Source organism: Urtica dioica, chromosome 4 (genome assembly GCF_054948205.1).
Source record: "Urtica dioica subsp. dioica isolate 48M chromosome 4, U.dioica_male_clone48M_v1_H2, whole genome shotgun sequence".
NCBI lineage: Eukaryota > Viridiplantae > Streptophyta > Magnoliopsida > Rosales > Urticaceae > Urtica > Urtica dioica.
This window is the reverse complement of record NC_142759.1, coordinates 16,791,802-16,863,890: the sequence shown is the minus strand read 5'-3', so window position 1 is coordinate 16,863,890 and position 72,089 is coordinate 16,791,802. Positions and strand designations below refer to the sequence as shown.

The 72,089-nt window shown below is 37.3% G+C and overlaps 4 protein-coding genes across 4 annotated transcripts; 2 read left to right on the top strand and 2 right to left on the bottom strand.

The window, feature by feature from the left end:
- The first annotated feature begins 18,763 nt into the window (after window positions 1-18,763).
- LOC149400901 (uncharacterized) lies at window positions 18,764-19,219 on the top strand. Its single transcript, XM_089610544.1, has one exon. The coding sequence runs from the start codon at window positions 18,764-18,766 to the stop codon at window positions 19,217-19,219; it is 456 nt and encodes a 151-aa protein (XP_089466670.1).
- Window positions 19,220-20,499: 1,280 nt separating this feature from the next.
- Window positions 20,500-21,057, top strand: LOC149400900 (uncharacterized). Its single transcript, XM_089610542.1, has one exon. It carries the CDS (start codon window positions 20,500-20,502, stop codon window positions 21,055-21,057), a length of 558 nt encoding a protein of 185 aa, XP_089466668.1.
- A 17,845-nt stretch (window positions 21,058-38,902) lies between these two features.
- On the bottom strand, window positions 38,903-40,488 carry LOC149400899 (uncharacterized). Its single transcript, XM_089613866.1, has 2 exons — window positions 40,387-40,488; window positions 38,903-40,229 (listed from the first exon to the last, which is right to left on the bottom strand). The coding sequence occupies exons 1-2, from the start codon at window positions 40,432-40,434 to the stop codon at window positions 39,120-39,122; spliced, it is 1,158 nt and encodes a 385-aa protein (XP_089469992.1). The 5' UTR covers window positions 40,435-40,488; the 3' UTR covers window positions 38,903-39,119.
- Window positions 40,489-50,029: 9,541 nt separating this feature from the next.
- Window positions 50,030-51,291, bottom strand: LOC149400898 (BURP domain-containing protein BNM2C-like). The gene is made up of 3 exons (XM_089613738.1): window positions 51,107-51,291; window positions 50,292-51,027; window positions 50,030-50,200 (listed from the first exon to the last, which is right to left on the bottom strand). Exons 1-2 carry the CDS (start codon window positions 51,164-51,166, stop codon window positions 50,296-50,298), a joined length of 792 nt encoding a protein of 263 aa, XP_089469864.1. The 5' UTR covers window positions 51,167-51,291; the 3' UTR covers window positions 50,030-50,200; window positions 50,292-50,295.
- Between the last annotated feature and the right edge of the window lie 20,798 nt (window positions 51,292-72,089).

Sequence of the window (72,089 nt, the reverse complement as noted above, 5' to 3'; positions counted from 1 at the left end):
GCACCCGATATGAATTTACCCGCCAATTTTATAAAATTTGGCAGGAAAATAACTTGGGCATTAGGTGCGGTAAGTCGTACCTGAAAGTGTCGCACCTAAATGGGTACTTATTGGGTGCGACGTGTCGCACCCAATAACTTCTGCGACGGGTTATCCGATGCGACGATGTCGCACCCAATGTCGCACCTAATAAACTTTTAGGTGCGACATTTTAAGCATTGGGTGCGACATTCGTCGCACCGGATAACATATTTTGTCCTAGTGTAAATACATGAAAATTACTATTTACCTAAAATTTACTAAACATTGACTATTTAGCGATATCAAACGTTTAACTTGACTATTTTTCTTACGGACCCAATATATTATGTGTTATAGTGTCATTTTTCATCGATGGAAAAGACGTGCGTATTAAAAATGACATTTATAAGATTATTGGCCTAATTTACCTTAAAAAAATCACCCTCACGTGAAAACTATTTTTTTTTTATGTGTTTGCATTTGCTAATCAAAACAGGTCCTAGAAGAGACATAATTATTTGAATATTTGCATCATGGTTGTGTTGAAGCTTAAAAATATGTTTATGTAGAAATAAACTTGTTGTATAAGTAGTCTTGTTTTTATTTGACATGGTGGTTTTCCTTAACTTATAAATGTCGTAAATATCAAGCGACATATGATAAAAATACAATATAAGAATATTTTCAATATTTATTTTAAAAACGACAGTTTCAAATATATGAAAAGGCTTGCATTGTGTGCTAAGCAATTTCAGTTTTTTTCTTTTGAGTAAACGAATTTCAATTTTGAGAATCGCTCGTTTGTAACACAACATAAAAAATATATATATTGTCTCTTCCTTGTCACTAATTATCTTTTACCATGAACAATCCATTGTAGTTTCTCTTGTTGTGGATTCATAAAATAGTCATAGCGATCTATTAATGTATAATAATTGGGATGGGCTCTAGTCACAATAGAGTTCACTTGGTGTGGGACGTTACAATACGGCACCCATAATGCATGATATGTCTTATGAAGCAATAATGCTTGATATTGATAAATCATAATTTACCTACCACATTTAAAAGAGATCCCACATACTTTATGTTTGATGGACAATATAAAATAAAACATAAGTTGTTTAAACATTTATTGAATTGTTTAAACATAATCTATATTCTAAATCTCAACCAAATTAAAAAAACTCTTTCAAACTTCGTAACTTTAAAATAATTGAAAATAAAAACATTAAAATTTATTTCTTAAAGACTTGTAGCACAAGACTTATTATGTAAATGAAAACCATAACCCAACTATCTCGCTATCGACGCCGCTAGTCCGCCCTGCTCAGTACCTTGCAAGTTGTTTACCTACAACACAGACGTATATTTTTTTCCGAAGAAATGAGCTTACACTCAGCGAGAATAATATAAAGCTCACAAAATAAAAAGAGTAATGCATAGCATGAACCGGTTATTAGTATTTTAAAACTAATTGATGATATGATCTTTCTTTTCTTGATTCTATCAACTTTTAGTTCGTGGTGCCCCTATGGTAGTCGTTGTTTGTGATTATTGCACATTAAATAACTAATTAAATGCGGAAAAGAATAATTACGCTAACAAGAGCTAATTATTAACATGGTTATTAAACAAAATCTAGATTACTTAATTAATTAATCATAAGAAACTTCATCAAGCATCCATATCAGATAAAAGACGAGTTTAAGAAAACTGACAGTTTTTGGCTCACGAACCAAAAGCTTTCACATTCCGTCTTCGTCTTGAACGTACAAGCCTCCACACGATCAGATCTGGAACTCCTTCGTCAAGGACTCGATGTGATGACACCAAAGTCTTCCGAGACATAATCTCTTAGACAAATAGGACATATTATTGGGTAGCTTTCTCTATCTCACTACGATCTCGAATATCGTATTCAGATCGCACCGTGTTTATGGGAATGGAATCACGGAATTCTGAGGGGAATGGATGAGGCAAAAATTTCGACCATCCCTAGGGTAGGTTGGACGAATTTTTCCTCTATTTTTTGGATATTTTTGTTCAACCCTAGACCCCCTATTTATACTGCTAGAGTGGAGAGGTTTTAGGGAACCCTAGTCTCCAATAAAAAATCAACCGTTAGATCATTATTTAAATTCATACGTTCTCTCTTAACCCTCAGATCATAATCTAGGATATATTATTCAATAATATCATCCTTTAAATCAGGAATCTATTTAAAAATGCAATATCTTATTCCCTTTTAAATAGTGAGATAATATCAAATCTAATATTATCTCCTAGCTATTAGAAATTTAAATAGAGAGCGAATAAAGGCAAATATCTTATTTCTTTTTAAATATTATTCTCTCTTTATTTAAATCATCAAAGAGAAAAAATTAGGCGCTTTCCCAATATACCCACTATGGGTATTTCGAATTTTATGTACCCATGAGCAAAGGATTTCTTTTTTGGGCGTTTTCCCAAATACCCACTGTAGGTATGGACGAATTAATTGGTTCTCCATGGGCCAAGGAATTTCGAATTTTGCCATGTCCGTAAGGCCCAACTCAAAATTCAATTAATTATTTACTTGATCTAACAACAAATAATTAATTCCACTATAAATAGTTAATTCGACAAATAAACAAATTTTCGAATGTATGCTGTTAATCATATTAAAACATGTGAGATTATAATAATAAAAACATTATTATTAGAAAGTTCTTATTCGTCTTTATCGAAGCCGAGTCGGGGACTATGGACCAAGTATTTGAAGCTTAACAAATCCGATCGAAAAGACGAAAAAAGTCCTTTCTCTTTTTTGATCGATTCGTCTAATCTTAGTCAATACTCCATTGTGTAAACTAAGACTGAACTCTCCTTTAATATTATAATTATATTACTCATCGTAACGAGTGTCCACTGATTTAGTCAGTACGTGATCATGACCCTCCAAGTTCTACCCGTATCGAGATAAGTCAATTTGTTCCGTTATACCTTTCTCGTTACATATAAGCCCTAAGCATCGTTGCTTCCCCAACGGAAAGATTCAACCGAATGTAAGCCAAATACGGAAGTGCTGTACAATCAATCGGTTTTGGAATTAACCCTTAGGTGATAGAACATTAACCTTCTTTCAGGAAGGCTGGATTCCGTATCTGTAAAACACTTCCCTTCTACGATCATATCCCGAGTTCCTAAAACATCCATTTATGCAACCTTCATTGGCCTTTGACGTGATGAATCAAAGAACCCAGTAACACGACCTAGAACTCCATGATCACTTCAGGATTAAGATCAAGCGTCACTGTGACCATCATTTGTGACCTTGTCTAGTGTGTCGTAACGGTCCTTAAACGACACATCTACAAGCAAGGTTTGTCCGGGTCGTACACTTACCACAAGTGCAGAATGCTCCCACTAAGTGATCAACATTCACTTGTGTTCCACATATATGACTTTAGATAAGGTTTTCCAGGCACATATCAGTCATCGACCAAGTTTTAGTTCACCTTCCGATCTCGGATGCCCAGCATGCGATTCAGTTTGATACGGAGACTATGGATGATAGTTGTTATTGATTCTGAATGTTATCAAACCTCAACCCACTAATCATATTATGCTAATAAAGTAACTTCTTATCTTATTTAGTAATCATCATTTTCTAGTGGGCAATATTCCTAACAATCTCCTAGTTTGACTAGAGAAGATAAGTTATCATGAGCCAATTTATTCGTAACCATCGTAAAGATAGTTTCAGAAGTGTTGACCCAGGATTGAGATTCCCATGGATTCTTAATTTTATCATACTCCACAAGTTATGTCAATTCGACTTATATCCCAAATAGATATCCACAGTCCACACTAACATGCAAGTCTTCTTGACTTACCTCTTAAGGTCAAGTCATTTTGTTCTTAGTAAATCAATTTACTTTAGAACATTCTAACACTTTACATATTTCAGACTATACGCCAGACTTCATATCTAAAGATACGAAGTTACCCTATTCGTTGGTGAACATCTATTGAGGCTTTCAACAATTTGCACTGTTGCATGGTCAAATCTCATCACCACTAACCATAGTGTGATTAAATATGTTTCAATAAGAATTTTATTGACTTCTTCCATTACTTAGTTATTTATTGTGCATCCTTGTTGGTCAAGTCATATTCAATATACATGACTTTAAGGATTTACAATTAAATAATTAAGTATCTCACTATTTCCAGAATATTACAGTGTTTTAAAACACTCGTTAGTATTCTCGGAAATTTGACGTTGTCAAAAGGGCTAATTTATAGTCCACTTATTGACAATGTCCTTAGCCTCAACTTTGAGCTCATACCTTATCACAATAAGTATGTTTGAGACATTTATGGAACGAGCTTGTCGTTTCTAAACCTCAAGTTTCAGAAATTATTTTAGCTCAGTCAATCGTATCATCATTAAGTCTATTACACAACGGTAATAACTTTCTCAATGACACGTGTGTAATAATAACACATATCGATCATTCCAAGAATATCAATTATAACAAAAAAACCAAGAGTCATCATGATTATTTGTTCGTTTTTAAAGATCTACCTTTTAATAAAAGGTTCAGTAGTATCTAACTACTTAGATCCAAAGTCAACATAACATGTTTCACAAAGGACAGTTCATCTTATTTTAAATAAGATCCCAAATGAACTGGTTCGTGGTATCAGAGAGAAGAGCAATATCGTTGCCAATGTCTCTTCTCAAGGGCTCAATCCCTTAAGTACCAATCCGCTTGTTCGAACACATTCATTGTTCAATTTATAGATATCTCATATCCTTCAAGCTAATAGCTTGACAGGTTGATCTACTAAATAATGGTTTATTGACTTAAAACGAGTTAGCTTGATCAGCATTATTAAAGATCAATACTTTCATTTAATGAAAGATTTTGTTGATGATTAAAGACAAAGATTCATTTATGGATGCTTTCTACTTAATGGCAAGTAATGCATACTTCCATTTATTGTACGATTTAATAGCTTATTAGATTCATTTAAGAATCTCATCATAAATGATGCATAAAATCTTGTGAAGGATTAAGCTATTTTAAATTCGTTGAATAGCGGCAAGATTCTAATTCAAGATGCTCCCACTTATTTATTGATTATTTATGGCAAGTCAATCATTAATTACACTTCCATTCATATTATTGTCATGATAGCAATATTAATCCATATTAAAGAATTCCATCATAAATGATGGTAACAGTCCTGTGAATGACATTGTTTTCATTATATTGTTCAATAATGGCGAGATTCTTATAAAGATGCTCCCATTAAATTCAATGAACAATCGTGGCTAGAATCCTTTAAAGGATGCTCCCACTCAATAATATGATTCTAGTGACTAGGATCCAATAAAGGATGCTCTCTCTTAATCAATTCTAGTGATTCCATTCAAGGAAGCTCCCGCTTAGTTATTGAACTAGAGTGTCTAAGTTCTTATAAAGATCCTCCCACTCAATCAATGTATCATCAACACTAACTTTAAAGTTGTGTTATCTTATTATCTCTTAATCACACAAATCATATGTCGATATGAGATAATTATTTAGACGCTACCAAAGTTCTAAATAGTTCTTATTATTTCATAAAACACATTTATAATAGCAATTTTAATAAAGAAATAAAAGCTAATTAAAATTCTAACAAAGATTATTATCTCGGATAATATAATATTGTGCACATATATTGTTAATGAACGGAAACACGGTCCTTCATATTCTATATTCAATTAAGGCTTAAGCAGTTATACATATTCAAATATCATAAAGGCATTTAAGGCAATTCATAAATGAGTAGAGAAATATTTAATGACACATTCAAATATTCATAAATAATGTAATAAAACATAAAGAAAGAAAAGATTCATCTTATCTGGAATAGTCGTAAATGACTACAGTCCAGAAGACCTTGGATTATTTGTGACACAACTCTTATGTTCAAAAATAAGTCCAAAAAATGAAAGTAATAAAACTAGCGGGGAATTTTAAATCTTGAGCTAGAGCATGAGCTTCTCAATAATTCGGACTTCAATCCGACATTGTGCAGCAAGCTCATCAACACCATCGTGTTCTTCTAGATCTATTATGCAACAAGAATAGAAGTATGCTTATAAATAATTATTCTAAAAAAAAATTTAGGATATCATGAATTTTTCGGTACATTACCAGCATTCTTCTTGTTTTTTTCAAGCCCGGCTATGTACAAAGGACAGTTCCTCTTCCAATTGCCTTCAGTGTTACAGTGGTGGCATTTGCCCACCATTTCACGCTTCTTCTCTTTTCCTTTTCCACTTCTCTTGAAGTTTCTCCTTTCTTCGTTAGCAGGAGCTTTACCCTTCGAAGTATTAGGACGTGCCTTTGATGACCCAGCTCCAGAAGACATCTTCTTCTTGGATTTCGGCAAATAACTTTTGTCAACATACAGAGCTGAACCTTTGTTCTTTCTTTGACGAGTGATAGACTCGAAAGTCTATAACTCATTCAATAGCTGAGGCAGTCCATACGTCAACTTATTCATGATATAGTTCGACGTGAACTGTATGAAATCACTCGAAGGGAATCAGGATAATTCCCACCTGAGTGACCACATCCATTAAAGCCCCATGGAGTTCAGCTTCTGTGAAGTAATTAGTCATTTTCATGACATGATCCCTCACAGGAGTTCCCGCAGTCATCCTAGTGCTAGTGCACTTACGGGTAAGTTCAATACGGGCTTGCTCGTTCTGCTTCCCAAACATTTCCTGCAGCTAGTCAAGGATCTCCACAGCAGTCTCCTTACCTTCCAACTTTGTTCGCAACGTATCAGATATGCTTGTGAGCATGTAGGCTATGGCTTTATTGTTAGCCACAGTCCATCTGTCAAAATCATCCTTCTGTGAGTGGGATGAATTTGATGTCGTAAAAGGATGTCTCTCTTCAATGAGGATAAAGCGAATGCTTTCACTCACCAGCACAATATTCAGGTTAGACTTCCATTTCGGGAAGTTCTCACCAGTCAGGACGTCTTTCGACAACAGGACCATAATAAGGTTCGACATGATTACTAAAATATAAAAGCACATATATATTAGCAATATGAAAAGAAACAAGCTATCAATAAGATTTAGGAAAATAAAAACATAATGCAACCAAGCACGGGATAAAATACTAAAGAAAAGAACCCAGTTTTTATATTCCACGGTAATCAACCAATAGCCACAGTCCGTTCCACTATGGTGGCGTAACGGAGTGCACCTAGTGAAAATCGAGAACCATCTCAGATTAGTGAAAATTGTGGTTCATGACACATCACAACTATGCTCACTAACTACCAATTAATTAGGATTCACGCATGAGTCAACCCAACATTTCAGCAGAAAGAGTATCACCCGAACGCACTGACTTAGCTGGTACACGCCGAACTCAACTCTCCCACCTATCGCTAGAGACATAGTCTTGTGATTGGAATCAGAAAAGCCTGTCCTTAGGAGCAGATTACGATGTCTATGTTGGGGATGATTCTCCCATATAACCATATTAATCCGGAAAAGGAATTAATTACGTTAATCATGAGCTAATTAATTCATTGATTATATGACAAGATCTAGATTTACGTTAATTAATTTTATACGAGAGCATATATGTCAAGCAACTGATTTAAGAGTAAACGAATACTTACGTTGATTTTCGGTTCGGCTACAGAACGCTCCTAAACCAATCGCGTACTCCTTGCGTCGTCTTGATGAAGGACTCGAGGATGACACCTTAGTCTTCCGAAACATAATCTCCGAGACAAATAAGAAAGATGATTGGACACAGTCTTTATCTCACTAGATCACGAAATTAGGTGTTTCGAGATCTCACTCTTATTTTACTAAGAATGGAAACGAATTTTCGAGGGGAATGAGAGGCAGAAGTGCACGGCCAAGGGAGGCTATAATGCACGAATTTTTTCACAAATTAATTGCTTTATTTTGCCTTCCCATGAACCCCTATTTATAGTAGTAAAACGAGATATTCATGGAACCTTCCAGAATATTTTATTTTCTTTTATTGTGTTCACACTAGTAGATTAAATCTAGACCATCAGATCTCAACAAGTGAATCCTACTTTTTCTCTCATCCATCAGATCAATATCTATGGGATATTATTCTCTATTTAAATAGAGAATATTTTATTTAGTGAGATAATAAAGGAGAATATATTATTTCCCTTTAAATATATTCTCATATATTCTGCTAACTACTTTCCTTTAAATAAGGAGAGAATAAAAGACAATATCTTATAATATTCTCTCTCCTTTATTTAAACAACTAAAGAGAAAATATTGGTAAATACCAATTTGAAATTTTCGAACTTGATGGCACACGGCCAAGGTGATTTGCGCAACTCCCTAGTGCCAAAACCCTAATTCGACTTTTGCATGTGTGCAAGGCCCAATTGCTTAAAACCCAATTAGTCATTTATTTACTTGGTCCAACAATAAACAAATAATTAATAATTATTTATTTACTTGATCAAACAATAAATAAACAATTCTACCATAAATATTTATTTAATTCTGCGAATACCCGTTTTCCAGAATTAATGTTGTCAATCATAATTACAACAAGTGAGATGAATAATGATAAACATTATTATACGAAAGTTCTTATCCGCCTTTATCAGAGCCGAATCGGGGACTATGGACCTAGTAATAGAAGCTTAACAAATCCGATGAAAAAGACGAAATAGTCTTTTCCCTTTTTCATCGATTCGTCTAATCTCGGTCAAATACTCCACTTTGTAAGACAAGACTGAACTCTCCTTTATACTAGAATTATATTTACTCATCGTGACGAGTGTCCACTGATATAGTCAGTTCGTGATCAAGATCCTCAAGGTTCAACCCGTATCGAGAGAAGTCAATTTATTCCGTTATACTTCCCTTGATACATATCAGCCCTAAGCATTGTTGTTTCCCTAGCGAAAAATTCTTTCGAACGTTACTTACTTCGAAAGTGCGCGTAATCTATCGGTTCTGAAATTAACCCTTAGGTGAGAGAACATTAACCTTCTTTCGGGAAGGCTGGATTCCGTATCTGTAAATCATTTCCCACTCGAATTATGCTCTGAGAAGACTCCCAAGACATAAGTTGTGATTAGCATGAATAGCCTTTTAGCGAATGAGTCAAAGAGCTCAGTAACATAACCCAGTGTCCATGATCACTTCAGGATTTAGATCAAGTGTCACTGTGACCATCATAGTGGCCTCGGTTAGTGTGTCGTAACGGTCCTTAAACGACACATCTACACCAAGACCTGTCCGAGTTGTACAATTACCACAAGTGTAGAATGCTCCCACATAGTGATCAGCCTTCACTTATGTGTTCCACATATATGACTTTAGATATAGTTTTCCAGGCGTATATCAGTCATCGACCATGTTTTAGCACACCGCCCGAACTCATGTGCCCAGCACGTGACTCAGTTAGATACGGAGGCGCTATGGAATAATGAATGTTTAATAAATCTTAATAAATAAGAAATAACGCTTTCAATTCAAATAGTTAATAAATGTCAAATTTTATTTTATTAATAATTTCAACGAGAATTTACATAAGTATCTTCTCATGGGCAAGAATTCATAACAATCTCCCACTTTTACCTAGAGAAGATATGGCAGGTATCTAAGTCCCATTTCTCCCACGTGTTTCATGAACACATGTTCAGATAGTCCCTTTGTCATTGGATCCGCGATGTTGTCCAACGTCGAGATCTTCATGACTGCCACGTCTCGTCTTCGAACTATTTCTCTTATAAGGTGGTATTTTCGCTCTATATGCTTTCTTCTCTTATGGCTGCGAGGTTCTTTCGAGTTTGCGATGGCTCCAGTGTTATCACAGTGGAGTTGCACAGGCTCGTTCATGTTAGGAACTACCTCCAGTTCGGCTAAGAAATTCTTAAGCCGAACAGCCTCTTTGGCTGCCTCGGAAGCTGCAATATATTCAGCTTCCATAGTAGAGTCTGCGATACTAGATTGCTTAACGCTTCTCCAGACAATCGCTCCTCCATTGAGAGTGAACACTGACCCTGACGTTGACTTCAACATGTCACGGTCTGCCTGAAAATTAGAGTCAGTGTATCCTTGTATCACCAAGTCATTACTTGTGTATACAAGCATCATGTCTCTAGTTCTCTTAAGATATTTTAGGATATGCTTAACAGCTACCCAATGTTCTTGACCAGGGTTTGACTGGTATCTACTAACAACATCAGACTCCCAACTGCTGATGCATATGAAACTCGACTCATATCCTCCACTTCTTGCGGTGTCTTAGGACACTGCTCTTTCGATAGGAACTTTCCTGAACGAATTGGCAACAACACCCCATGGGCATTTTGCATCGAGAAGCGAGAAAGTACCTTATCTATATAAGTACCTTGAGACAGAGCTAGTAGTTTGTTCTTCCTATCACGAATGATTTGTATTCCTAGAACAAAAGCAGCATTCCCCAAATCGTTCATTTGGAATTGCTTTGCCAGCCACTCCTTTATGTCAGACATTACTTTAATATCTCTTCCTATAAGGAGGATATCGTCTACATAAAGGACTAAGAAAACAACTACTTTCTTCGAGTACTTGTAAGCACAAGGCTCATAAAGGTTTTGTTCGAAACCATAGGTCTTGATCACCTCATCAAACCTTTGGTTCCAGGATCTAGACGCTTGCTTGAGTCCATAAATGGACTTCAATCATTTGCAAACTTTGTGCTCTTGACCCATTTCTATGAATCCGTCTGGTTGAGCCATATAGATTTTGTGACTACCCGACTTTTCGGACCGTCTTACTTATCTTACTTTTTAAACTTTAGAAAATTCTTTAGAAAACTTGGAGGAATTTTTTTTTAAACACATCGAATCAAGGCGAACTAAAATTTAGAAGATCTTAAAAAGAAACAAAAGCATTCAAGAAAAATATGAAGATTGTATATTGAACACTTCATGAGAAGTACTTAACCAAAATTGAAAATACGAATTTAAAACAAAACATAACAGCAAATATAATAAAACATAATCCATAATCTAAATCTCAACCAAAACATAAAACTCTTTGAAACTTCGAAGTAAATGAAAATAAAAACCTTTAAAATTTATTTCTTAAAACTCGTAGCAGAAGACTTATTTCTTAATAACGAAAACAAAACTTTAAACTTTATTTCTTAATAACTTGTAGCGGAAGACTTAATTCGTGAATGGAAACCATGACCCAACCCTCTCGCTATCGACGCCGCTAGTCCGCCCTACTCAGTTCCTTGCAAGTTGTTTACCTACAATACAGACGTATTTTTCCGAAGAGATGAGCTTACGCTCAGCGAGAATAATATAAAGCTCACAAAAAAGAGTAATGCAATGCATGAACCAGTTATTAGTATTTTAAAACTAAACGGTGACTTGATCTTTCTTTTCTTGATTCTATCAACTTTTAATTCGGGGTGCCCCTAGGGTAGTCGTACCAATTTCAGTGCACACTTAAGAGACGAAAATATGGGGTTGCAAAGTCCCACACTTCGCTCTATCTAATAAATATATTAGGGCCTCGGCCCTAGAAATTTCCCCATTTGGGCCCGTAAGTCGGCTCGAGAAATTCTCCTTAAGACCTCCATAGCTCGAGGCGGTACGACTCCCTTGCTTATCTTTATCTTTTCACTTTTTTTTTCGTGACATGCATGAATGACGTGTGACGTAAAATAAACATGATAACATGACTGGTAAAAGAACATGATATAAGTATTCTAGTTTATAACATATCATCACATAACATATCATACCATATCATATCATTACATAGCTTATCATACCATATCATATCATAAACTCAGCATATCATAACATATCATTCATAATTTATCATACCATACCATATCATATCATATCATTACATAACATACTATATCAAATCATATCATAAACTCCGCATACATAACATATCATTCATAATTTATCATATCATACCATACCACACATATGTCAACAATCACATAATAACAATAAAAAAAAAATTTATCAACTCAATCAGATCATATACTTATCGTATTTTATTTTGAACTAATCTGTTTTGCAGTGAGATTATTCTCACCTGGATATCGAAGGTTACGATCGTAGATCGTCGAAGGAAAATGGTAGCTCAAAACGACTTGGAACCTAATCGGGATAAAGGCTACCGGGATCAGCTTAGAAAAATATTCAAGACAAACATTCGGTTCTGGAAATTTTCAGAAACGACTTTCAAAGTGAAATTACCAAAATACCCTTGGCTATTAGGGTTTCGGTGAAAAACTAAAACTCTGAGCAAACTTCTGTAAAAAAACTGTATGTATAAAACATAATTTTGATCACTTTTTGTAATGGCACCACGGTCAAATTAAATTTCTAACTATTTATTAAAAATAAAAGAAGTGCAAAAATCTAACTTTAAAATTTTTGCCAAAAACTGTCTGCGCACCGTTTTCAAAATAATCAGAACATATTATTGATTTGATAAAAATATTTTTCGATTAAAGGTTTAGATAGAAGACATTTAAACCTAACTTTCCTAAAAATAATCAACGCTAAACCAAATTTGTTGAATTCACAGTAAACATTTAAAGTCTGAAAATCGGAAATAGGTCTCAGGTCTGTGCACTGATTTGAAAATAATTGGAAAATATACTGTATTACATAAAAATATTTGTCGATTAAAGATTTAGATAGAAGACACTTAAATCTAACCTTTCCAAAAAGAATCAACGCAAAACCATTTTTTTTAAACCAGGGAAAGCGTTTTAAAAAAACCGTTTTCAAAAAATGCGAACCAGATAGAAGAGAAAACATACCTAATTAGGGCTACGAATTTCCAAACAGAGAGAGGAATAGGGGAGGGAGAGCAGAGAAGAAGCGTTAAAAAAAAGGATGGGATGCTTATATATGGTTTAATTAAACCCTAAAAACCCAAACCATAAAAGCCCAAACTCTAATCCTACTTCTAAACTTAATATATTAAATATATATATATATATATATATATATATATATAAACACACATACACGTATATAAACCATATATAATATATAATCTATAACTTTTATATAATTTATACATAAATAACCTATATTATAAACATATTCCCAATATACCAAATCTTCACTAATTATATATTATACATAACTATGTAAGAATTATATATACATATGATTACACAATATATAATATATACAAATCACAAGCACATACTATATATATGTATATATACTTATCACAAACACACTATCCTTATATATATAAATAAAAGAGAGATATATATTAAATCTACTAAAATACTAAAAAGAAGATTTCAACAATATTTAAAAAAAATCCGGGGTTTCACAATCTCCCCTACTTATTTGAATTTTCGTCCCGAAAATTAACAAAGAACATCGAGAAGAACTGTAAGAACTATTACTCGGACATAGCAAGTCCCTCTAGAAAGAGCTCGGGATATATATTGCATTCTCTTTTCTTATTCTCATTCTCAAGATAGCATTGAAAACTTTCATCTATAAGACCATGAAATCGATCCTTAGCTTCTGACCACTAATTATTATCGGTACTTTTTTTAAGCAGTACTATGATAATAATAAAGCATTACCGGACGGTAAGACCGTGCATAAAAATTTTCTAGTTTTCTCTAGACTATAGCCTAATTTTATTTTCCAACTAAAAAAAAAGAGTGAGTAGCACCAGAGTCAACCAATACAAAGACGTCATAACGGACCTGCTACTACATCCGAGGTTCCGGTTAGGGCATCGACATTGGTGTAGGCATAAATGCGATCTTAAGGTGGCTGTGGTGTTTGAGTTGCTCGTGGTACTTCTAGTCGGCCTTGGAAAATCTGTGGCCCTTCAATTTCATCTTGAAAGAAGGTGATTCACCATTCTGATAGTTCTGCTCAAAGTTCTGCTTCAGACAATCTTTGAAGATGTGTCTTGGCTGACCGCACTTGTAACACAATATAGTGCCCATCTTATATTCTCCTAAGTTCATCCTTCCACATATGTTGCACTCCGGAAATGACCCATTTTCCATCTTGATTTTGTAATTTGCATTACCACTATTTTCAGGATGGCTCCTCTTCTTACCATTTTCATTTCATTCTAGAGATATTGCGCCTTGTCGACTTGGTTGTTGAAGAGAAGCTGGTCGGACTTCTTATTGTTGCATATTCCCCTACTTTGAGTCTTTTCTTCCTTCTGTGCCTTGATGTACCGATCTCGCTCCTCCTTCACTTGAACCAAATGGTATTCAGCACGCATTGCACGTTCGAGACAGTCTGCAACAGTGGATGGTGAATGACTTCCACTGTCGATAGCTAGAGCCAGTTCCGGTCGGAACATTCTCATCATCCTTCGAACTCTTTCTGACTCGGTCGGAACCAGGCGAGGGCATAATCTTTCCATATGGTTGAACTTTCTCACAGCTTCAGTCATAGTCATCGTGCCTTGCTTTAACTCTGTAAACTCCTTTTGTTGAGTGTTCATCGCGCACATGTTGAAATACTTACTGATGAATTCCTCGATGAAGTCATCCCAAGACATAGCGCGTGTGTCTCTTCTAACTGCAACTGTCTCCCACCAGTATCGTGCATCCTTTTTCAGAACAAAAGACGCGCATATGACTTTCTCAATTTCCGAGATATTCATGAAGTTGAAGATCTTCTTCATCTCTGACATCCACTCATCAGCCACTAAAGGATCAGTCGATCTTTCAAAATACGGGGCTCTCATCCTCCTGAACCTTTCGAAAAGATCATCAGTCATCACAACAACTTGGTCCATCTGAGGTACATTCTGGGGAGGTGCTGGTGGTGCTTGTTGATCCTCTTCAACATTTCCATTCGCTTGGGGAAGATGGTTCTTTAACTCTTGTATCTCTACTTCTTAGGCTTCGATACGTTGTAGCAATGCAGTAACGAGTACCGCAAGATCTGGTTGGGCCACTGGCTGAGGTCCGAGGGCTGGACCGTTGGAAATTTGCTGCTGCTCACTGTTGTGTGGGAAACGGAGCGATATGATGATCATCTTGCACTGGGAGATCAGTGGCAACTCTGCCTCTTCCTCTACCTCGGCCGCGTGGCCTACGTCTACCTTGTCCACGAGTAACTTGAACGTTTTCCATTTAAGAAAAAAAATACGACTGACATATAAAAAAAGTACTAACTTACTTGAGTGGGGGAAGCCGTGCAATCGATAGCGAATGGGGTCGTAGGTTCGTTGCTCTGATACCAACTGTGACGACCCGACTTTTCGGACCGTCTTACTTATCTTACTTTTTAAACTTTAGAAAATTCTTTAGAAAACTTGGAGGAATTTTTTTGAAAACACATCGAATCAAGGCGAACTAAAATTTAGAAGATCTTAAAAAGAAACTAAAGCATTTAAGAAAAATATGAAGATTGTATATTGAACACTTCATGAGAAGTACTTAACCAAAATTGAAAATACGAATTTAAAACAAAACATAACAGCAAATATACTAAAACATAATCCATAATATAAATTTCAACCAAAACATAAAATTCTTTGAAACTTCGAAGTAAATGAAAATAAAAACCTTTAAAATTTATTTCTTAAAACTCGTTGCGGAAGACTTATTTCTTAATAACGAAAACAAAACTTTAAACTTTATTTCTTAATAACTTGTAGCGGAAGACTTAATTCGTGAATGGAAACCATGACCCAACCCTCTCGCTATCCACGCCGCTAGTCCGCCCTACTCAGTTCCTTGCAAGTTGTTTACCTACAACACAGACGTATATTTTTTTTCCGAAGAGATGAGCTTACGCTCAGCGAGAATAATATAAAGCTCACAAAAAAGAGTAATGCAATGCATGAACCAGTTATTAGTATTTTAAAACTAAACGGTGACTTGATCTTTCTTTTCTTGATTCTATCAAGTTTTAATTCGGGGTGTCCCTAGGGTAGTCGTACCAATTTCAGTGCACACTTAAGAGACGAAAATATGGGGTTGCAAGGTCTCACACTTCGCTCTATCTAATAAACATATTAGGGCCTCGGCCCGAGAAATTTCTCCATTTGGGCCCGTAAGTCGGCTCGAGAAATTCTCCTTAAAACCTCTGTGGCTCGAGGCGGTGTGGGAATGAATATCTCTCCCTTCCACCAGGCGAATTGGACCAACCAGGCCCACAACGAGTTCGGCCCAAAGGAGAGGATAATCGTTAGTTCGGCCCAAAGCCTAGTTCGGCATAATAAACCTAGGCGCAGGCGAGATCGGGCTAAGATAATATTTTGAAGAATCCCAACTCGACCCGGGCCAACGAGCGTTCCTAGACGGTCCCGCCAAGAAATATGAACGATGAATCATCTAAGAAATGGTCAAATTGCCTAAGAGTGGGGATGTACGCGAGAATGAAGGGTGAAAGACCGGTTCTGCTCATACACGTGTGCCGATCTGAAAAAACAGGAGAATCGGCAAGCTGGCTATAAAAGCTCAATCCATTTTCATTTTACGCCACGGATTTTTCTAGGGAGATTGTGATATATTTTTCTTTTCTCGAGTTTTCCTGCTTATTCTCAAATAATTTCCTAGTCTTGTAAGGTTTGCGTTCATTAATCAATAAAAGGAATTTCCTTTCGCTTTATCTGTATTCTTAATTCGTATTATCTATTAATTTCTTTCGGATTTCGGTTCAATCTTCATAATCAGATTCTGAGACCTTTAACTTATGTATATAAATATACGAGACAATTCGAAATAATCTGGTATAGATTGTTGGGACGAGAAATCGGCTCAACAATTTGGCGCCGTGTGTGGGAATCTTATCAGAAACCTAACGCCGAAGAACACAGATCGGATCTGAAAGAATGTCTTCTAACAGCGAGCACGAAATCCCGGTTTTCTGAGCCGATCCGGAGACACGGGCTCTTCTGCTAAAACTCGTTGAAACCACTGCCGAATTCCAGAGATCAACCCGATCCCAGCTCGATAGCTTGACAGTTGCGCAATCTTCACTTCAAGAGCAGCTCGACGCCGAGCGAGCTATTCTGTTGAGTTCGATCGGTCCGCCTACCGCAAACGGACGAAGGTTCGCCCCACCCAGGAGGCAGCTAAGCTTCTCCAGAATCCACATGTCACCCGACACGGCCGGCCCTAGCAATACGGTCGGAATTGGCCAGTTTGATGGACAGGTCGAGGCTAGCGTTTGGCGAGCTCGACCGACTCAGGGCGACCTACCTCCCCTGCCTTCGGGAGGCCCTCCTCCTTGATATGTTCCTCATGTCATCAATCTCCCCCGCGAGGAAGGAGTTCCTGAGGATTCGAACTATTTCGAGCCGATAGTTCGCCCAGATGAAAGAAACCCTCAGAGAGGAGATATCCGAACTGAGGGAGAACAGTTCGCCGTAGAAATCCCGAGGGATGATCACCCCGCGTTTAATGCCTTCCGTCAGATGGTGGAGGAGAAGTTCCGGGATGTAGACTCCCGAATGCACTATGCCACGAGCTCGGCTCCCGAGATCGATCGGCTGGTGGCAGATACTGGTCGAACCCCTTTTGCTCCATGTATCACCCAAGTCAGAGTTGGGGACATCGGAAAGATCAAGCTCCCCAAGTACTCCGGTACTTCCAACCCGAAAACGTATGTAACGGCCTTTCGCATCGCGATGGGGCGAGCATGTCTGCGAGATAACGAGCGAGAAGCAGGGTTTTGCCAGTTATTCGCCGAAAACCGTCAGGAAGCGCCTTAGATTGGTTTTCGCGTCTCGAAGAAGGGTCGATAAGTTCTTTTCAACAGCTGTCGGCCGCCTTCATCAAACACTACTCAATGCTAGTAGAAGATGAAGCGACCATGGCGGACCTATGGAATACCCAACAAGCCCGAGACGAAACTCTAAAAAGCTTCATGACAAGGTTTAAGACTGTCATGTCAAAAATCCATTCCGTGGAGGGAGAATCGGCTCTGAACGCTCCAAAAAATGCACTGTGGCACGAGTCCAGATTTCGAGAGGAAATGACTGTAAATAGACCACCCACCATCGAGGATGCAATTCATCGCGCCTCAAACTACGCGAAAGCTGAAGAAGAAAGGGCCCTCCTGTCAAAGAAACATAATCCAAGGAAGGCCCCTTCCATGTCGCCTGTTCCGGCCATGGCCAGGACACCTGGAATGAGACCTTACCAAAACAACGAATGGATGAAGCCTTCAAATATCCCGGAACACGCCTTTAACGTAAACGACGAGGGAGTTCCCGAAGGAAGCACCCCGAAATGGCTGCGTGACAAGAAAAAATACTGCGATTTCCACAAAAATTACGGACACGACACTCTGGATTGTGTTGTAGCCCGAAAGGTACTTATTGAGAAATATAAAAATGGAGAGCTGAAGAATGTCGACCTAGGACCACCACCCCAGAAGAAGGAATTTACAATAACAGAACCCGGGGAAATCCCTCCCCAAAAAGGGGAAGGGCAAAGGAGGACGATAACGACGTTCCCCAAGCAAAACCCGAATCGACTATATCATGGGAGGTTCAAAATTTTGCAGAGATAGCGTAAATTCCATTAAAGCACACCAGCGTCAACTTAAAGGTACACCGAGGTCAACTGGGTGCCGAAAGGCAGAAGATACCACGATCTCATTCAATGAGGACGATACCAAAAGGCTATACGGGCCCTATGACGACGCTTTGATCATCGAACTGGAAGTGGGTAACTACATGGTAGCCAGAATCTTGGTTGATGGAGGAAGCTCCGTAGATGTTATATTCAAGACCACTTTGGATAGAATGAACATCGAGGAGGCTGAAATTGAGCACAAACCCAACCAGCTATCAGGGTTCAATGGGGAGGTGACACCCTCTCTAGGAATCATCGAACTCCTAGTACGGGCTGGAGATGTAAACCGGATAGTCGAATTTACCGTTCTCGACTGCCCGTCCCCGTTCAACGCTATCCTCAGGAGGCCTTGGATACATGGGATGAGGGCGGTACCGTCGACCTACCACCTGTGCGTACGATTTCCGACTCCCAACGGGATACAAGAAATCAGAGGGAGCCAAGAGGCATCCCGAATTTGTTATATGAATAATCATAAAAAGATCATCGAAAAGCATCAGCCAAAAGAAAACAATTCGAAAGATCCATCTAGCGAAGAAACCAACGAAGGCCAATAGCAATTAATGGCCATCAGAAACGAGGCCATCCATCCGCCTCCGATGGAAAATTCAGAGGAAAAAGATGAACCCGATACGGAGTCAATAACACAGATTTAGATAGACGTAACTGACCCCGAGATATGTGTAGGCATCGGGGCCAAGTTGAAAGGGAGCGTACGCCGAAAACTGATAACGTTCCTGAAGAAGAACAAAAAGACGTTTGCGTGGACGACAAAGGACATGCCGCGCACCAACTCAACGTCGATCCCAGTTACAAGCCCGTAAAACAAAAGCGTAGGAGACTCAGTCCAGAGAGGGCTAAAGTGGTCAACGAAGAAGTAGATCGCCTCTTAAAATCCGGTTTAATACGCGAAGTAAAATTCCCCGATTGGCTCGCCAATACCGTCGTCGTCAAGAAAAAGAACGGTAAATGGCGCGTATGCGTCGACTATACCAATCTTAATAAAGTTTGTGCTAAAGACAGCTTTCCCCTACCACACATAGAGCGTTTGGTGGAAGCCACCGCCGGTCATAAAATCCTGTCATTCATTGATGCATTCTCAGGATACAATCAAATCCTGATGTATCCCAATGATCAGGAAAAAATCGCTTCACAACCGACAATGGTATCTATTGCTATAAGGTGATGCCCTTCGGGCTCAAAAACGTAAGAGCCACATATCAACGCCTAGTGAACAAAATGTTCGCCGACAAGATAGGAACAACGATGGAAGTTTACATCGACGACATGTTAGTAAAATCACTACGAGGAACAGACCACGTCTCACATTTAGAGGAGTGTTTCAATGTCCTAAACAGTTACCAAATGAAGCTAAACCCGTCTAAATGTACCTTCGGGGTATATTCTGGAAAATTCCTCCGGTACATGGTAACTCAGAGGGGGATTGAAGCCAACCCAGACCAAATACAAGCGCTCCGAAATCTACCCTCCCCCAGAAACAAAAGAGAAATCCAGAGACTAACAAGATGCGTGGAAGTCCTTAGTCGATTCATCTCCCGATCAACCGATAAGTGCTTACCCTTTTATAAGCCCCTGAGAGGAAATAAGAAGTTCGAATGGACAGAAAAGTGCGAAGAAGCATTCGAGCAACTGAAACAATACCTGGTCGAACCTCCAATCCTAGCCACGCCCAAAGTATGAGAACCACTCTACCTGTATGTAGCCGTATCGCACACCGCGGTCAGTGGAGTCCTCGTCAGAGAAGAACGAGGAGACCAAAAACCAGTGTTTTTACATAAGTAGATCACTCGTTGATGCAGAGACAAGATATCTAGCAATGGAAAAATTAGCTCTGGCCGTCATCACAGCAGCACAAAAGCTACGACCATATTTCCAATCCCACTCGATAGTAGTAATGACCACTCAACCTTTACGATCATTCCTCCACAGCCCCAATCAGTCTGGAAGATTAACCGAGTGGGTCGTCGAGTTAAGTGAGTATGATATCGAATATCGCATTAGAACATGCGCGAAATCACAAGTTCTAGCTGAATTCCTTATCGAGCTCCCCGCAAACGAAAGCGAAACCACGGCAAACGCCGGAAGTTGGACCCTCAAAGTCGATGGTTCCTCCACAAAGCAAGGGGCCGGAATTGGGATACATCTGGTATCGCCACATGGAGAAGTGATTGAACAATCCTTCCGCCTGGATTTCACCGCCTCAAACAACGAAGCCGAGTACGAGGCACTAATCGCAGGATTACGCCTGGCAAAAGTTGTGGGAGCAAAATCCATATCCGCCTTTTGTGATTCGCAGCTCGTTGCAAATCAAATCAGCGGAGAATTCGAAACAAGAGACAAGCGTATGGAGGCATACGCGCAATTAGTAAAATAAATGACAAATCAATTCGAAAAATTCGAGTTAACCCGCATCCCTAGAGGAGAAAACACCACCGCTGACGCCCTCGCCGCCTTAGATTCAACGTCAGATCCTATGATAAGCCGAATCATACCGGTCGAGGCAATAAAACAATCTTCTATCACTACCAAAAGCGCAAGCTTAATGGTAATAATAGAGGAGGGGGACTGGAGAAGGGATATAATCAGATATATCTCCGAAGGCCATACCTCGACAGATAAGCAATTGCGTCGAAAGCTAATTAGCCAAAGCGCAAGATTCTCCATAATAGACGGAGTGCTTTTCAAAAGAAGTTTCTCCGGAATATACTTACGATGTATAGGAAAAGAAGAATCCAAACGCATCATTTCCGTAATACACCAAGGAGAATATGGGAACCACGCGGCCGGAAGAGCCCTAGCGCGGTTAAAATAAAAAATCAAGGGTATTTTTGGCCAACCATGGTCGCCGACTGTGACCAACACTCACGGAAATGTGACCAATGCCAAAAGCACGCCCCGAATATCAAGCAACCAGCCGAGGAACTATCCTCCATATCCGCCCCATATCCATTCCTGAAATGGTCCATGGATATCGTAGGCCCCCTAGCCAAAGAACTAGGAGGGCTGAAATTCCTCCTTATCACAACAGATTATTTTTCCAAATGGGTTGAAGCCGAAGCATTCGTCTCAATAAGGGACGTGGACGTAAAAAAATTCATTTGGAAAAATATAATCTGTACGTCAACATGGAGCGCCACAAGAGATAATCACTGATAACGGCGCACAATTCATATCAAAAGAGTTCCGACGATTCCGTGCAGCAGAAGGAATCACTTTACGATTCTCGACGCCCCGGTACCCACAAGGGAACGAACACGCTGAGGCTACCAACAAAACAATCGTTAGTAACCTGAAAAAGAAACTTCTAGCCAAAAAAGGGCGATGGGCCGACGAACTCCCTGGAGTACTGTGGGCCTACCGCTTGAGTCCACGAAGGCCTACCGGGGAAACTCCATATTCTGTGGTCTACGGGGTCGAAGCAATATTGCCCATTGAACACGAAATTCAAACAATTCGCACCATGTACGCGAAAGATCACGAAGAAACTAACAATAAAATGCTATGCGACTCCCTCGACTTGACAGACGAAAGAAGAAACCAAGCTTTGACGCGCACGAATTTATACCAACGATCAATCGCCCGATACTACAATAAAGGAGTCAACTTCCGAGAATTTAACACTGGAGATCTCGTGTTGAGAAAAGTGTATCAGAACAGGGCCGAAGAAAACGCCGGAAAATTGGGAGCAAACTGGGAAGGACCATACCGAGTCTCAGGAATCCCACAAACAGGCGTCTACAAGCTTGAAACGCTCGACGGTATCCCAGTACTCAGATATTGGAATATCATGAACCTAAAGAAATATTACTGTTAAAAGTAATGTCACAACAATCGAACTATGTAACGGCTTGATCCCAAACATGGGTACGTAGGCAGCCTTGAGACAAGGTCCAGCCCCCACCTCCACAAACAAGAGAAACTTGGAACGAACAAGTTCGATTCAGATCAATTTGCCACGCACGGCGGATTCGACCTATACACGGAATGAACAAGCCCAAGGCTTGGTTCATACGTTGTGTATGATAAACCACTATAAACCTAAGAGCGAAATAAGACTTAGAGTTTTGGTGCAATAAAATATATATATATATATATATATATATATATATATATATCATGTATAAGGCATAGCCCGATGGCACGCTGCATACATAATTCCAACACGACTAGGGATTCGACTGACGATGGCCGACACACATCATGCAAATAAGCAATCAACGAATAAATGCCACAGTGAATCACTGCGTCCGATTCAAACATGAACTTTAAGGTATCGATGAAAGATAATCATGCATTGTCTATCAAAGCCGCTATTAGAATAAAAACGAGCAAAGTTTGAACTGAACATCAATAACATTCAACGAAATCACAAAATATGTTCGAAGCAAATAAAAAGAGAATTAACAATAATAACTGAAAGAAGTTCGACGAGCTTGCCCAAATGTCGGGCCCAAAAAAAAAGAACGCCCACGTAGGGGCCCCAAAAACACATTTATTTTAAACTTAAAAAAATTTGTGGACGAGGCGAGGTGGATCTAGGCCGACTTGTCCTTAGCAAGCTCGGCCTCCTTCGAGTTCTCCCCGGCCTCATCGATCGACGCAAGCACGGCCTCCGAGCTGTCAAGCATCGAGCCGAACTGATTCGCGACCTCGAAAGTCTCAGGCGCAGGCGCATCAAGGGGCGAGCGATCGTCGTAAGGAGTGAACTCAAGATCTTCGGCCCCAGCAAGAGAAGGCAAGGGCACGCTGTCAAGCTCAGCCTGAAGCTTCACCAGCTCGTCCTTGGCCTCTTACAGCTCGGCAAGAGCGTCAGCGATCTCCTTGTTGACGACCTCCAGAAAGATCGACGACGCCGCCTTGGCCTGATCGAGATTCCGGAGGATGGTCGTCCTCGTCTTCCCGGCCGTGACGAACTGGCGGTAGGCCACCAGCGGCCTTCTTGCCCGAGCGAATGCCGTCGTCCTTAGCCGAACGGTAAGCACAATACAAGGAGCGGTTCCCCGCCTTCTCATTCGCCAGCTCGGCCTTCACCCGGTCCAATTCGGATCCAAGGTTGCGATGGGAAGCCTCGGCTAGGTCGAGCTCATTCTTCAGGTCGACCCGCGTCCTCTCGGAGTCCTGAAGGCGATCTTCAAGATCCTTCACGCGACGAGCATACGTCTCCGCCTCGGCAATCAAGTGATCCATTTGACCGAGGGAACCCTGGCACTTCACGAGTTCGTCCTCGGAGGCCTTCGGCTTAGTGCGCAGCTCTTGGTTCGCGAGGGAAAGGCGGTCGTACATCACCGCGTAGCCAAGGAAGCCCTTGTTCAGCTCGGCCATGAACTGCAAAAGGGAGAGTTAGCCTTGAGAAAGTAAAATGGAAGCCAAAGAAGAATCAAAACTTACCCGAGAGCCCGCCGCGTTGACGGAGCGATAGTAGCTCGCCCCGTGCATCCTCGAGACCATCGGGAGCCAGTACTCGGGGAAGTTGAATTGGCGCATGAGACACGCCGCCGCCGGGTCATCACAGACCGGCTTGTCGAGATTCCAGTTAAACGCCAGCTTATAGGAGCCTGGCGGAGACCCCTGCGGCTGTCCGGAACCCTTCACGGCCTTCCCGCGATCGTTAGCCCGTCCCTTCTTCGGGTCGTTCTGCTGAACGCCTTCTACCTCCTTCCTCTTGGCCTGAGAGGACGGAGCCGATGTGGACTTGACCGCGGCTGCCGAAGCCTTCAAGACCTCGGCGGACGTAGCTTTGATGACCCCGACAGAAGCGGTCTCGGCGGCTTTGGCGGCCTTGGCGGTCTTGGGGACCTCAGGCTCGCCGTCGAGCTCGATGAGCAGAGTGGCCAGGGGAACCATCACTGAGAGCTCCTGAAAGCCGGAAGTAGGAGTCGGCGCTGTCGGAGCGGACTGGTTGGCCTTCTCGGCCGATCCGGATGAGGTTCCGGCATCGCTGGCCGCCCTAAGGGCCTTCTTCTTGGCCCGCCAGTCCACGTCCTCGTTATTCATCTCGGACGAGGAGGAGAGATCGTCTGAAGAGTCGCCTAAAGAAAAATAAAATAAGTGATAAATAATACTAAAAATTGCGAAACAAGGTAAAATTCGGAAATAAAGATCGACCTGAAGGAGCAGCGGGCCAAAGATCGGCTGCTACGAACCGAGCTTCGGAGAAGGACTTCCAGGAAACTTCACACGCGCGCAGCTTCTGGACTTTAAGATCAAACGTGTCCGACGGGAACACGACAATCTTCTCTGCAAAAACAAAAACAACAAAACATTAGGTCGCTCTAGACATGTACTAACCAGTTCGCAGATCGCCAAAAAACCCCCCTAATTACCACAGTCCGTCTTCCACGGGACGGACAAGCAGTTCTTCTCCACCTCGACCGTCTTTTCACTGACTTCGAAATAGAAATATTTCGAACCCCAGTTCTTTTCCTTACCGGGAAAGTCGGTAACTATACCTTGACGAGGTCAGTTCGCCAAGTAGAAGCACACCGGATGGTGCTTTGAGTTGCGCTTCGCGACCAATAGACGGCCGAGGTCTTTAACGTCTAGAGAGACCCCAACCTCTTTAGACAGCAGCAACAGCGCTATCACTTGGCGAACAAAGTTTGGACACATCTGGGCGAACTGAAGTCCCAGACGGTCGCAAAACTCGATGAGCAGTCGGGGATAGGAAAGCGCAGTCCGCACTCTTCGAAAAATACCTGGTACACACAAACGTATCCAGGGATGATTCGATCGGCGGACTGGCCTCCTACCTTCACCCTGAGCCCATCGGGAAAGTTGTATCGCTCCCCCATATCGGCGAGGCCGCGCTTCGTCAACGACGACGGCGACGACAACTCACTGTTGGGATCATCGCTCTTCTTGTCGGGATTCGAAATTTCACTTTGCAAGTTGGTTTAACAAAAAAAAATGGGTAAAGAACAAGAACCTGGGATAAAAATGAACTAAACCTAGTACCCGCTAATATAACAGAAGGGAAAGTAATCTCGAGAGTTTTCACAGCCAGAAACGGCGAAAGCAAAGAGATTTCAAGAAACGCAGAAGAAAACGAAGAAGAAAAAGAAGAAGAGAGTTGCGATATTTACCTCTGAGATATGAATGAATTGATATTAATGAAAGAAATCGAAAGGTCACAGCTTTATTTGAGCGTCAAATCGACGGTTGAGAATCCCGAGAAAATTGCTATAATTAAAAAAAACTTTTGAGGTATCGAGGCTTGGACATGGAGACACGTGTCCTCGGCGCCTGCTCAAATGTAACCAAGAGGTAGAAATACCCGAATATTTCGTCGAATTTTATCTCATAATATAGAAGACACTGGGGTACTCATTGTGGGAGTGAATGTCTCTCCCTTCCACCAGGCGAATCGGACCAACCAGGCCCACAACGAGTTCGGCCCAAAGGAGAGGATAATCGTTAGTTCCGCCCAAAGCCCAGTTCGGCCTAATAAACCTAGGCGCAGGTGAGATCGGCCCAAGACAATATTTCAAAGAATCCCAACTCGACCCGGGCCCACGAGCGTTCCTAGACGGTCCCGCCAAGAAATATGAACGATGAATCATCTAAGAAACGGTCAAATCGCCTAAGAGTGGGGATGTACGCGAGAATGAAGGGTGAAAGACCGGTTCTGCTCATACACGTGTGCCGATCTGAAGAAACAGGAGAATCGGCAAGCTGGCTATAAAAGCTCAATCCATTTTCATTTTACGCCACAGATTTTTCTGGGGAGATTGTGATATATTTTTCTTTTCTCGAGTTTTCCTGCTTATTCTCAAATAATTTCCTAGTCTTGTAAGGTTTGCGTTCATTAATCAATAAAAGGAATTTCCTTTCACTTTTTCTGTATTCTTAATTCGTATTATCTATTAATTTCTTTTGGATTTCGGTTCAATCTTCATAATCGGATTTTGAGACCCTTAACTTATATAAATAAATATACGAGACAATTCGAAATAATCTGGTATAGATTATTGGGACGAGAAATCGGCTTAACAGTCGGTACGACTCCCTTGCTTATCTTTATATTTTCACTTTTTATTTTTATTTTCGTGACATGCATGAATGACGTGTGACATAAAATAAACATGATAACCTGACTAGAAAAAGAACATGATATAAGTATTCTAATTTATAACATATCATCACATAAAATATCATACCATATCATATCATTACATAGCATATCATATCATATCATAAACTCAGCATATCATAACATATCGTTCATAATTTATCATACCATACCATATCATATCATATCATTACATAACATACTATACCATATCATATCATAAACTCCGCATACATACCATATCATTCATAATATATCATATCATACCATACCACACATATATCAACAATCACATAATAACAATAAAAATAATATTATTAACTCAATCAGATCATATACTTATCGTATTTTATTTTGAACTAATCTGTGTTGCAGTGAGATTATTCTCACCTGGATATCGAAGGTTATGATCGTAGATCGTCGAAGGAAAAGGACGTTCAGAACGACTTGAAACCTAATCGAGATAAAGGCTACCGGGATCAGCTTAGAAAAATATTCAAGACAAACTTTCGGTTCTGAAAATTTTCAGAAACGACTTTCAAAGTGAAATTACCAAAATACCCTTGGCTATTAGGGTTTCGGTGAAAAACTAAAACTCTGAGAAAACTTTTGTAAAAAACAGGTATGTATAAAACATAATTTTGATCACTTTTTGTAAAGGCACCACGGCCAAAATTAATTTCTAACTATTCATTAAAAATAAAAGAAGTGCTAAAATCTAACTTTAAAATTTTTGCCTAAAACTGTCTGCGCACCGTTTTAAAATGATCAGAACATATTCTGTATTTGATAAAAAAAATTCGATTAAAGGTTTAGATAGAAGACATTTAAACCTAACTTTTCCAAAAATAATCAACGCAAAACCAAAGTTTTTGAATTCAAAGTAAACGTTTAAAGTCTGAAAATCGGAAATAGGTCTCAGGTTTGTACACTGATTTGAAAATAATCGGAAAATATTTTTTATTTCATAAAACTATTTTTCGATTAAAGATTTAGATAGAAGACACTTAAATCTAACTTTTCCAAAAAGAATCAACGCAAAACCATTTTTTTTAAACCAGGGCAAGCGTTTTAAAAAACAGTTTTCAATAAATCCGAACCAGATAGAAGAGAAAGCATACCTAATTAGGGCTACGAATTTCCAAACAGAGAGAGGAATAGGGGAGGGAGAGCAGAGAAAAAGCGTTAAAAAAAGGATGGGATGCTTATATATGGTTTAATTAAACCCTAAAAGCCCAAACCATAAAAGCTCAAACCCTAATCTTACTTCTAAACTTAATATATTAAATATATATATATATATATATATATATATATAAAAACACACATACACGTATATAAACCATATATAATATGTAATCTATAACTTTTATATAATTTATACATAAATAACCTATATTATAAACATATTCCAAATATACCAACTCTTCACTAATTATATATTATACGTAACTATGTAATAATTATATATACATATGATTACACAATATATCATATATACTTATCACAAGCACATACTATATATATGTATATATACTTATCACGAACACACTATCCTTATATATATAAATAAAAGATATATATATTAAATCTACTAAAATACTAAAAAGAAGATTTCAACAATATTTAAAAAAAATCTGGGGTTTCACAGATTTCTTCTTCCAGATAGCTATTCAAGAATATCGTCTTTACGTCCATTTGCCAAATCTCATAATCGTAATGAGCGGCAATGACCAGAAGAATTCTGATGGATTTAAACATGGCTACAGGAGAGAAGGTTTCGTCGTAGTCGATTCCTTCTCTTTGGGCAAAACCCTTAGCCACAAGTCTAGCCTTAAAGGTTTCGACTTGTCCATCAGATCATTTCTTCCTCTTATAGATCCATTTGCACCCAATCGGTCTAATTTGTTCGGGTGCATCTACAAGAGTCCAGTCTGAGTTCGAGTGCATAGACTCTATCTCTAGATCCATGGCTTCTAGCCATTTTTCTTTGTCCAAGTCGACCATGGCGTCATTAAATGACACTAGCATCCAAGGCAACGACGTTTGCTTCAAAACCAAGATATCGGTCGGGCTCTCTAGAGACCCTCCCACTACGACGAGGCAGTGTAGCACTTGGACCAACGTTTGTGTTTCCTTCTTCATCTCCCACTCTCACAACAATTGTAGGTGGAGATGGATTCCCTTGGACGTTAATCTTCGGGGTTGATCTAACAGTTTCCTCGAGTATAATTGTACTTCGAGGTTTATGACTTTTAACATAATCATCTTCAAGAAAAGTAGCATGAGTTGAAACGAATATTTTCCTATCAATAGGATCATAAAAAAATACCTCTTTTTGTCCCTTTTGGATAACCAACAAAGAAACAAATGTTTGTTCTTGGTTCCAGCTTGCTCGATTTCTTTTTCAAGACATGAGCGGGACAACCCCAAATACGGAAGTGACGCAAACCTTCAGATGCTCCATTCCATGGTACTTTGGGTGTTTCGGATACAGATTTTGAAGGAGCTTGATTTAAGATATACATGGCAGTCTTCAATGCATAACCCCAGAAAGATGTTGAAAGTGAAGAGTAGCTAATCATGGATCTTACCATGTCTAATAGAGTTCTATTTCTCCTTTCAGCAACCCCATTTTTGTTGAAGGTTACCAGGAGCCGATAATTGCGACTCAGTCTCATGCTCAAGCAAGTAATCGGTGAACTCAGTGTCTAAGAACTCGCCTCCCCGATCCGATCGAAAGGTCTTAATAGTCTTACCCATTTGGTTTTCAACACAAGCATGAAACCATATCTAGAATAGTCGTCAGTAAATGTGACGAAGTATTCATAACCGCATCTCGCAGCTTCACTCATTGGTCCACAGACATCAGAGTGAACAAGTTGCAGAGGTTCGGTGGCTCTTAATCCTTTTCCAGCAAAAAATCGCTCGGTCATTTTTCCCTCAATACAGGATTCACAAACAGGCAGAGTTCCCACTTGAAGGTGTTTCAACGGCCCAAGCCTTGAAAGCCTCTCTAGCCTCTTTATATTTATATGACCAAGTCTTAAGTGCCATAAATAGGTTTGTTCATCACTAGACAATTTAATTTTCTTATTAGATGTGGGTTTATCTACTTTAAACATTTCAGCATTAAATGAACATTTAATTTCAGGAGTTAATACATATAAACCATTATATAATAAGGCATCACATATTAATCTTCCATCTAAAGAAACACTCATAGTTTTCTCATTCACAGATAAAAAAAAATTTGTTTAAGTAATTCAGAAACTGAAATTAGGTTTCTACAGAACCCAGGAATAAAATAAACAGAATCTAATATCAAATATTTATCTCCACAAATATTTATCTAGAAAAGCGAGAATCAAAAGTTCTACGATCAACCACAAATCACAATTCACATAATCATATATTGAATTGCATGAACTTCATATCAAAATATAAATTCATTCAAACCATATTAAATTTAATCACATGAACGAATCAATTAATTAAGTAAATCGACTAGCTCTGATACCACTTGTCGGGGATGATTCCCCCATATAACCATATTAATGCGGAAAAGTAATTAATTACGCTAATCATGAGCTAATTAATTCAATGATTATATGACAAGATCTAGATTTACGTTAATTAAAAATTATACGAGACCATATATGTCAAGCAACCGAAATAAGAGTAAACGAGTACTTACATTGATTTTCGGTTAGCTTTCACAATCCGTCTTCGTCTTGAACGTACAAGCCTCCACACGATCAAATAAGGGACTCTACTTCAAGGACTCGATGTGATGACACCTTAGTCTTCCGAAACGTAATCTCCGAGACGAATAAGAAAGATGAGTGGGCACAGTCTTTATCTCACTAGATCACGAAACTAGGTGTTTCGAGATCTCTCTCTTATTTTACTAAGAATGGAAACGAATTTCCGAGGGGAGGGAGAGGCAGATGCACGGCCAAGGAGAGGCTAGGATGCACGAAATTTTCACCAAATAATTACTTATTTTTGCCTTCTCATGAACCCCTATTTATAGTAGTAAAAGGAGATATTCATGGAATCTTCCAGAATATTTTATTTCCTTTTACTGTGTTCACACTAGTGGATTAAATCTAAGCCATTGGATCTCAACAAATGAATCCTATTTTTTCTCTCATCCATCAGATCAATATCTATGGGATATTATTCTCTATTTAAATAGAGAATATTTTATTTAGTGAGAGAATAAAGGGGAATATATTATTTCCCTTTAAATATATTCTCCTAAACACTTTCCTTTAAATAAGGAGAAAATATATGACAATATCTTATATTATTCTCTCTCCTTTATTAAAACAACTAAAGAGAAAATATTGGTAAATACCAATATTGAAAAAATCGGATTTGATGGCACACGGCCAAGGGGATTTGCGCAAATCCTATGCCAAATTCCCAATTCGATTTTTCCATGTGTGCAAGACCCAATTGCTTAAAACCCAATTAATCATTTATTTACTTGGTCCAACAATAAACAAATAATTAATAATTGTTTATTTAATTGATCAAACAATAAATAAACACCATAAATATTTATTTAATTCTGCGAATACCCGTTTTCCAGAATTAATGTTTTCAATCATAATTACAACAAGTGAGATGAATAATGATAAACATTATTATACGAAAGTTCTTATCCGCCTTTATCAGAGCCGAATCGGGGACTATGGACCTGATAATAGAAGCTTAACAAATCCGATGAAAAAGACGAAATAGTCATTTCCCTTTTTCATCAATTCGTCTAATCTTAGTCAAATACTCCACTTTGTAAGCCAAGACTGAACTCTCCTTTATACTAGAATTATATTTACTCATCGTGACGAGTGTCCACTGATATAGTCAGTTCGTGATCAAGATCCTCCAGGTTCAACCCGTATCGAGATAAGTCAATTTATTCTGTTATACTTCCCTTGATACATATCAGCCCTAAGCATTGTTGCTTCTCTAGCGAAAGATTCTTTCAAACGTTACTTACTTCGAAAGTGCGCGCAATCTATCGGTTCTGGAATCAATCCTTAGGTGAGAGAACATTAACCTTCCTTCAGGAAGGCTGGATTCCGTATCTGTAAATCATTTCCCACTCGAATTATGCTCTGAGAAGACTCCCAAGACATAAGCTGTGATTAGCATGAATAGCCTTTTAGCGAATGAGTCAAAGAACTCAGTAACATAACCCAGTGTCCATGATCACTTCAGGATTTAGATCAAGTCTCAATGTGACTATCATAGTGGCCTCGGTTAGTGTGTCGTAACGGTCCTTAAACGACACATCTACAACAAGACCTGTCCGAGTCGTACACTTACCACAAGTGTAGAATGCTCCCACATAGTGATCAGCCTTCACCTATGTGTTCCACATATATGACTTTAGATATAGTTTTCCATGCGTATATCAGTCATCGACCATGTTTTAGCACACCGCCCGAACTCAGGTGCCCAGCACGTGACTCAGTTAGATACGGAGGCGCTATGGAATAATGAATGTTTGATAAATATCAATAAATAAGAAATAACGCTTTCAATTCAAATAGATAATAAATGTCAAATTTTTATTTTATTAATAATTTCAATGAGAATTTACATAAGTATCTTCTCGTGGGCAAGAATTCCTAACAGTCTAAAAGACCGCCGATCAAGCAGGGATCTTTCATCATCACGGTGTTGTGGCAATATTGGAGGTCTACGACTCAATATACTTTTAGTATTATTATTTTTTATCTCCTAGCATTCACTTTCATCTAGATGATCTACTCGAATTATCTAATCATATTAAAAACTCGAGTGTTTCTAAGCTACCCTTAAAAACAATTAAGTTTCGATATAGCTTAGTGATTAGGAGTATCGTGATATCTATTTTTGATTATCCTAATAGCATTCCTTCACAGAAAAGCTTCCAGCGAGGAGGGAAGACACAGTCTTTAATTAACCCCCAAGCTTAGCCTCTTATCGGCTTGGTGACAAAGCTTCTCCGATCCGTTCAACTCATTTATTAAACACTATCCTAATCATATTAGAAAAGTTACATATGATAAATTTAAGCCAATGATATCCCACAAAACAATTTTTCAAGATACATCATACATGGCAAAGCAATTAATTAAACAAGCATGATAAAAACATAAATGATTTTGATTCGGATTGATCGTATCCTAATTGATTCTTATAAATCTAACTTGATGAACTCAATCACATTAGTTGATGGATTCTTGTTGAGCATATTCTATGTCTCAAGTGAAAAATAAATCAATGTCAAAGATTATTTATTTTTCCATAGTTGCCAAAAAATAATTTAATGATTAAGGCCCAATACAATCGGCCTTTGAAAATAAATCGATATCATTGATCATTTATTTTTCATGTTTTAAATAAAATTTATTAGGGCCCAACCCCTATAATTAATTTAAATAAAACATCAAAAAATTAATTTTTTTTATTAAAATCGGTTTGGGCCTCTTTGGCCCAACCGGGCTAACGGGCTTTGACCCGATCGAATCTTTGAGCCCACTCGCCAAGTTATGGCTCAACAAGTTAGCTCGGATTAAGAGCCAAGGGGGCAAAAAATCTGAGACTCCTATCTAAGGGGAAGGCGGAATTTTGTGACAAGGATGTCACAAAATTCGTCTTCTTCGTCAAAGGTGGATCTCTGGAACTCCGATGGAGCTATACTTCGGACCGTCATCTCATCTCGCAGTGGGTCGTCAGCCCTCCGAATTTCACGACGATCGGATTAGAGCAAGTATTTTAAATAAAATTACAAAAATCCTATACCCTTTTGAATTTCGGGTTTAGCAACAATTCTAGAAAAGCGAGAATAAAAAATCTACGATCAACCAGGAATCACAATTCACATATCATATCATACTGAATTGAATGAATAACATATAATAATATAAATTCATAAAAATCATATTAAGATTAATAACTAGAACTAATCGATTAATTAAGTAATCAACTAGCTCTGATACCAGTTGTTGGTGATTATTGCACCTTAAATAACCAATTAAATGCAGAAAAGAATAATTACACTAACAAGAGCTAATTATTAACATGGTTATTAAACAAGATCTAGATTACTTAATTAATTAATCATAAGAAACTTCATCAAGCAACCATATCAGATAAAAGACGAGTTTAAGAAAACCTACAGTTTTTTGCTCACGAACCGAAAGCTTTCACAATCCGTCTTCGTCTTGAACGTACAAGCCTCCGCACGATCAGATATGGAACTCCTCCTTCAAGGACTCGATGTGATGACACCAAAGTCTTTTGAAACGTAATCTCCTAGACAAATATGACATATGAGTGGGCAGTTTTCTCTATCTCACTACGATCTCGAATATCGTATTCAGATCACACCGTGTTTATGAGAATTGAATAAGGGAATTCTAAGGGGAATGGATGAGGCAAAAATTTCGACCATCCCTAGGGTAGGTTGGACGAATTTTTCCTCTATTTTTTGGATGATTTTTGTTCAACCTTAGACCCCCTATTTATAGAGGAGTGGAGAGGTTTTAGGAAACCCTATCCATTCGAAGATCAATTGTTAGATCTTTATTTAAACTCCTACTTTCTCTCTTAACCCTCAGATCATAATCTAGGATATATTATTCAATAATATCTTCCTTTAAATTAGGAATCTATTTAAAAATGCAATATCTTATTCCCTTTTAAATACTGAGATAATATCAAATCTAATATTATCTCCAAGATATTAGGAATTTAAATAGAGAGAGAATAAAGACAAATATCTTATTTACTTTTAAATATTATTCTCTCTTTATTTAAATCATCAAAGAGAAAAATTGGGCGCTTGCCCAATATACCCACTATGGGTGTTTCGAATTTTATATACCCATGAGCAAATGATTTCTTTTTTGGGCGTTTTCCCAAATACCCACTGTGGGTATGGACGAATTAATTGCTTCTCCATGGGCCAAGAAATTTTGAATTTTGCGATGTCCATAAGGCTCAACTCAAAATTCAATTAATTATTTACTTGATCCAACAACAAATAATTAATTCCACTATAAATAGTTAATTCGACAAATAAACAAATTTCCGAATGTATGCTGCTAATCATATTACAACATGTGAGATTATAATAATAAAAACATTATTATTAGAAAGTTCATATTCGTCTTTATCGAAGCCGAGTCGGGGACTATGGACCTAGTATTCGAAGCTTAACAAATCCGATCGAAAAGACGAAAAAAGTCCTTTCTCTTTTTTGATCGATTCGTCTAATCTTAGTCAATACTCCACCATGTAAACTAAGACTAAACTCTCCTTTAATACTATAATTATATTTACTCATCGTAACGAGTGTCCACTGATTTAATCAGTACGTGATCATGACCCTCCAGGTTCTACCCGTATCGAGATAGGTCAATTTGTTCCGTTATACCTTTCTCGTTACATATAAGCCCTAAGCATTGTTGCTTCCCCAACGAAAGATTCAACCGAACATAAGCTAACTTCGGAAGTGTGCACAATCAATCTGTTATGGAATTAACCCTTAGGTGAGAGAACATTAACCTTCTTTCAGGAAAGCTGGATTCCGTATCTGTAAAACACTTCCATTCTACGATCATGTCTCGAGTTCCCAAAACATCCATTTATTCAACCTTCATTGGCCTTTAACGTGATGAATCAAAGAACCCGGTAACACGACCTAGAATTCCATGATCACTTCAGGATTAAGATCAAGCGTCACTGTGACCATCATTTGTGACCTTGGTTAGTGTGTCGTAACGGTCCTTAAACGATACATCTACATGCAAGGTCTGTTCGGGTCGTACACTTACCACAAATGCATAATGCTCCCACTAAGTGATCAACCTTCACTTGTGTTCCACATTATGACTTTAGATAAGGCTTTCCAGGCACATATCAGTCATCGACAAAGTTTTAGTTCACCGCCCGATCTCGAATGCCCATCATCCGATTCATTTTATACGGAGACTATGGATGATAGTTGTTATTGATTCTGAATCTTATCAGACCTCAACCCACTAATCATATGATGCTAATAAAGTAACTTCTTATCTTATTTAGTAATCATCATCTTCTAGTGGGCAATATTCTTAACAGTCGTACCTATTTTAGTGCGCACTTTAGAGGTGAAGATATGTGATTGCATGGTCCCACACTTCGTTCTATCTAATAAATATATTAGCATCAACACATTACTTGCAAATCATAGGTCACTCAAATATCAAACCACAAAAGAACAGACACTCCATCAGATTGTAAAACGCATACTTAAATATAAAAAAATACATATAAGACTCATAAATAATGTGTTGATCAAATTTATTTTTGAACTAATCTGTGTTGCAGTGAGATTATTCTCACTTTTGCTTTGGAGAATACGATCGTTTGATCGTGGATGAGTTGGGAATACTAGATGACTTGGGACCTAACCGAAAAAAAAAAAATTTTGATTCAATACCCACTGAAAATTATTCTCAGAACTGAAGAGGATCGCTGGAAAATTCATAAACGGGCCTTGGGTCTAAAATTACAATAATACCCTTTACCCTCGGGTAAAAGACAGAAAATAAATTGTTGTTGAAAAATTTACAAAATATTCCTGTAAATAGGAAAATTTATTTTGAACACAAAGTTCAGAATCGACTAAGTCAGAATCCGTTTGAAAATTTGAGAAACAAAGCAAATTAACAAACCATAAAAATTTAGGGTTTACTAAACAATCAGATCTGCATCCAAATTTTGAAACGACTGTTTAAAAATATTATTCATTCTTAAATTGTATAAATAATTAATTTGAAAAGGAAACATACTAAACATAACTTTACAAAAGGAATTGAGTTAAAAAGATTAACGAACAATCCATACTTTTAAAACGGTTTTGAAAATTGACGAGAAATTGTTTTACAAATCTGCGTACTATTTTTAGAATATTAAGAAAATATTATGTATTTCATAAAAATATTATCCGATTAAGGATTTAGATAGAAGACATTTAAAACTAGCTCTTTCAAATAGAATCGATGCAAGATAACAATTTTTTGAAACAACGATAAGCGTTTCAAGAAACAATTTTTATTGAATCCGAACCAGATACAAGAAATACATACCTATATTTATTTTTTAAGGATTGAGTTGCCTAACTAGAGTTAGGAACTTCCAAAGAATAAGAGGAACGTGGAAGGGAGAGCAGAGAAAAAACGTGAAAAGAAAAGAATTGGATGTTTATATATAGGGTTTGATTAAACCCTAAAAACCCGAACATAATCCTACTCCTAATATATTAATAATAATTTATTATATTTATAGAAAACATACACGTCCAATTACCACTTACTATATATATATATATATATATATATATATATATATATATATATATATATATATATTATGCATTACTAATGAATAAAAAAAAACAAGTATATAAAAATATATCATATTGGCATATACTACTTTAAAGTCAAAACATTATATTTATTATACATATATAACATATCTCACATTTATATTCTCAAAATAGCACATATTATGTATCTTATATACACTTATAACACTTATCAAATATATTATACATTTATATCATATATGTATATATATTCTAAGAGGTTTTTTTTTATTATATACACGTATCAATATATTAATATATATATATATATATATATATATATATATATATATATATATTAACAAACTCCACAAAATTTTCATTAGATTAAATTCAAGTACAACATTATAGAAAATTCTAATGCATTTTACATATCTCAAATTAAAATTTCAAAACTAAATAAGAAAATTTTAAATCATTAATAGATTGGATTTTTGGGGTTTCACAACAATTAAAAGAGAAATTTAATTTTCTGGGTCTAAAAAGTGTAGAAATATAAAGGCAGAACCCTGTAGTTGCAAACTATCTAAAAGTGGACTTTTGACCCAAAATCGGACAAAAGTGTTCTTTCAACTCATTTTTCCCTCCTCACTCTCTCCTTCATTTCCACTTAAAATGATTCCGAGCTCATCACGACAAAAAGAGTAAGATTTTCATCTTTGTTTCGTGTTTGAATTGTTGTATGATAGTTTAAATAATGATTACAGTAATTATTAGATTGATTTGGATCGGTTTTGGAAAAGTTAAGGTTTTGAATTTGAGATTTGTTTTGATGATTTAAGATGATATTTGATGGTATGCACGGTCCGGTCTGGTCTAAAACCGGTCAAAAAATCAAATCGAACCGGTTTAAAAAAAATTAAACCGGACCGGACCAAATAAGAAAAAAAAAACGGACCTGAGCGAACCGGTTAAAACGGTCAGGTCCGGTTTAAACCGTTTTAAACCATTTTAGTCGGACCGTTTTGAACTGTTAGACCATTTTGAAATCAATTATTGGTATAGTAATCAATTATTGAAATTCATAATTTACCTACCACAATAATTGATTACCCAGTTTTGTTTCCCTCAATTTTATGAAGCAGCTAAAATTGAGTTTGACAATGTTACTTCGGAAAAATATTGTGAAGAATTAAATGTTTCTTCCTTTGTATTCACAATTATATTATAGCAATTGAAAAGAACATCTGCGAATTTTTTTTTTGAAAAGAACAAGAATAAAGTAGGAAACCAAAACAAAAGAAAGAGAGGAATGATGTGAAAGGAAGTTCTTATAGGGACTCGCCCTTAATCTTTAGCTCATGAACACAGCACACCTCGTAAGAGCACGTCCCTCGCTCTTCTCCATTTGTACCGACCGACCAACTTTCTATCAGTCCATAAATTCTGATAGCTAATTAAAAAGAAGAAATAAACGAACTTAAGACCACGTATTGATTAGGAGTAGCCTAGGAAAAAATATAAACTAGCCAAAATATTGACAGAACAAAAGTATTTAATGAATATTTCTAGTAGAAAAAAGAATATATATATATATATATATATATATATATATATATATATATATATATATAATGAAGTAGCACAGGCACATTTCTGTGATTACATCGAATTAGGTTGGAGAAATATCACGCATTTCTGTTGGGATTCAATCTCGATCTCAATAGGAATATGATTGAATGCAGACACAACTTGCATTTCGTAATAAAAAAAATTGTGGACACAAAATAAAATTAAAAAAAAAAAAGAACAAAGACAATTTAACATAATATTATTTCACCATTTAGAATACATTAAAGCGGACACATGATTAAACATCAAAACATTATTTATTTCTGCCACAACATCATTATTATGATGAATTGATCACACACAACACGTACACACACAAACCGGTACACACACAGACACACATTTAATGCATGAAATTTCGTTGATGTACATCAACATGCCATCATTCGTCCGCCAAATTGTTCTGGACAACATTGTTGACAATATCATCACTATTGTCCTCGATCTCTTTGCGTCCGTAGTGGTAGAAGAAAGGAAGGTTGGCGTCGGAATCTTTGGACGAGTGCTTGATGTCTTTGGTCTCTTTTTGTCCGTAGTGGTAGAAAAAAAAGTTGGCGTCGGAATCTTTGGATGAGTGTTTGTTGTCTTTGGTCTCTTCTTGTCCGTATCGGTAGAAAAAAAAGTTGGCGTCGGAATCTTTGGATGAGTGTTTGTTGTCTTTGGTCTCTTCTTGTCCGTATCGGTAGAATAAAGGGTTGGCGTCGGAATCTTTGGATGAGTGCTTGTTGTCTTTGGTCTCTTCTTGTCCGTATCGGTAGAATAGAGGGTTGGCGTCGGAATCTTTGGATGAGTGCTTGTTGTCTTTGGTCTCTTCTTGTCCGTACCGGTAGAATAGAGGGTTGGCGTCGGAATCTTTGGATGAGTGCTTGTTGTCTTTGGCCTCTTCTTGTCCGTACCGGTAGAATAGAGGGTTGGCGTCGGAATCTTTGGATGAGTGCTTGTTGTCTTTGGCCTCTTCTTGTCCGTACCGGTAGAATAGAGGGTTGGCGTCGGAATCTTTGGATGAGTGCTTGTTGTCTTTGGCCTCTTCTTGTCCGTACCGGTAGAATAGAGGGTTGGCGTCGGAATCTTTGGATGAGTGCTTGTTGTCTTTGGCCTCTTCTTGTCCGTACCGGTAGAATAGAGGGTTGGCGTCGGAATCTTTGGATGAGTGCTTGTTGTCTTTGGTCTCTTCTTGTCCGTACCGGTAGAATAGAGGGTTGGCGTCGGAATCTTTGGATGAGTGCTTGTTGTCTTTGGTCTCTTCTTGTCCGTACCGGTAGAATAGAGGGTTGGCGTCGGAATCTTTGGATGTGTGCTTGTTTACTTCATTATCTTCTTGTCCGTACCGATAGAATAGAGGGTTGGCGTCGGAATTTTTGGATGAGTGCTTGTTTGCTTCATTCTCTTGAATAAGCTCGTTAATGACCTTTGGAATAACCTCAGTTTTCATTACCATCTTCCAATATTCTTGGGTTCCCAACTTTCTCGATTCCACAGCAATACTCCCAAACTGCATACAAATGACAAATTTTGTTTCAATTTTTTTTTCTTTCTTTACATTGTAACTTACATGAGAGGATACTCAACTGAAAATAAAAATAGAAATTAGAAAACGATTTGAACGTTTAGTTGTTTATAGATAAAAAAAATGGAAAGAAAACTGTTACCAAGAGTAAAGAAAGAAGAGCTAAGATAGCTATCCGAGTAGATTCCATCTCTGAATATAGTTGTACAAATTTCTTTGATTGGATTTACTAGTAGCGTATTGGGATCACTGCATGTTGCTCTATATATAGGAAATGACAATTTAAAACCACATGGTTCTTCATAAAATTAAAACTGTCTTGGGAGTTGTGACATTTGTATTATTTCATCTTCATTTTAACTATATGCAATAAATTACCAAGCAATATATCATATCTCAAACAAATTGATTCATTTGTTTCTAATTATCTATGCACTAGCCACAAATATTTCGACATAATGTCCCAACAAACTGTACTTCAACAGTTTTATCCAAAGATTAAAATTTTGGGGTTCCCGTCTGAGAACCGGAGTTTGAAGGATCTCCGACACGGTTCATTACAAAATCGTCATTTTCCCTGAGAATCGGACGAGAAGTGAACCAAATTTCGGTTCTCAAAAACCGGCGTGGTTCACTTATTTTTTTTAAACTAGGGTATATAAACGAGTTTCAGGTTCGAGAATTCCATTTTTGCCCAAAACTAGGGTTGTCTTTCCCATCGCCGAGCTTCAGAATCTTCATACGAAACCGCCTCTTCCCGCGGAGTTCAACCACTTTCCGGCAGCCCGACATTAAAATTTTCCTTCATCCCGACGAGAAGCGCGGGCAAGTTTCCAGATTCCGACAGTTTTTGGATTTTGATTAAATATGATTTTCTTTTTGTTTAAATTTATGATGGATTTTTGAGGTTAAGTTAATTTTCTTAGTTATTTTCATGTTTATTATCATTAATTTGATTTTGTTTCGAAATTTTTGAATTTTTAATCTGATATTAAAGTTTTGAATGTGTTTTGTTGATTTTGTTGAAATTCTTATTAGATTCGCCATGGTCAAACTAAATTTATTTGTTTTGAACATGAGGATTTGTCATGATTTCCACTTTGAATCCGAATTTTTATTTTTATTTAACTTAAATCCGAATTTAAGTTAAGCTAATATTATTTAAAAGTTATGTTCACCAGAAATTATGGTTTAGTTTAAGTTGGTTTAGTTATATGAAATTAAATTATGAATATACATGTATGCTTTTATGAAATTTAAAATTAATATGATTTGTGAAATTATGAATATGTGTACATGTGTTTGTGACGTAGTGTTTATGACTTTATGTGGTATTTGTAGACTTCAAGAATGCCCCCCTCCCCCGGTCCAGGAAGAAAGTATTGTACGCCCATTATTAATGCATCTAAGAATGTGAAGAGTGCGGATTACGTACATCTATTCAGTATTGATCAAGGTTTGAAATCTCGCGCGAGATGGGGGTATCTCGCGCGAGATCTCGCGTTTGGGAGGGGTGCGAGAGGGATACGAGTATATCTCGCGAGTTTGGTCAAATATCGCGAAATCTCGCGCCCTATCTCGCGTACCCCCGAATCTCGCGCGCTGGAGGTGTAAAACTGCTCAAATCTCGCCGTGTACCCCCGATCTTGCGCGGTAAGGTTCGAAACTGAATTTTTATTTTTATTTTGAATGAATTTTTTATTGGATTGTTGAGTATTTTTTAATGGATTGTTGATATGAAGTTATTATAATCCGAATGTATGTAGTAATTTTGAATAATTTGATGATGTTGTTAATATTGATTTTGTAAACTTTATTCTAAAATTTATATAGATTGTGTATCATAAACTTATACAAAATCATAATTAAAAAGTTGTTCAAATACCCTGCGGAATACCCTTTTTTTTGCGGTATATCCCGCGAAATGCGGTATACCACACGGTACGAGATACCCTGAACGTTCATCAAATACCACGAGATACCACGGTACGAGACGATATACCCCCAAAAAAAATGTGCGGTACGGCCGCGAGATGCGAGATTTTAATCCTTGGTATTGATAAATCTGATGAAAGAAGTCGAGAAACATAATATCATCCAAATTATGACCGGATCGAACTACAATAGTGCTGGTATTTAGTATAAACTCATGTTCAATTCAAAGCACAATTATATAGTATTTATCATTGTCAGACGATAATATTATAAAAGTCAACCACGTTTAAAAACTTTTTTTTTTAATGTAGTAGTCCACGATTAATAATGAGTTTTCTTATTAATTTGCAATTAATATTAGCAAATAAAAAGAAAAAATAAGTATAATAAATTACTATGACTTCTAAAATTTCAAGATCTCACGAAAATTGAAAAAACCTACTCTTACAGGAAAACAGATAAATAACAAATTAACCCATTCATGATTTTTTACCCCTAAATTTAAATGATTAATATTATATATATATATATATATATATATATATATATATATATGTATACCCCAGAATATGGAAAGTAGGTGAAAAATATGTATCTGTTATGTTCCTGAAACGCAAATATGGAAAGTAGGTGAAAAATATGTATCAATTATGTTCCTGAAATGCAAATATGTAAAGTAATTGACAAAGAACCACTTCCACATTAATAATTCAAGCAGCATTTATGATCTAGATAAGATTGAAGCAGCATTTATGATCTAGATAAGATTGTGTAAGTAACGCATCACGACGTGGTAGTCTGACACAATTATTATTCTTTCCTACCACACCTACCAAATATTAATATCCCATAAAATCAAAATAGAAATTATTAACATATCCAACCGCTGGGGATTGATGCCAGGGGTCTATCAAAAGCGAGAATTAAAATATCGATACCAAATTTTATGTAAATTAATTGACAAAGAACCACATCCACATTAATAATTCAAGCAGTATTTATGATCGATAAGATTGAAGCAGCATTTATGATCTAGATAAGATTGTGTAAGTAACGCATCACGACGTGGTAGTCAAAAAATTAATGAGACACAATTATTATTCTTTCCTACCGCACCTACCAAATATTAATATCCCATAAAATCAAAATAGAAATTATTAACATATCCAACCGCTGGGGATTGATGCTAGGGGTCTATCAAAGATTCAAAAGCGAGGATTAAAATATCGATACTAATATCAAAGTTCTGATTTCACTGATATAGCGATTATCGACGAATATTTTATAACAATTTCAATACCGATCACCTACGATATCGATGATACATCGACTACCGATAGATATATTGACAAAAATCTTATAACAAATAGATATTATTTATATATCATTTAATGATACATTTAATAATTATATTTTTCCATAAAATAAGTATTTGAGGAATAAATTCGATATTTAAGCTGTTATAGTCATTTTTATATCAATCCTCCCATTTTTTTTATATCGACGAGCCGATATTTTGAACCTTGATCAAAAGTAACAAAAAAATTGGTTAAACAGATAATCGAATTAATCTAGAAAATAAAATTTGATGTCACATTAATAAACCAAAATTCAGTTCGATTAATCGGATCTGGTATAAGAAACTAGATTTGTAATTATCTGTTTAGGATATCCGAAAATTCGGATTTCGTTTATTAACCAATTTTGTTTATAAATCAGATAACCAATTTGAAAACGAATGACCAATTTGAACCAAATAATCACTTATACAATTAAATAACTGATTTTAACTAGATAGCCGATTTTTTTCTTTCAAATTTAGTACAAACCTATAGGAAAAATACTAGTTTAAACTAAGTAACTAACTTTTCTTTCTAATTTTTTTTATTTTATGTTTTGTTTCTTTTTAAATTCTTAAAATTTTGGTTTGCCTTTGTACGATGTGCTTTTTAAAAAAAAATCTTCCAATTTTTCTAAAAAAATTTCTAAAGTTTAAAAAGTAAGATAAGTAAGACGGTCGAAAAAGTTGGGTCATCACACGCTAATTATTGTAAATTTTTGTTAATAACAGTTGATTATTGTTAATATGCATGTTTATCTTAGTTTACTTGTTATTTTATTAAGAATTTGTTGCAAATAATCAATCATCTAACTTCTTTTAAGATTTTATTCAAAGTTTCGTTTTATTAAAAAAAAAATAGTCCACCAGAACCGCAGTAAATTAATTAACTAAAAACTAAATTAATTAACTAAAGAATAAGTTAAATTTACTCTTTAGTTAATTAATTTACTGCGTGTCTAGTAGGCTATTTTTTTTTTTAATAAAATGAAACTGAGACTATTTTTTAAAAGAATGATGGGCTATTGGACTACTGACCTAATTTACCTTAAAAAAATGTCCTCACTTGAAAACTATTTTTTTTTTAATGTGTTTTCATTTGTTAATCAAAACAGGTCCTAGAAGAGACATAATTATTTAAATATTTGCATCATGGTTGTGTTGAAACTTAAAAATGCGTTTACGTAGAAATAAGCTTGTTGTATAAATAGTCTTGTTTTTATTTGACATGGTGATTTTCCTCAACTTATAAATATCTTAAATATCAAGTGATATATGAAATACATTACGACAATGGTTTTAATATTTATTTTAAAAACGATAGTTCCCAATATGAACATGCTTGCATTGTGTGCTAAGCAATTTCAATTTTTTTTTCTTTTGAATAAAGCAATTTCAATTTTAAGGATTGCTCATTTGTAACACAACATAAAAAAATATATATATTGATCTTATATATATATATATATATATATATATATATATATATATATATATATATATATATATATATATATCTCTCTCTCTCTCTCTCTCTTCCATGTCACTAATTATCTTCTACCATGAACAATCCATTTGCAGTTTCTCTTGTTGTTGATTCATAAAATAGCCATAGTGATCTATTAATGTATAATAATTGGGATGGGTTCTAGTCACAATAGAGCTCACTTGGTGTGGGACTTTACAATATGTCATCAATAATGCTTGATATGTCTTTTGAAGCAATAATGCATGATATTGATAACTCATAATTTATATATCACAATTAAATGAGATCCACACACTTTATGTTCGATGGACAATATACAATAGGGGGCGTTTGCAAACTTTTAGGAAAATAATAAAAAAGATGAGGTGATACTTAAATAAGTCAGCCAAACTTTCTATTATTTTGTCTTTCCAGCTTTTTTTTACTACAGTGATCCGTTCTTTTCTCTCTCATACAGTTTTTTTTCTCATCAAAACTTCAAAAATTCATATTTTCATCATATGAACTCGAAATTGAGTGATTCCAAATCCTACAGATTCGTAGAGAAGTGCTTAAAAAATATACCCATTGTGTTGGATGAAAAATCTTGTCTTCTACTGTAGAATTCTGCCGGAGTTCACAATTGGTACATTAATTGTCATTATTTTCAAAATTTTAAATTATATTTGACTTAAATATCCTTATATTAAACATGTTATAATTAACAAAAAAAAATGTAAAAAATTTAAAAATTCGAGAATGAATGACAATTAATGTATCAATGGTGAACTCTGGCGGAATTCTACAATAGTAGACAAGATTTTTTAACTAATACAATGGGTCTATTTTTTTAAGCTCTTCTTGCTACGAATGCATAGGATTTGGAGTCACTCAATTTCGAGTTTATATGAGGAAGATATGGATTTTTGAAGTTTTGATGAGAAAAAAACTGTACGAGAGAGAAAGTGACGAATCACTGAAAAAAAAATGAAAAAAAAATGAAAAAAAGCTGAAAGGACAAAATAAAAAATTTGGCTGAATTATTCAAGTGTCACCTCATTTGTTTGACTATTTCCTAAAAGTTTACAAACGTTGTCTATATCACGAACGTGATGTTTGGAATGGCCTAATAAGTTATAAATTTCTATAAAATACAAAACAAAATTCGTTTAAACATTTATTAAATTTTTTATGTGAGGGTGTAGGTTCCATGATAATTCAGATGAAGTATAGTAACAATAGAGAACATTACAGCTTGGTATAAATAATGGTTGATATTGAGAAATAATGATACACCCACCACAATTAAAAGATAAATTTTATTTTTAAGGGCTCAAAAGTGGAGAAATATCAAAGCTACATCCCATAATTGTAAAATATTTGAAACTGAACTTTTGATCCAAAATCGAACACAAAATGCTCTTTCAACTCAGTTTACCCTCTTTCACTCTTTCGCTCATTTCCAATTAAAAGTATCTCCCGCCCACTTCATGTTACATATCTAATAAAGTGATATATAATGTATATGAAACCACAATTGTTTTAACATTTATTTTTAAAAACTGATGTGAATAACTTTTAGAATATTGGACATGAATCCTATTTATAAGGAATACCATATTATGCCACGTTGTGTGTTTGTATGTCTATGAATAGATTAAGTTTGTAAAGCTTGTTTATTTTTCTTCTACATTACTGATTTCTTCTTCTTCTTTAATATATTTGTTAGTATTCTAAAATAGAAGGTTTTGGTAGTTCATTGACATGAGCTTTTGTACCTTTTTAGGCATCATCAACATATTCAGAGGAAGCCATCAGGCATTATGCACAACATATCTTTCTGACCAAGTGCCTATATTCTTATGAAAATATAATGGACCTTATAGTATGAATTCAGGTATTAAAGTTGATATTAAAACATGCTTAATAGCTTGTTTGGCCAAGTATGCCCTTAATTAGACATGGATTTTGTTTGTATGCCACTATGAATTATATTTATGTAAATGATATTTGTGATTGATTTAATGAAATATGAGTTGTTTTGGATATTATTATTAGGTGTTTCTTAATATTCATTTATAATTTGATGAATATAAACTACAATTAAAAAATATCGTCTTCAAGAAAAAAGACTGGAGTCATAGGCAAAGAGAATATACTTCAGTGCAATACACAAAAACACAGTAGTCTGTCAAATTCAATTAATTAAAACTACTCTCTAAAGCTGTAGTGTTTATACACTCTCAACTTCAACAAATACATTCTAAAGATGTAGTCTTTAACAGAAAAGACTGGAGTCATAGGCAAAGAGATAAGACTCCAGTGCAATAGATGCCACAAAAACACCGTAGTCTGTCAAATTGAATCAATTTAGACTACTTGTTAAAACTGTAGTGTTTTTTTCTTATGTAATTGAGTTCTACATAACTACATCATAACACTGTAGTATTTATAGATGAGACTAGTAATACTACATCTATAAAATGTAGTCATATATTTTAACTACAGTCTTATAAAACAGATTCACTACGGCAAAAAACTAGAGTCATAATCAAAGAGATAAGACTCCAGTGCAATAGATGACAGTCGGTAAACTGTAGTCGACTTAAAATGACTACGACGTTCTGCTGTAGCTAGAGGCCAAATTTCTGGTAGTGTTATGCAAACAGATTCATAAACTCTATGGCAGATTCACCAGTTGAGTACCTAATGAATAATAAATCAATAAATTAATAAGCATTCTAAATTAATTAACCTAATGCAAGCATTCAGTTCATTACATTGAGCAAAACAAATCCATAACTCAAGGATTCAGTTAATTGATTAACTCATCCAGTTAATTAATTAACCTAATGCAAGCATTCAGTTCATTACATTAAGCAAAGCAAATCCATAACTCAATGATTCAGTTAATTGACTAACTCATCCAGTTAATTAATTAACCTAATGCAAGCATTCAATTCACTACATTTAGCAAAGCAAATCCATAACTCAAGCATTCAGTTTATTCATTAACCTATACAGTTAATTAATTAACCTAATGCAAGCATTCAGTTCACTACATTAAGCAAAGCAAATCCATAACTCAAGCATTCAGTTTATTCATTAACCTATACAGTTAATTAATTAACCTAATGCAAGCATTCAGTTCACTACATTAAGCAAAGCAAATCTATAACTCACGCATTCAGTTTATTCATTAACCTATAGAGTTAATTAATTAATCTAATGCAAGCATTCAGTTCACTACATTAAGCAAAGCAATTCCATAACTCAAGCATTCAGTTCGCTACATTAAGCAAAGCAATTCCATAACTCAAGCATTCAATTTATTCATTAACCTATACAGTTAATTACAGAATTAGCATGGAAACTATACGAGCAGAGAAACTTCCTCCTAAAAGAGACTTGGAACTCTCGATCCCTCGATTATATTGTAATATTTTCAAAACATTATATAAGTAAGGAGTGAGACTGACCTTGATGGATTTGCAAATGAGAAGCTCCATGATCCTCCTGGTTTCCTTGTCGCCGATCTGACCTTCGCGAAGAGTGTCAGAAGCAATGGGAGTACCACTATAAGGGCTCTGCACGTGTTACCGAGAGAGAGGCGATGGTTGATCAGCAACGAGGATGGACGACGATCGGCGATGACGCGGCGGCGTGAAATGGATCGGCGGCGTGAAGTGGATCGGCGGCGTGAAATGGACGAGGACGAGTTTAGGTTTAGGTTTGGGAAATGTTGGATATCTGATTGAGTTTTGCTCTTATATACAAGGGTAATTTAGGTAGTGAAAATCAATTGGGCTATTTCCTTAATTTATTCAAACTTTGGTTATTCTCTTAATATTGGTGGGCTGATTGGGCTAGCATACTCACTTTTCCAAAAAATTTTAAAAAATAATATGCACACATACAACCACACACATATAGAAGGAAATTTTTTGTCTGCACAGCACGCGATCCCATTCATATTTGGTAAATATGAGAAGGTGCTCAATTGGGAAAACCTGATCAGAAGGTGCCCAAGCTTCGCCAAACGCACTCCCAAGAACTCCTTAATTCAGTGGCGGAGGCCAAGGAGTGAGCGGGTCTCATCAAGCGGCCGGAGAAAGGGCCGGCAGAGAGGATGTGAATTATGTCAATGTTTTGCGACATAGAAACATGATATGATTGAAACGATGATGGCGGAGTGATGATTCGTTACTAGTAACAACATTTGGCAACATAGAAACCACAATCTCCCTCTTTGTAAATCTCCGTCGTCTTCCATGGTGTATTTTTATTTTCATAAATTTATTTATTTTTCTTTAGATATGTATCTAATGCAAGGTTTGAGATACCGTTACCGCTATCGTGTCAGGACTCAGATTTTATGGTTATACCTCTTACCGCAAGAGTTTACCGCAGATACTCCGGAAAAAAACCGATAGATTTTCCATGATAAATAAATATAAAAAAAAAAGTTTTATTGACTTTAATTTTTTATTTAAATCTATTTTATTTATATTTATCTAGAACTGCGATAAACCCCGGTTTGTTCGCGGTAAACCTCAGTTTTCACGAGATTTTAAATAGGTCGGGCCGCTTTTTTGCATTGTGAGATTCTCTACCGGTAACGGCGTGATAAATCTCAATTTTTCTAGTACGTATTTCATGGTTTTGTACGTTTCGCTACTTATATCTGACGGTAAGCGGTATACCGCGCGGAGCTCACCGGTTACCCCGGTAAGTACAACCTTGGTTTAATGTACTTATTTTGTTTAATATTTCTTTTTAGATGTCTGAGATTTATTACTAATATATATATATATATATATATATATATATATATAATTAAGTAACTATTAAAAATATATTTTAAAGGTATATTGCTAAATTTTATATCCAAACTTATTTATATGACATGTGCCAAATTTTGTTAAAAAAAAAATAGACGGAATTATGATTTTTGAAACAACTGATAAATTGATGATACAGGTTGTAACGAAAAAAAAAAAAAAAAAAAAAAAGATAGGAAAATAGTACTTATTACAAGTGTACTAATTCAAGGGGGAATTGTGAAACTTATCCAATTATTGAATCATAACATACTAACAGAAAATAAATAAAAGATAACAGACCGTTACATAAATACGTCACAGCCATTTTTTTATTTTATTTAAAACTACTGTAGTGATCCAGATCCACATAGATGTGCTTGAAATTTTATTGCTGGAGAAAACACGCAAAAAAATGTTATTTGTGTTGTGTGGATCGAAAAATCAATAAAAACAACTAAAATTAAGATAAAACATTTTATTACCGTTTCAAATGATTGATTTGAGGTTGAGGGTCCAGAGGAAGTTGCCATGGGGAGGGAAGACGTGGCAGACCGGGGAACCGCGGCGGATGCCGAGGGTAGCGAAGGAAGCGTGGTTTGGGTCCCATTGCGAGGTGTCCATGTGGCACGCAACGATCATGTCCACGAGGTCTCCATTGTCGCCGCGCATCAACATCTTGAACGCCCTGTTGCCGCCTTCCTGGGTGTGGCAGAAGACGACGGAGTATGGGTAGGCCACCGTGTGACACCCCACCATCTTCGACAGCCGGATCTCCTCCGGCGACTCCCAGATCGTGTAGTTCTGGTACTCCTCGCGGTGCTCCGTCCGGAAAACGGACGAGGCGAGTGTCGGGGGAGGATCGGAGACCCTGAAGGTCTCCACCACGAAGTCGAGCATGGACTCGACCGAGGTGGCGCAGAACCTGGTCTCTCCCTTGACCGCCGGGCTCTCGCAGACGGCGATCGTTCCCTCGATGGATTCGGCCATCGGAGATCCGGCGAAGAGGCGGAGGATCTCCGGGAGATGGCGGGACGAGAAGGGGATGGAATCGGCCTCGTCTCTGGGCAAGAAGTGAGTCTTGGAAAAGTCTTGCTTCCGCATAAAGATCGGAAGTCTCGTTCCCTTCCTAAGCTCCTTTGGTTGCATGAAAACTGATGCTGACTTCTTCGGCGGTGAATGCTCGTGTGTTTCCCTACATTCCATGCAAACTGCTGCAAGCTGAACAAACAAAAGTTCGCCATATTATATATTGAGTTTGATTATGAAATTAAGCTCAAACAAAAACAGATGAATTTACCAGCAGCAAACCAGTAATGAGTAGCGCGTGGAGACTCCGAGGAGCGACTCTCAACCCCATATTCTCTTTTATTCTTTTAAATTCCTTTCCTTGTTTTCTCTTTATCTAATTCGCAACCTTTAATAGTTTTTATAGAAAAGCCGGCATATCTGAAATATACTGTTTCACCTTCTCTTCTTTTCTTTAGAAAGAATTTATTGCAACTAATCATCCCTGTAGTTTCTTTTAAAATTTTAGCCAAAATTTTATTTTATTAATAAAATAAGTCATCGAAGTAAATTAAATTAAATAAAACAGTTTATTTAATTTACTTTTGACAGATCGAAATAAATTAAATTAACTAAAATAGTTAATTTAATTTATTTTGGCTCAGTAGATTATTTTTTTTAATAAAATAAAACTTTGACTTTTTTAAAAAGAGGGTGAGATATTGATCAGTGGCCTAATTGTCCCTTTTTTTTTCTTTTCATTTTTTGTCATTTTAACTAATTTCGCAATGCTTTTAGACACCAACTACAAGGCATATAAATGTAAATTTGTTGGCTATGTATGCAAAATAAATACAATTAAAGAGATTAATTTCAAAATTAAATATAAAAATATAAATACAACCACTTGATAAATGAAGGACCACATGTGGAAATATATCTATCCAAAAGAAAAAAAAAATTGTAGCTAGACGGTTCGGAATATATGGTTTAAAATACAAATTTATAGCTAACTTAGCCACACAAAAATTAAGAGATTTGCTAAATAGTCAGTCTTTTATAAAAATAGGTAAATAACTATTTCGCTAAGGTGACATCTAGTGATTGGTTTGGACTTTTCAGCTTTGCCCTCACTTTTTGTATCCGTAAGATATTACGGCTATTTACATCTATTAACTACCATTAGAACAAATAGAGGCTTCCTAATACCCCTATAGTCGCACTTAATAGTTTATTAGGTGCGACTTTCGGTGCGACAAAGTCGCACCTAAAAGTCCATTGTTATAGGTATTAGGTGCGACATGTCGCACCTAAAGATGTCTATATTATGTGCGACACTATCCGGTGCGACATCTCACACCTAATGCCCATTTTATTTTGCTGCAGAAATTATTGAAATTGGCGGGTGATTTTATATCGGGTGCGACAAGTCGCATTGCATAATCTTCCCGCCATTATATTCAGTGCGACATGTCGCAACGAATATGTTATTTTAATTAAAAAAAAATTACAAATTTATATATTAGAAAATTAATCTATAATTAAATAAAAATTAATTAACAAATTATAAACTAGAAATAATATTCTGAAAATAGAATTCTGAATTAAAAATACAAATCCAGTATAATAAAAATGAAAAAGTTAATTCCTAATTTTTTTTTCCTATACAACTTATCGATAGTAGAATTCCATCTACCGAATAAGTTGGCAGAACTTAGGGAACCGCTTCCTCGTCCTCGTCCGCCGCTGTCTGACGCGCTGCCGCTCGTTCCGCCGCTTCCGTAAGGACGGTCTCGCAAGAAATCCATAGAACCAGGCGTAGAACCCGGCATCTGCTGATCTGTGCCTCCTGGTTGCCGTGTAGGCGGAGGTTGGGGAGTCATGGGAGGTTGGTTGTGCATCTGGGTGAGGAAGGCGATCTGTTGTCGCATCTCATGCAGCTCGGCTTGTTAGACATCCATTTGAGCTCGCATCTCGCTAATCAATGGATCGGTCTGAGATGACGAACTTGATGAGCCTCCATCTAACGCTTGGGCCACACCTAGCGATGACCTTGGGATCGAAGGCCCTATCCCGACTTTCCAGTCTCTGCGTACCCCCAAAACTTCGCGCATCGCGTACTCCTCTGCATCTTCTTGGGAGATCAAGGTGTTTTGCTCCTCCGCTTATCGCAAAATATCTATCGTCATGGCGGTGACTTGATCCTTCACAAAAAAAAAACACAAAAACTTATTAGATAAGAATAATTTAAGTAATTTAAGAATAATTTAACTGCTGAATTATTAATAAAAGTTGAAACGTTCATTCATTCTTCCTTGTCTGTTTAAAGCTTTATGATAAACTATAGTCTTTGGTGTTTAAACAAACCTAACAACAAATGAAGAGTCTAATATAGATTTTCATGAACAAACTCTTCATGGTTTGCTTAAAACAGTATAGTCACAATCTAAGGGTCAAATGACTATTGATCCCAGTATGATTGTTAGGATAATCTATGATGTCTGGTTATGAGACATTGAAAGTTGGAGACTATATAGTTCTTCTAGGTATCTTCTGAAGGTAGTGAATTGAACACTTCTAGAGACAGAATAAGAATAAACCATTTAACCTCTTATGTCTCGAAGTCAGACTGCTTGTTATGTCTCGAAGTCAGACAGCAAGCAGTCAGACAGTTTATGAACTGTCGCATGAAGGCTAGGACTCATGTTAGGGACCATGTGATGCTGATCATTAGTCACCTGAATGAGATGGAAATCTTAGGATCTGAGATTGATGGGGAAACTAAAATAGATATGATCTTGGAAACTCTCCCTGAATCTTTTGATACCTTCAAGCTGAACTACTCCACGAATAAGGTAGAGTACACTGTTACCCAGCTACTAAAGGAGCTTCATACTGCTGAAGGTCTCACTAAGAGAAAGAGGAACCAAGGAGAGGCACATGCTACTGAGCACAAAGCCTCCACCTCTGGATCTAAGAAGAGATCTCGCAAGGCCGAGAAGAAGAACTGTCCTACCTACCTCAAAGCAAACACTACCAGAAATTTGGCCTCTAACTACTGCCGAACGCCGTAGTCATTTTAAGTCGACTACAGTTTACCGACTGTCATCTATTGCACTGGAGTCTTATCTCTTTGATTATGACTCCAGTTTTTGGCCGTAGTGTATCTGTTTTATAAGACTGTAGTTAAAATATATAACTACATTTTATAGATGTAGTCTTACTAGTCTCATCTATAAATACTACAGCGTTATGATGTAGTTATATATAACTCAATTACATAAGAAAAAAACACTACAGTTTTAACAAGTAGTCTTAATTGATTTAATTAGACAGACTACGGCGTTTTTGTGTCATCTATTGCACTGGAGTCTTATCTCTTTGCCTATAACTCCTGTCTTTTCTGTTAAAGACTACATTGTTTAGATGTAGTTGTTCAAGTTGAGAGTCTATAAACACTACAGCTTTAAAGAGTAGTTATAATTAATTGAGTTGAACAGACTACTGTGTTTTTGTGTCATCTATTGCACTGGAGTCTTATCTATTTGCCTATGACTCCAGTCTTTTATGTTGAAGACTACATTTTTTTATTGTAGTTTATATGTATGAAATTATATTTTAACAATATAGACTCCATCTTATTTGTGTAGAGCAATTTTTTTAATAAAAATATATATTTATATAAATATAAAATAAAAAACATTTATACTTAAAAATAGAAAATAAATTAAAAATACAACAAATCAACATATAATATCCCACCGATTTTAATTATTTATAATTTAATATAGCAAATAAAAAATATTAAATACAATCTTATACCCAAATCTTAAACCAATGCCATAAAAAAAATACCAAGTCATGAATTACAATGAAAATTATACTTAAACCTATGACACTACAAAATCATTACAAGAAATAGATCATATAATGATAACAAAGTTCTTGTTTGCTACCTCAAGAGACCCGAGCGATCTGTCCAAGGCTGATCACAAGAGCCCGACACAAGGGAAACCATTGTGGACCTCGAGTCGCTCTCAGAAGCGAACATATATTCGCACAGACAATATGAATCTGTAGTGAGTGGACGAAACTGAGCAGCTCTCCTTTGTCGCTGGACAAAACTGAAGCCATTGTTCTCAGCGCCACTGCTCGTTTCGTGTCGTGGTACAGTCGAATAAGACCTAGCTACGTTGTCTCGTTGCTGAACTAGCCTCAACTAAATTCAAGTAACCTGGACGGAGGTGAGAGAGAGAGAGAGAGGTCAAACCAGATCCGTAATCAGGAGACCAAATAGAAAGGCAAAAACTCTAGCTGAAGTTACAATTTCATAAAGCCGTTGGACTAAGAGTTTCAAGTGCCTAAGACATTATTAGATTCTTCTATCACATACACAAATTTTATTTTCGATATCTCAGGTCCATAGAGAGTACTCCATGGACATTTTATTTTCGTCTTATCTATTCACAGACATGCAAACACACAGCCACACACACTCACAAATTAAGACTCATTCACACTCACTTTGCAGTAAGCACACAGTGACAACATGCACATTGTTGCAGCCGCTCCCAAGACACACACTCACACTGTTGCATAATATGTTTAGATCAAGCTAAATCTGAGGAGGGGTCATCATCACAACAAAATTTAATTTGCAAAAATAATGTGAAAAATAATATAATGTTGTATTATTTTATCATTGTCCGTGAGTCATTTTATCAATGATTTTACCCCCTAATTTTCACAACCTAAAATCGGACCTGAGAGATAGATTTGTTAAGGATTGCTTACCTCTCGTTGAAGATGAAGAAGAAAGAAAGCTCAATCCTTTTCCTCCACAGCCTCACGCCAAACACTTCAAGATATATTGTTCAGACCCTGCAGCTCTCCGTACACACTCAACACCAAACACATACATAAACACCAAAATCATCTTTAAATCCAAGAACGAGCATCAAACGAAGATTAAGAAGGTAAAAAATATGAACACAAATCCACAATCAATTAAGACTCTACATCTTAACTCACAAAAATAACAATCAGACCCAATAAATGAGACAGGATAAAATATCTCACAATCGCATCTTTCTTCAACAAACGTGGAATCTGCAAATCACCACCAAACTCAAATACCCTAATAGTTTATATGAAAGTAGAGTTCAATTCAGGGTCTCCATTAGATGTCCCTAACACTAATTAATTTCCATATGCTAGTTTATGAATTCAAAACTCTTGCCAATTTAATTTTTCATTATCATTCCCATTTTGTAAACAAAGTTCGTGTTTTATATATACGCTATTTATTGATATTAAGATCACTATATCATATAATTTAATTGTAATCTAAATTATAGAGAAATTATTTGAATATTGTGTCTTTATTGTTCATTATATGATATATATAAAAACTTGGTTTTCCTTATCGCCCAAAGGTCTGAATAGGTTGAGCCACCTCTGTTCATATTCATCAAAATTCATACATAAACAAGCAAAAAATCTCGGTCAAGATATGATCACAGGAACTGGACTCAGTGTGTTTTCGAATTTGTTTCTCCTAATATTGAGATGACACTATTTGTTGTGAGTTAGGAATAAAACCTGGCTCTCTTGAATGTTGTATACCTCCAGGACTTCTTCCTTCTTTGCATCGGTGAGCACTTTATGCTCGGGCGTCAAAAGATGCATCGTGATGTTGATAAGCAATTCGGTAATCTGACACAAAATCTCCCTCGCATCTTTTCCCTATACTTCTAGCAGAACCTCCCTTCTAGAAGATAATCAATTAGGGTTTTATTTATGTAACTAGGCTTACGGTTTTGGGCCCGGCCCATAAAGTTGTAAACCTAGTTCTATTTAAGAGATCCTGAATTAATGAAAAAGAAAACCAATAATCAATCACCAAAAGTTTAGTCCCTCTCAAAAGAGGGGAGGCTAAGCTAGGTGAAAGATTGGCAAAGCTCTTTTCTCAAGATCGAATCCCTGATCATAGTGTAATGTAGGATTTCAGCAAAAAGTAGGATTAAAGATATACCTGTTTTGGCTGGCCATTTTTTCCGCCAATTGTAGTGACAATAACGTGTCCTGTTTCTGTCCCATTGCCATCAACGATGGTTGCCTCCATTTCTTACCCAGAAGAAAATGGACATGTTAAGTTACTTGCAAAATGTACAGCAAAATCAACAGACTTATAGCGATGCTTTGCGAACCTTGTCATCTCTGATTTTCATGTCATTCATCTCCTCAGGCAATCTGTCAACACCAATTGTGTTCCCGCTGGATTCTCTTACTGCCCTAGAACCAGGAGCTACGCTTAAAGAGGCCATCAACTTTAAGAATTTTATAAAAAAAAAAAAATTATCCTCCAAATCAACCAAGCAAATCAACAACTAATCTGCAAAAGTATGAAAATGAAACATAAGGTAAGGATTATGATGTTATAAACGATCAAGCATCGAACTTTATGATGAACAAAATGAGACTATCTCAGGGTTCGGGTTTTCTTTTCAATTTACAAGCAATGCCCAGTAAGAGCAAATTATCAGAAAAATAATAATACAAAGATTAACTAACATATTCGTTGGAAGTGTATTTCTGACTTATTGAAAGTAATTGAATATCGGATATCAAGCACACGACGAATTTCCCTTAAGAACAAGGAGTCCCTACAAAAAATTGGTACTTTTCCACGAGCTATGGAAACATGCAGAATCAAGTTACATCTAAGCTTGTTACGAAAATCTACAGCTACATTTACAAAAAAAATTAATATCCTAAGAGTTAGTACAAAGGAAACCAAATTAACCCATCAACAACGAGAAGACATATCGAAAACCAACCACATTTCAAGACCGAAGAATTTAAAAAACCCAAGTGCAGCAGAAAGACAGAATTATAAGCAACCCTAGTTGGATCGGCCGAAAATCAACCCGAGACTGACCTAAGAAAGCGAAATTTGTTACATAAACAGCGTTCTCGCTCTCCGACCGGCCCGACTGGGCCCTCGTGGGCCTGCTCGAGTGCGCGCTCTTCAGCCTACTCCCAGCTGTCAAAGACGAACTATTCTTGGCCTCGATCTCTGAGTCCATCTTCTTCTTTTTTTTCCTTTCTTGATCGAATTTCAGGGCTGAACTTTTAGGGTTTCTTCGTGCTTTTGATTCGAAGACCAATTTTGTCTCTAGGTTTGGGGGTTTCAGTGAGGCAGTGGCGGAAGAGTGTTGAATTCTCGTCGGATTGGTAATTTCGGTTTGGATCTGCATTGATTTAGGGTTTTTGAGTTCGAATCATATTATTTTTGCTCGTGTTATTATTTTTTCTCATGAATCAGATATCAGATTGACTGAGAGAGAGAGAATTGAATGAGAGGCTAGAGATTTAATCTAGTGTATATTCTATACTTAGAAAATTTTAAGTTTTGGTGTACCGCCTAAAACCAAATTTGTAATGGAAAATTTCCCTCCCATCTTAAATTGGTGAAATGCTGAAATGTTTTTATTTTTATAGTCCTACCACTACTTTTTTAGATTCGGCTGTAGTGAAAATATGCCAAATTTTATTGGGAAATTTCCCGCCACTCTAAAATGGTGAAACTTTGATAATTTTTAATTTCTTGAGAATTACAACTACTTTTTTATATTGACTGTAGAGGAAAAAATGTCATTAACTATAGTTTTATATTCGACTAGAGTCTAATATAGGCAAAAAAAAAGGTGACCGTAGTCTGTCTTAAAAGACTCCATTAAAAGGCTAAATTGAAGTTTTAAAAAAAAATAAACTGTAGTTGTATCCCATATTTCTGGTAGTGAAAGGAAAAGAGTAATGTACTTATTACTGAAGCATGCTTAGTAGCTGATAATGTATCAACGTGGATTCTTGAATCCGCTGCTACTAGCCATATTTGTTGTTCCTTGACTGGTTTCAAGAAAACCAAAAGCTTAAAGGAAGGTGACTTCTCCTTCAGATGGGGTGATGGGAGCTCGGCGTCAACAACTGCTGTGGGATAAGAGACGCTATCTTTTGAAGATTATCGAACTTTAAATTTGAATAATTTTATTTTGTTCCTTCCTTTGGGAAGAACTTGATATATGTTGCTCATCTTTATGAGAAAGATTATTGTTTAAAGTTTATTAAGAATGAAATTAGAATTTGTCTTTCCAATAATTCTTTCGTCACTGATGCATGTATAAAGAATGCTCTCTTTTACATTTATCAAACGCAACCTTCGCTTTTAGACACTGAAATAGATAATGATCTAGTTAGGGGGCCAAAGATGATTCTGATTCCTCCGATCTAATAAAATCAACATATCTCTGGCACTGAAGACTTGGTCATATCAGTCTAGATAAGATTAAGAGACTTGTGAGGGACGGTCCACTCCAAGCCTATGCAATAGGTTCACTACCTACTTGTGAATCTTGTATAGAAGGAAAAATGACTAACCGACCTTTCTCTGCTAAGGGTCGAAGAGCCACTGAGTTGCTGGAACTTGTACATTCTGATGTATGTGGTCCTCTCAGTACACAGGCACGGGGAGGATACGAATACTTCGTTACCTTCATCGATGATTACTCAAGATACGGTTTTGTCTATTTGCTCAAACAAAAATCCAAGACCTTTGACGTATTTAAGGTCAAAACCGATCAAAACTCTTTAATCTGATCGAGGTGGTGAGTATATGTCTGGAGAGTTCGATGACTTTCTTAAAAAAGAAGGAATCGTTTCTCAGCTTACAGCACCTGGCACACCTCAACAAAACGGAGTGTCAGAGAGAATGAACTGAAATCTAATGGAGATGGTTAGATCGATGATGAGCTACTCATCACTCCCTATTTCCTTTTATGGATACGCCCTCGAAACAGCATCTTACATTTTGAACCAAGTTCCGTCTAAAACGGGGTTCCTGGTACTCCTTATGAATGATGGATTGGCCGTAAAGTAAATCTAGGCCACATCCAAATTTGGGGTTGCCCTGCACATGTGCTAAGGCAAAAGACTAGGAAGTTGGCTAGTATGTCATAATTGTGTCGGTTCGTTGGATATCCAAAGGAAACCAAAGGTTTCACATTTTATAGTCCTGAGGACGACAAAGTGGAATGGCATCTCAAAAGCCTGACAGGTACATGTCTTACGGAGATACTCTCGTAGCTGTCTCTGAAATGGTTGACTCTGTTTCCTACAGCCATGCAATGGCTGGTTCTGAATCAAACCTTTGGCTTGACGCCGTGAAAGTTGAAATTCACTCGATGTATGTCAACAAAGTCTAGAAACTTGTAGACCTTCCCGAAGGGATTAAACCCGTAGGATGTAAGTGGATATACAAGAAGAAAAAGGGTCCGGATGAGAACGTCGAGATGTTCAAAGCACGACTAGTGGCGAAGGGTTACACCCAAAAAGAAAGGATTGAATATGATGATACCTTCTCGCCAGTCGCGATACTTAAATCCATCCGCATACTTCTATCCATAGCTGCAGCTCTCGACTATGAGATCTGGCAAATAGATGTCAAGGCTGCCTTCCTGAATGGCAATCTTGATGAGCGCATTTATTTGGCTAAACCAGACGGTTTCATGGAAGAAGGTGAAGAGACCAAGTTTTGTGAGTTGGTTAAGTCCATTTATGGATTAAAGCAAGCATCTAGGTCATATAATATTAGATTCGATGAAACTGTGAAGAGCTTCGATTTTGAGCAGTCAATAGATGAGCCATATGTTTACAAGTTAATACACGAAAGCAAAGTTGTGTTTCTGGTACTGTATGTCGATGATATATAACTCATAGGTAATGATGTGGGTAAGTTATCTGAGGTTAAGCTCTGGCTAGCAAAGCAATTTGATATGAAGGATCTAGGATAAGTCGTGTACATTATGGGGATCCAAATCTTTCGAGATCGGAAGAACCGGACTTTGTCGCTCTCTCAAGCATCTTATATTGATAAGGTGATGAATCGCTTCTCAATGCAAGACTCCAAGAAGGGCCAAACACCCTTTAGGCATGGAGTCTCACTCTCTAAGGACCAGTCTCCCAAGACTGCACAAGAGATTGAGGACATGAGAAAAATTCCTTACGCCTCAGCCGTATGAAGTCTCATGTATGCTATGCTTTGCACTAGCCAGATATCTGCTTCGCAGTTGACGTAGTTAGCCGTTTTCAATCCAACCCTGGACCCGAGCACTAGATTGCTGTTAATCATGTTCTTAAGTATCTTCGGAGAACTAGGAACTTGATGCTAACATATTCAGGTACTAACCTGACTATGACGGGATATACTGACTCCGATTTTCAAGCGGATAAGGATTCCAGGAAATCCACTTCAGGATCTGTGTTCTGTTGGAATTGATCTAGGGCTTAAGAAAACATTTAACGCTTCGGGTAAGCGGCGGAATTTAAAATTTTTCTTTTTGACAAGTAAAACGACTTTACTAACCTAGACAAAGAGCAAGTACACGTAAATAAAAACTATAATGAGCATAAACAATTTACTAACGTTTTTAGAAGCTTGAACGTTGATGAGCCTTCGGAAGGTTGAAACGTTCGTCTCCCCTCGCAGCACGTTTCTCTTCTTTCCTCAGGAACTCGAGCAACCACGAAAGTTTCTATCACATAAATCACTCGAGAAAGAAATGAATTAGTGAGTGGGCACTTTTAAACACGACGACTCGAGAACAAGTCTCAAAGTCGAAGAGCTAAAACGCTAGGTCAAATGTGGACCTAGGTGCCAAAACAAAAACAAAAGAACTTAGAGAGAGAGAGAGAGAGAGATAGAGAGAGATAGAGATGAGTGGGCGGCCACAATGTCTAGAGAGAAAGTCTCTCAATCTCTAACTTATGTGGGATGAGAAAATGAGAGGAATGATGCCTCTATTTATAGGAGAAGGGTTGGCCTTGGAAAGAAGTAGTTTCCTCTTTTTCCAAGCCTTCATGAGCAATCCTTAGTTGCCCATTCCTTCTTCTATTCGTCCACATCATGCAAATCCTCAAGGGATTAGTTTCCTCTTTTCCTTTCCTCTTGGCCGTGTGGCATGCTTTCTAGAAGCAAGATGGTTTCCTCTTTTGCTTGCCTTCACCTTGCCTTGGCCGCCCAAATACTTTCCCTCCTTGAGGGAATTTGTTTCATCTTTTTCTTTTGGCAAGTATCTTCATACATTAATGCACAAAATTATCTCTCTTTTCTTTAGTATGGACGAGTGAGGCTTCTAGAAGTGCCTTCTAGATTTTTCTTCATTTGTTGATGACGACATAAGAAAAGCCCATTGAGAATTTTCAAGTAAAATTCTATGAAATGAAATTAATCCTCGAGGCCCAATTCTTTAATATGGCCGAGTGGTTTTAAATCATTTGTCATCGTATGACAATGTCAAAAAAATTATTGACACACTAGTACAATTGATAGCATCAGGTGCGACAAAAGTCGCACCTGAAAGCACCAATGTCGCACCTGAAAGTATCATCAGGTGCGACTTTAGATGCGACAAAGTCGCATATGAAAGTCCGCACCTGATGATTTTAGTCGCACCTGAAAGTCATCACTATCAGGTGCGACTTCTCGCACCAAACGTCGCACCTAAATATCATCCAAAATAAGATATCAAATTCTAATATTAAATTCATAAAATTTGATAATTTACGTTCAATAAATTAAAAAAATTACAATCTATTCTTTTTGTTTCCCTTTTTCACTCGAAGTCTTCCAATTCTGGAATGCACGGTCTCCTTTTCCGCCAGATCTTCCTCGTGCGCCTTGGCGGCCTGGTGCGCTGGCGCTCGAACGATGTCGCTGAAATTCTACCGAACCTGGCGTTTGATCAGCATTTGGCATTGAAGCGGATGGCGGCGTCTGAACATTCGGCATTGAAGCGGATGGCGGCGTCTGAACATTCGGCATTGAAGCGGATGGCGGCGTCTGAACATTCGGCATTGAAGCGGATGGCGGCGTCTGAACATTCGGCATTGAAGCTGATGGCAGCGTCGTCCCAGGGTGCAGCGTCGCGGGGGATGTCTGCATGGGAGACGGATGCTGCTGTGTGTAGGCAAAGAACTGTCGCTGAAACATCTCCATCTGAGCTCGTTGCTCAGGCCTCATCTCTTCCATTGCAGCCTGTTGTGCGGCCAACGCTGCTTGTAGCTCGCTAACCACTGGATATGGAACGCGCCTCGATGAAGAACCTGAGGACGAGCTGTCGTCCTGAGCCTGAGCCAAGAGATACGAGGATCTCGGGATCGAGGGACCTATCCCGACATACCAATCTCGACGTTGCCCGAGAACAGTATCCATCGCGTACTGCTCCGCCTGGTCTATGTCAAACGTTTGGCCTGACTCCGCTGCTTGTCGCTGCATATCCTCGACTTGAGTCATAATTCGCGCCTTCAAACATATGTTAAAAAAATTATTAAGATTATCGAAACTTGATTATTAAGTAATTAACACAAGTAACTTACAAATGCTTGTTGCGCCCAAGCTGTCGTCCAATTGCCTTGATCATCTTGATGTTTTTTCTCCCACGTGTTTAACGCCGAGGCCAAAGTCTCATCTTCCCTACTCTGCAGTTCTTATGAAAATATGAGTAATGTATTTATTGCAAAAAAATATTACAAATTAGAATAAACTTACGTTCAAATGTCGATGAGCCAAAAAAGAAATCGACCCTTGTGTGGACTTCGTTTTCTTGTTCTTTGAATTGTCTCTGTTGCGAGTAGACTTTTTCTGCACATATTAAATTGCGTTATAATTTGATTTCATAGAAGATAACATAATTTTTTTGAATTATACATTACCTTCCAATCGTCAGTTGCGAACTCCTCTATCACATTCTCCCAATCGTCTTTTTGATATCCTTTTGGGATTTCTTTCTTGGCGACATTCATTTGCCCACAACATTTGCCTAAGAAAGTCCCTGATAATCTAGACTTTTGGTTGCGCCTCATTTGCTTTGCATCGCGAATGATAGTCTGGTCAATCTGATGACGAAAGCAATCCGCCGGAAGCAGCTCCTCGGTCTCATCATCCTTGTACACGAAATTGCACTCGGAATGAAGTGCGCTCAGAATATTGCCCAACATCTGGGGCGTCACTTCGTTCCAATCACGAAGTGTGACCGGGATATGGACTTTCACTAGCCATCTTATATAACAAACAAAATTTTTTTTAAAAAAAAAGCTAGACTTACTTGGACAGCTCGGGACAACAGGGCTGAGAGCGCGGCGGTGAAACGGCTCGGTGAAACGGCAGAGGAGGGATCGAGGCAGCGACGGTTCGGTGCAGCGGGGAGAGAGACTCGTCGAGGACAGGGGACGAGGCAGGGACTCGTCGAGGACAGGGGACGACAGCAGGGCCGGGGATGACAGCAGAATCGTCTAGGACAGCTCGGGACAACAGCAGCCCTGCTCTCGGTTCTCGGTTCAGTCAGAGAGAGAGAGAGAGAGAGAGAGAGAGAGAGAGAGAGAGGCGGTGAGAGAGAGCTTACCGGGATTGCAGCGACGCCGAGGCTGAGCACGCGTCGAGGCAGCAGGGCTGTCGGGGCAGAGACGCCGAGGTGTCGAGGCTGAGCGCGCGGCGGTCGGAAGCTCGGTGAGAGTGAGGCAGAGAGAGAGCATGACGGAGAGAGTGAGTGAGCTGGAGAGTGAGAGTGAGCCGGAGAAATACCGGACCTGACAGAGAGAGTGAGAGTCCGGAGAAATACCGGTGCTGAGGGGCTCGAGGCCAAGAGTGAGGCAGAGAGAGAGCTGGAGAGTGAGAGTGAGAGTGGTCGGAGAGGCTCGAGGCAAAGAGAGAGAGAGAGAGAGAAATACCGGTGCTGAGCCGGAGCTGTGGTCGGAGGGGCTCGTGGCTCAGTGAGGCAGAGAAAGAGAGCTTTTTTTAAAAAAAAAAAACTGTCGGCGAAGTGGGGAAGACGAAGTGCAGAAGAGTCGGGTTTATACAAAACCTAAATTACAGGTGCGACTTTGTCGCATCTGATGGCTCTTTCAGGTGTGACTAGTCGCATCTGATTAATATTAAAAAAATTAATTAATTTCGGATGCCACGTCATAACTGAATGAAAAAAGAAGGGGGAGAATTGGCCCGCTTAAAATTTAAAACAATCAGGTGCGACTCTGTCGCACCTAAAAGTTTCTTTAACTATCCGGTGCGACTAGTCGCACCTGATACTCAAAATATCAGCGAAATTTTTTAGACTTCTGGGTGCTACTCGGGTGCGACTAGTCGCACTCGAAAGTCATTTAGATGCGACAATTAGGTGCGACTAGTCGCACCTGATAGTCATGCGCATCATAAAACCAAATTTGTAGTAGTGACATTCATTTCGTCCTATGTCCAAAAAGACAAAAATATCCTTTAGACAATTTTCGTAAAACTTGTCTCGTTCTTGTTTTGACTTAGCTTCTAGTTTAACTATTCCTACTCGATATGATTTGTGACAGTGACCTCATGGATCCAAATGAACAAAGCTTGAGCTAAATACTTGGACTCAAAAGTTCACAAACTTTTTCCAAGTTTAGCTTAATGTCAACTGACTCTACTAAAGAGTTGACACTGAGAATCTCTCGGTTCAAATGAATTTATTTTCTACTCAAGAATTCAACCTAATTGTGATGAGTGGATCCACTGAATATTATCTATGTTTACCCTTCATGAATATCATCAGCTAGTCGGGATTTACAAAATTACCATTTTACCATTCTAGCTGTTATTTCCTCAACTCCTTTGTCGCTTGTGAATAAGTTAGAAACAATGTATTGAGGAGGAGCTAACAAGTCACATTGTTTCATCCAAAAGAGTCAGGACTCAATTTGGACACTGACCAGTTCATTTATTCACATTCCAAGGAACAAAGCATGATGTGATATACATTGCATTTCAGCAATCTTGTACATGAATTCAATATCTATGAGAACTTCACAAAGTTACTCATGACATATCTTCAGAACTTAGTACTTCACGAATAGGTCCTGTTCGGAATCACATAGTGAGTCCGAGCTCTGACTTTCTCAAATGAGAATACGTAAGCTGTGAAATGGCATGTCTCATTTTAGGATTGAGATAAGCATGATGCAATTCATACGTAGTGACTTCGAGATATAAGAGGTTAAATGGTTTGTTCTTATTATGTCTATAGAAGTGCACTGGTCAATTCAGTACCTTCAGAAGATACCTAGAAGAACTATAGAGTCTCCAACTCTCAATGTCTCATAACCAGACATCATAGATTCTCCTAACAATCGTACTGAGGTCAATAGTCCTTTGACCCTTAGATTGCGAATATATAATTTTAAGCAAACTACGAAGAGTTTGTTCATGCAAATCTACATTTGTCTCTTCGTAAGTTGTTGAGTTTGTTTATGGACTAAAGACTAATGTTTTATCATAAAGCTTCAAACAGACAAGGAAGAATGAATGAACATTTCAACTTTTCATTAATGAATAAGCAATTACAAGCAAGAGTCTTCGTGAGACTATATTAAATCAAATGTACATAAATAGATACTACTACTCTTCTTGTGGGCACCATTGACAACATGTTCATCCTTAATGGCGGAGCTGTTGTGTGGAAGAGTATTAAGCAATCTTGTATTGCTGACCCCACAATGGAAGTAGAATATGTGGCTACTTCTGAAGCGTCCAAAGAGGTTGTATGGCTTAGAAAATTCCTTAAGTATTTGGAAGTTGTTCCAAACTTCGACGAGCCCATGATCCTTTATTGTGATAACAGTGGGGCTGTCGCTAACTCAAAGGAACCTCAAAGCCATAAACGCTCTAAACATATTGAGAGGAAATACCATTTGATTCAAGAGATCGTGCGGCGCGGAGATGTGGAGGTGAAGAAGATCTCGACGGTGGACAACCTGGCAGATCCATTCACCAAGGCCCTAGCAAACAAGGTCTTCGACCAGAATCGGGAGGGATTAGGCATGAAGGACTACTCACATCTTCTTTGAGTCAAGTGGGAGTTTTTTGTCAATGGTGCCCACAAGAAGAGTAGTAGTCTTTATTTACGCACAATTGATGTAATAATGTCTCACGAAGACTCTTGCTTGTAACTGCTGGATTATTAATAAAAGTTGAAACGTTCATTCATTCTTCCTTGTCTGTTTGAAGCTTTATGATAAACTATAGTCTTTAGTCCTTAAACAAAGCTAACAACAAATAAAAAGTCAAATATAGATTTGCGTGAAAAAATACTTCATGGTTTGCTTAAAACAGTATATTCACAATCTAAGGGTCAAAGGACTATTGATCCCAGTATGATTGTTAGGAGAATCTATGATGTTTGGTTATGTGACATTGAGAGTTGGAGACTCTATAGTTCTTCTAGGTATCTTCTGAAGGTACTGAATTGACCAGTGCACTTCTAGAGACAGAATAAGAATAAACCATTTAACTTCTTATGTCTCGAAGTCACTACGTATGAATTGCATCGTGCTTACCTCAATCCTGAAATGATACATGTCATTTCATAGCTTACGTATTCTCATTTGAGAAAGTCAAAGTTCTATATTCACTATGTGATATAGACAAGACTTATTGGTGAAGTACTAAGTTATGAAGATGTCATGAGTAACTTTATGAAGGTCTCATAGATATGGAATTCATGTACAAGATTGCTGGAATGCAATGTATATCACTTCATGCTTTGTTCCTTGGAATGTGAATAAATGAACTGGCTAGTGTCCAAATTGAGTCATGACTCTTTTTGATGAATCATTGTGACTTGTTAGCTCCTCGTCAATACATTGTTTTTAACTTATTCACAAGCGACAAAGGAGTTGAGGAAATAACAGCTAGAAGGGTAAAATGGTAATTTTGTAAATCCCATCTAGCTGACTATGTTCATGAAGGGTAAACATAGATAACATTCAGTGGATCCACTTATCACAATTAAGTTGAATTCTTGAGTAGAAAATAAATTCATTTGAACCGAGAGATTCTCAATGTCAACTCTTTAGTGGAGTCAGTTGACATTAAGCTAAACTTGGAAAAGGTTTGTGAACTTTTGGGTCCAAGTGTTTTAGCTCAAGCTTTGTTCATTTGGATCCATGAGGTCATTGTCACAAGTCATTTCGAGTAGGATTAGTTAAACTAGAAGCTAAGTCAATACAAGAACTTGACAAGTTTTACGAAAATTGTCTAAATGGTAATTTTGTCCTTTTGGACATAGGATGGTATGAATGTCAATAGATAAGTTTTTTGACATTGTCATATGATAAAAATTGAAATGTATCACACAGCCAACATCCTTAGATTGGGCCTTGAGGATTAATTTCATTTCATGGAATTTTATGTGAAAATTCTTAATGGGTTTTTCTTATGCTGTCATGAACAAATGAAGAAACATCTAGAAGCATGTTCTAGAAGCCCTTAATTTCGTGCACCATCATAGAAGAAAGATAGTTTATTTTGTGCATTAATGTATGAAGATATTTTCCAAAAGAAAAAGAGACAAATTTGTTTCTAGAAGCAAAGAGGATTTCGGCCAAGAGAGAAGCAATCAAATGAGGAAACAAATCCAAGGCTTTGATGAAGCATGTAGGACGTCTATGAGGTATGAAAAAGTGGAAATAAGATTTGCTCATGAATATGTGATATTTAATAGAAAAGATGAAACTACCTTTCGAAGGTAAATCTCCTCCTATAAACACCCCACCTCATTCACAATTCACAACACACAATTTTAGAGATTGAGAGCTTTTCTCTCTAGAATTTGGCCGCCCCTCTCTCTCTCTCTCTAATCCTTCTTGTTCTTTTGTTTTGGCACCTAGGTCCACATTTGACCCAGCGTTTTGTTTTAGTTCTTCGACTCTAAGACTTGTTCTTGAGTCGTCGTGTTTAAAAGTGCCCACACACTAAATCCTACTTCTTTCGAGTGATTAATGTGATAGAAATTTCGTAGTTACTCTAATTCCTAAAGAACGAAGAAAGGCGAGTTGCGTGGGGAGACGAACAATTCAACCTCCACAAGATTCTCAACGATCAAGCTACATAAAGGTTAGTAAACGAGTAATTGCTCTTAGTTAGTTTTAATTTAAAATAACATGTGCTTGCTCTTTGTCTACGTTAGTAAAAATCGTTTTTACTTGTTTAAAGAAATTTGTATATTCTGCCGCTTGAAGAAGCGTTAAACTTTTCTTAATCCTAGATCTATTTCAACAGGGAGAGGTTGGTCACGGCGACGGAGAAGGAAGGGGGATGGTCGCGGGTGGCGAGGCGGGGCTGGTCACGGGCGGCAGAGCGGGGCGACCTGGTCGGAGAGGAAAATGGTGAGATGGAGAGAGAGGTGAGACATAGAGAGAGAAAGAGAGAGAGAGAAAGAGAGATGCGTACTAGAGCGGGGCGGAGAGGACGCGGTGGTCGCCGAAGATAGGCCGATGCGACGCTGGTCGGAGAGAGTACTACAACAAATACAGTTTTTCGGTGCGGATGACTTTTGGGTGCGACTTTTCGCACCTAAAAGTCGCACCAAAAAAGACTTTCGGGTGCGAAAAGTCGCATCCAAAAGACATTGAAGCAACTAAAAAATTTCGCTGATTTTTTTAAATTTAGGTGCGAAAAGTCACACCCAAAAGTTCATTAATACCTTTTGGTGCGACAAAGTCGCACCTAAAAATCAAGGTTAACTTTGTCGCACCCAAAAGTCCAAATGTTTTAAGCGGTCTTTTTCCGACCTTTTGTATAAATTTTGACTGGCCAAAACATTGGGTGCGACTTGTCGCACCCAAAAGGTCCATCGGGTGCGATTAAGTCGCACCCAAAGTAAAAATTTGAGCGAGAGCATTTTCCCCCACTTTTTTCTACGTTGCATTCCCTTTTTTTAATTTATGTTCATTATCTTTAAGTCGCACCGAAAAGTCCAATTCAGATCTTTGGGTGCGGCTTTGTCGCACCGAATGAGACTTTTGGGTGTGACAAAGTCGCACCTAAATTCTACGTATTTCTATAAAATCAATTTTTTCACTTTGCATTCTTCATTTCTCTCTGCCTCTCTCACTTTTTCCTTCTGCAAAATATTCAATCTCCGACCTCCACAGCCCAAATTTCTTCACGAACTCCACAGCCACATTGAAGCTTGCACAACGCCTTCATCGGAGTCGCAAAAATTTCTTGCCTTCACCGGAGTCATGCACAGCGCCGTCATTGGAGCTTCACTGGTGTTCAGGCGTGCTTCACCGACCGACCAATCCGATAAGTGTTCTCTTCCTCTTTCTCGCCGATAGTGATTGACCTCCAGCCTCTCGCCGCCACAGAGACACGGGCGTGCTTCACTGGAGACGAGCCGAGTCAGAGTCTTCACCTTTCACCCTTCGCGCGTCCCGGCTGAAGATCGAGACCGAGTCACAATCTCCACGACCCAGTTCCGGCCGGTAATCTATCTCTCTCTCTCTCATTGTACCTCTCAATCTCTCTCTCTCTCTCTCTATCTCTCTCTCTCTCTTCCTCTCAATCTAATCTTTGTCTTGTCTCTTGTTGTCTCAGCCTAGTCCCTCGTTGTCTCAACCTCGAGACTGTCCAAAAACACCCTGAAAGCAGTTTTCCGGGACAACCCCGAGGAAGACGGTCTCCACTGCCAAAAAAGGCTCCCGGTGCCAAGCCTCGCTGCCCAAAACAGGCTCTCGATGCGAGACAGTCCCAAAACTCCGATAGCCTCTCTCCCTTCGTCCGAGCACGTCTCACCGCAGCCCCGAGCTTTTGTCCATTGCTCCGTCACTCACAGCCTCAAGCCACCGTCTTTGATCGTCGGCTCTACAAGAGGTAATTAGTTCATTTATTTATATTCTTATATTTACTCTAATTAATTAGAAAGTTATTAGATAGCTAGTTTAGTTTAGTTAGGTTAGTTTTATATGTAAATTGTAATTTGAAATTATACTTAATAACATTAGTAAATTGTAAATGATATCATTTGTTACTTAATTTGAAATGTTAATTAGACATTTTAGTTTGTTAGTAATGTTATATTGTAATTGTTATGTTAATTTTAGTAATGTTAATTTGAATTAATTTAATAACATGTTTAGATTGTATAGTAAAATGCTTAGGTTTCTGATTTAGTAAATGATATGTTTGGATTGAATTAACAAATGTTATGTTAATTTTAGTAATGTTAATTTAAATTAATTTAATAACATGTTTAGATTGTATAATAAAATGCTTAGGCTTGTGATTTAGTAAATGATATGTTTGGATTAATTTAAGTTGATATAATTAGTTAGTTTGTTAATTTTTCAAGTAAATTTTAAATAATATTATTAGTTACTTAATTTGAAATTGTTTAGTAAATAACATGGTTAGATTTATGGTTAGTAAAATGCTTAAGTTACATGATTTGTTAGATATTAAGATTAAAACATTGTAAACGAGCCACGGAGGCTCGGTTTAGGGTTCAGTTGATTATAAGGATAGTTTTTGGATGATTTGTATATGCTTTTAAATGAGTTTGCAGGTTTTTGGTTTGTTAGTATTATAGGGGAAACTCTGCCGAAATTTCGGTAGAGTTTCCAACCAATTAATCTCAAAACTCCAATTTTTTTTCATTCCGACTTCAAAATAACGTAAAATTCATAATCTCTCCTTCATTCGTTCAGATGATGCCGATGCCTCAGATGACGTCGCCATAAGTTTCAATGGCAGATGCTCAGACGACACCGTCAACTTCAACAGAGTTCCACCGAGAGCGAACGACGAGCGGGAACAACGCACGAGGAAGATTTAGCGGAAGAGGAGGTAGTGCAATCAAGCAGTGGCGTAGAACCCCAGGAAGGGGAAAAGGAAAAGAAAAAGAATAGGATTAAACATTTATTTAATTATTTATCAAACATCAGAATTTTTATTATAATTATGTAATTAATATTATTTAATGAATATTTTAACTAAAATTAACTAATGAATTTTCAAATGAACGAAGTAGTCAATTTTATTTAATGAATATCTTAATTACTGCTATTTATAATATGAGCACAAAGATTTTTAAAAAAATTACTTTTACCTTTGGGTGCGACTTTGTCGCACCTAAAAGTCAAGGGGGAATAACTTTTGGGTGCGAAAAGTCGCACCCAAAGTCGCACCTAAAAGTCAAGGGGGAATAACTTTTGGGTGCGAAAAGTCGCACCCAAAAGCTTACCCGCCAAATTTGGGTGCGACATTTTCGCACCCAAAGATAAATGCAAATGACTTTTGGGTGCGAAAAGTCGCACCCAAAAGCTTACCCGCCAAATTTGTGTGCGACTTTTTCGCACCCAAAATACTTTCCCGCTATTTTCAGCATACTTTCAGTCATAATTGGGTGGGA

Coding starts and splice junctions, on each gene's coding strand:
- LOC149400901 (XM_089610544.1), top strand. CDS start 18,764: ATGGTAGCCAGAATCTTGGTTGATGGAGGAAGCTCCGTAGATGTTATA.
- LOC149400900 (XM_089610542.1), top strand. CDS start 20,500: ATGGAAAAATTAGCTCTGGCCGTCATCACAGCAGCACAAAAGCTACGA.
- LOC149400899 (XM_089613866.1), bottom strand. CDS start 40,434: ATGGAATCTACTCGGATAGCTATCTTAGCTCTTCTTTCTTTACTCTTG. Junction 40,230..40,386: donor CTCTTCTTTCTTTACTCTTG/GTAACAGTTTTC, acceptor ATTTGTATGCAG/TTTGGGAGTATTGCTGTGGA.
- LOC149400898 (XM_089613738.1), bottom strand. CDS start 51,166: ATGGGGTTGAGAGTCGCTCCTCGGAGTCTCCACGCGCTACTCATTACT. Junction 51,028..51,106: donor TCATTACTGGTTTGCTGCTG/GTAAATTCATCT, acceptor TTGTTTGTTCAG/CTTGCAGCAGTTTGCATGGA.